The sequence below is a fragment of the Aegilops tauschii genome, chromosome 7 (genome assembly GCF_002575655.3).
Source record: "Aegilops tauschii subsp. strangulata cultivar AL8/78 chromosome 7, Aet v6.0, whole genome shotgun sequence".
Classification (NCBI taxonomy): Eukaryota; Viridiplantae; Streptophyta; class Magnoliopsida; order Poales; family Poaceae; genus Aegilops; species Aegilops tauschii.
In genome coordinates this window covers 598,867,109-598,939,197 of record NC_053041.3, presented here as the reverse complement: position 1 = coordinate 598,939,197, position 72,089 = coordinate 598,867,109, and the positions used below count along the sequence as shown (strand labels likewise).

Genomic DNA, 72,089 nt, shown 5'->3' with positions numbered 1-72,089 from the left:
CTTGGCACGAGGCCACTATTTGAGGATAAACCTACAAGCAAAGTTCAGATTGTTTGTGCTGCCTCTTATGTACTCGAAAGTTTACTCGTACAAGAACTAATTTTAGGAAGAAGTACCTCCGATTGAACACCATTTACCAGTCTGTACCCTAGGTAATTAAAGTTCGTCCATGGATCATATTGGCTATGATCTCAATCATTTGGATGCATAAACATACTGAACATGTGTATATCTGAATCTTTTTGTGAATTATGTATGAATATTGTCGTGTGATCTATCAATCATTTGGATGCATAGATATGCTGAGCTTGTGTATATATGAATCTTTTGAGTTGTTGATAGTGAATGTTGGCTATGAATATGAACGTGTCCTGTGAACCCGAGTTTGATATGAATGTTTACCTTTTCTGTTGCATTTGTGTGTGAACTTGTTAGTATGCCTACTGTGGGGTATAAAACGCAGGTCTCTTATAAAAGTAATGTTGTGTCCAATTTATGTTTTCCCTTCTAACCACATTATATATATTTATATTATTACTATTATCGTATATATTATAGAGACTTATATATACATTATAAAAACATCCCACGTGTTATTAACTTATAAAAGTAAATGTTTAACGGAAGTTGGCAAGGAAAATCCTGGTTGTTTTTGACTCATAGGCAAGGAAAATCCTGGTGATTGCGTACAAAAGCTTGCGAAGATTTTAAGGACCAATTTAATAATAACGCGCTCATTTTTATTTTGAGCAATAACTCGCTAATTTCTTAATTATATATATATATAATGTGCCTCTCCGGTTTATTCTTTGATATTAATTGCTCCTTCTAACATAACATTATATATATATAACGAGCCCACCTAATACGTGTATTTCAAGGAAGTGCAAATGGGCTGGGTTTTCTTAGAAAATATAAATGGGCCTGATTGACGCGAAATTATTTGTTCACCCAGCCCAGCAAATGGACTGTACATTCTAGAAAACATGGGTTAAATATATGCCACATTTTTGCAGGCTGACATGTGGGCCAATAGGTCGAAGCCTACGCACGGCGTTGTCAACTTGGTCAACAAATGATTGTGTCATCCACAACCATTGGATCTATATCCAACGGCCGACATGCACCTTCAATCCCTCGTCTTCTTCCTCCAGCGTCGCCGGGACCGCCTGGTCCGGCCTCCGGCGGCTAGCGGCTCTGCTTAGCACGCATCGCTACGAAGCGCTACCCCACCGCCGGCCAGGCTATCCCTCCACCCCTCGACACCTCCTGTTATTCTCCACAGACTACAGCCCCACGCCGCAACAGAACCAGTTATAACCCTTCTCCTCCTCTCAATCTGCGACTCCACTGCCGCGTTTTCCCATCTCCGAGTCGTTCCCGTCCGGGGCCTCGCCGTCGTCCACCGCCTCGCTGCGTTCGGTGCGGCGTGGTCAACAAACGAGAGTCATCGAAAGAGGACTGTACGTGGAGAGCCTGACGGCTAGGACCCACGAGGTCCATGGTCGCACGCAAGGAAAGTTCCTCCTTATTAAGCTGAAAAAAATGTTTCCTCCACCTGACTGCTCGGACCCACCGGCTGTATCTTCGCACGGAAGGAAGTGCCTCCTTGTTTTGCGAAAAAATTATTCATCCCATTGACAGCTGGGACCCATCAGATTTGGTGACTGACTTGTGGGCCTACTAAGCGGACGTGCGCGCACGGCTTTGTCAACTTAATCAACAGATGATTCTAGCAGCTGGACCGTTGGATGTTAATCCAACAGCCGTGCTCCTTCTTCAACCTCTGTTCTTGCTCCTGTCTCCCGTGGGCGGCACCGCGGCTGTGCTGCCGCGCACCCGAACCAGTGAAGTTTCCAACTCCTCTCCATCTGTGACTCCACCGCCTCGTCTTCCCCATCTCCGGGTCGTTCCAGTCTGGGTGCGCTCGGCACGGTGTGGTCAACGTGGTCAACAACCGAGAGTCATCGGAAGATGACTGTACGTGAGAGGCTGACAGTGGGGACGCACCACGCCCATGGACGCATGCATGCAACGGAACGCGGCGAGGTCAACGTGGTCAAGGAACGACTTCCATCGGAAGTATACTGTACGTGGAGAGTCTCAGTTGGGTCCATGGCCGCAGCAAGTAAGTGCCTCCTTATTACGCGGGAAATAATGATTCCTCCAACTGACCGCAGGGACCCACTAGACGGGCCACCGTATTTTGCGAAAAAAACGTTTGCCCCCTGGCTGCTGGGACCCACATGACGGGCCACGGTATTTCGCGAAAAAAACGTTCCCCCACCCGCTGTCAGCTCGGACCCACCGGAAGTGCCTCCTTATTACGCACAAAAAAATGAATACTCCCCCGGCTAGCTGGGACCCACCTTGGTGGGAGGCTGACTTGTGGGCCTACTAAGTTGACGGGGACGAAGGGCTTTGTCAACTTAGGCAATATGAACGATTCTAGCTCCAGTGACCGTACGATGCCCATCCAACGGCCGTAGTGCTTCTTCAACCTCTGGTCTTCTTGCTCCAGCCGCCCAAAGCAGCGCCGGTCGTGCCGCATGCTCCTGCCTCCCGTGGCCGGCTGTGCTACCGCGGAGGCCTCACCGCCCCCTACTATTCCCACCGCTGGTCAGGCCCTGCGGCGACGGCAGCCTCACACCGCAGCTGAACCAGTGAACCCTCGTACTCCTCTCCGCGCGGGCTTCCACTGCCGCGTCTTCCTCGGCTCCGCGTCGTCCCCTTCCTAGGCCTCGCCGTCGTCCACTGCCGTGGTGCTCTCCGGGCGGCGTGGTCAACGTGGTCAAGGAACGACTTCCATCGGAAGAGTACTGTACGTGGAGAGGCTGACAGCTGGGTCCACGGCCACAGCCCAGTTTTTTTTTGATTTGCCAAGTAAGTCGCTTTGTCAGGCCTGTTGGGCTGCAAATCTTTCAAGACAAGGAGAGCTTTCATTCGGCTGGCCGAGAAAATGGCCCATCAGTAATGAGAAATGGGCTGTACATTTTTAAAACACATCAAACCGGCAATTAGTTTCAAATATCTTTTTTTTCATTTCGAGATTTTAAATTACATAAATTTTTATGCGTGGAGAATTTGTTGGATGTTATATTGATATACATTTATTTTTAAAATCAGTTTGAATGTGAGTCGAAATTTCGGGATTAAAAACAGTTCGGACCGCACTGAAATATGCAAAATTTCGTATAATTTTTTAACCGTGGCCACAATATGGGCTGTAATGCTAGCAAAAAGAATATGGGCTCCAAAAAAACCTTAATAATTAGCAAATGGGCTGTAAATTATTAGAAATAATGGCAGATGGGTTGTATGCTGTTTTCCACAGATTTGAGGCTTTCCTAGAAAAAAGGTTGACGCACAAGCAGTGACTGTTGGATGGCCATCCAACGGCCGTCGTGCTTCTTCAATCTCTGCCCTTCCTGCTCCAGCCGCTCAAACAAGCGCCGGCGGGACTGCCTGCTCCCTCCTCCCCGCGGCCGGCTCTGTTGCCGCGCAGGCCTCACCGCCCCACCGTACTCCCATCGCTGGCCTAGCCATCCCTCTACTCGCCCACACCTGCTGTTATTCTCCGGCGATGGCAGACGAACCAGTAAACCCTCGTACAGTCGTACTCCCCTCCGCGTGAGAAACAACTGCCGAGTCTTCCCTGCCTCCGTGTCGTTCCCTTCCTAGGCCTCGCCGTCGTCCACCGCCCTGGTGCTCTCGGCGCGGCCTGGTCAACGTGGTCAATGACCGACATGCATCTGAAGTGGACTGTACGTGGAGAGGCCGACAGCTGGGTCCACGGCCGCACGCAAGGTAATGCCTCCTTATTACGCGCAAAATAATGATTCCTCCACCTGACATCAGGGACCCACCGAAACGGCCTCTGTATTTCGCGAAAAAAACGTTACTGCCGCTGACAGCTCGGACCCACCAGCTATATCTTCGCACGCAAAAAAGTGTCTCCTTATTACGCACAAAAAATGAATACTCCCCTGCTAGCTGGGACCCACCATGGCGGGAGGCTGACTTGTGGGCCTACTAAGTTGACTGGGACGGGGGCCTTTGTCAACTTTAGTCAATATGAACGATTCTAGCTCCAGTGACCATACGATATCCATCCAACGGCCGTAGTGCTTCTTCAACCTCTGGTCTTCTTGCTCCAGCCGCCCAAAGCAGCGCCGGTCGTGCCGCATGCTCCTGCCTCCCGTGGCCGGCTGTGCTGCCGCGGAGGCCTCACCGCCCCCTACTATTCCCATTGCTGGCCAGGCCCTGTGGCGACGGCAGCCTCACACCGTAGCCGAACCAGTGAACCCTCGTACTCCTCTCCGCGCGGGCTTCCACTGCCGCGTCTTCCCCGGCTCCGCATCGTCCCCTTCCTAGGCCTCGCCGTCGTCCACCGTCGTTGTGCTCTCCGCGCGGCGTGGTCAACGTGGTCAAGGAACGACTTCCATCGGAAGAGTACTGTACGTGGAGAGGCTGACAACTGGGTCAACGGCCACAACCCAGTTTTTTTGTGATTTGCTAAGTAAGTCGCTTTGCCAGGCCTGTTGGGCTGCAAATCTTTCAAGACGAGGAGAGCTTTCATTCGGCTGGCCGAGAAAATGGCCCATCAGTAATGAGAAATGGGCTGTACATTTTTAAAACACATCAAACCGGCAATTAGTTTCAAATATCTTTTTTTTTCATTTCGAGATTTTAAATTACATTAATTTTTATGCATGGAGAATTTGTTGGATTTTATATTGATATACATTTATTTTTAAAATCAGTTTGAATGTGAGTCGAAATTTCGGGATTAAAAACAGTCCGGACCGCATCGAAATATGCAAAATTTCGTATAATTTTTTAACCGTGGCCACAATATGGGTTGTAATGCTAACAAAAAGAATATGAGCTCCAAAAGAAACATTAATAATTAGCAAATGGGCTGTAAATTATTAGAAATAATGGCGATGGGTTGTATGCTGTTTTCCATAGATTTGAGGCTTTTCTAAAAAAAGGTTGACGCACAAGTAGTGATTGTTGGATGGCCATCCAACTGCCGTCGTGCTTCTTCAATCTCTCCTCTTCCTGCTCCAGCCGCTCAAACAAGCGCCGGCGGGACTGCCTGCTCCCTCCTCCCCGCGGCCGGCTCTGTTGCCGCGCAGGCCTCACCGCCCCACCGTACTCCCATCGCTGGCCTAGCCATCCCTCTACCCACCCACACCTGCTGTTATTCTCCGGCGACGGAAGACGAACCAGTAAACCCTCATACAGTCGTACTCCCCTCCGCATGGGAAACAACTGCCGAGTCTTTCCTGCCTCCGTGTCGTTCCCTTCCTAGGCCTCGCCGTCGTCCACCGCCCTGGTGCTCTCGGCGCGGCCTGGTCAACATGGTCAACGACCGACATGCATCTGAAGTGGACTGTACGTGGAGAGGCCGACAGCTGGGTCCACGGCCGCATGCAAGGAAATGCCTCCTTTTTACGCGCAAAATAATGATTCCTCCACCTGACATCAGGGACCCACCGAAAGGGCCTCTGTATTTCGCGAAAAAAACGTTACCGTCGCTGACAGCTCGGACCCACCAGCTATATCTTCTCACGCAAGAAAGTGCCTCCTTATTACGCACAAAAAAATGAATACTCCCCCTGCTAGCTGGGACCCACCATGGTGGGAGGCTGACTTGTGGGCCTACTAAGTTGACTGGGACGGGGGCCTTTGTCAACTTTAGTCAATATGAACGATTCTAGCTCCAGTGACCGTACGATGTCCATCCAACGGCCGTAGTGCTTCTTCAACCTCTGGTCTTCTTGCTCCAGCCGCCCAAAGCAGCGCCGGTCGTGTCGCATGCTCCTGCCTCCTGTGGCCGGCTGTGCTGCCGTGGAGGCCTCACCGCCCCCTACTATTCCCACCGCCGGCCAGGCCCTGCGGCGACGGCAGCCTCACACCGCAGCCGAACCAGTGAACCCTCGTACTCCTCTCCGCGCGGGCTTCCACTGTCGCGTCTTCCCCGGCTCCCCGTCGTCCCCTTCCTAGGCCTCGCCGTCGTCCACCGCCCTGGTGATCTCGGCGCGGCGTGGTCAACGTGGTCAAGGAACGACTTCCATCGGATGTGGACTGTACGTGGAGAGGCTGACAACTGGGTCCACGGCCGCAGCAAGGAAGTGCCTCCTTATTACGCGGAAAATAATGATTCCTCCACCTGACAGCTGGGACCCACCGGAAGGGCCACTGTATTTCGTGAAAAAAAACGTTTCCCCTGACTGCTGGGACCCACCAGCTACATCTTCGCACGCAAGGAAGTGCGTCCGGGCAAAAAAAACGATTCGCCCCCCTGACTGCTGGGACCCACCATCTTCACAGGCAAGGAAGTGCCTGATAGTCGGGACCCACCTGGTCGAAGCGTACGTAGCATTGTCATTCTGGTCGCGAACGTGTACGTACATACTGGTCGATGTAGAGGCGCGCACGTGTCGTAGTAGAGGCGCGCACGTAGCATGTACACGTACGTACAGCGGCCAGTGTGCAAGAAAGAAAATACGGCCACGTACGTACATACGGGCAGGGTCTCGAACGCCTACTCGCGCATACGTACGGCCAGGGCTCGTGTACATGGATGGGTCGGAACGGAGAAATAGCATCGTCGTCGTGTTCATGGGGAGCCAACCGGCTGGGTCGGAACGAAATGCGTCATCGTGTTCATCGGGAGGGCTTGGACGGAACAACCGATGGAAATGAGGCTTGGCGTACCGCAGAACGGAGGAAACGGCCTTGTGTTCGACCGGCCACGTTTGAAACGGGATCCTGTTCATCGGGAGGGGTCTGGCGTACCGCAAAACGGAGGAAACGGACCTCCTACGGTCGAAACGGGGGTCCTGTTGATCGGGAGGGGTGTGGCGTACCGCAAAACGGAGGAAACGGACTTGTGTTGGAGCGCTACGGTCGAAACGGGGGTCCTGTTCATCGGGAGGGGTGTGGCGTACCGCAAAACGGGACTCCATGGGACACTGTTCATCTCCACCGTCGACCCCCTCCCGCCTCCACGGGCTACTGTTCATCCACCGTCGACCTCCTCCAGCCTCCACCTGCGACTGTTCATCCACGGGCTCCTGTTCATCCAGCCTCCACCACGCGCTACTCCACCGGCTACTGTTCAACCAGCCCTCTCCACGGGCTCCTGTTCAACCACCCCTCCACGGGCTACTGTTCATCCAGCCCTCCACCGTCTACTGTTCATTCTGCCCTTCACGGGGTGGTCCTGTTCATCCAGCCCCAACCGGCTCGATCGATCGGGGTCATGTTCATCCAGAGGCAACACCACGGGGTCCTGTTCATCCACCCTCACCGGGAACTGTTCATCCAAACCCCCCTAGCAACGCTCACTGTTCATCCAGAGGCAGCATCGCTCGGCTTCAGTTAGCAGCAGTAGCGAAGGAATCGCTCGATCGGGTTCAGTTAACAGCCATCGATCGATCGCTCGGGTTCAGTAACGCGTAGCCTGCAGTGCAATCACTCGGGTTCAGTTAGAGCCCAACGCCTCGCTCAGGTTCAGTTAGAGCCAACGCCTCGCACACACGCGCGTACGTGTACGAGAGAAACGCGCATCGCTCGGCCCCCGACCTCCCACCGTAACCGGGAACTCCCTAAAATTTTCCTCGCCCTCGCTTTTACCACGGTTTTTTCCGTCATGGACGGCCCAAAGAATGTCATGCAGCTGCGTCTCCGGCCCGCCCAGGACGAAAAGCCCATTTTCTGTCATGATTTTTTGTCATAGAAGTAGGAGCCCACCACATCTATGATGATACCGGATTTTGTCACAATTATCATCATAGAAGTGTCATATGTATGACAGAAAAAAAATTCGTTCGGCCCAAAATGTCACGGATGTGTCTTTTTTTTGTAGTGTAGATCACGTGAATATCCCATTGTCACCACAGATAAGCACATGCAAGACATACATCAAGTGTTCTCAAATCCTTAAAGAGTCAATCCGATAAGATAACTTCAAAGGGAAAACTCAATCCATTACAAGAGATAGAGGGGGAGAAACATCATAAGATCCAACTATAGTAGCAAAGCTCGCGGTACATCAAGATCGTGCCAAATCAAGAACACGAGAGAGAGAGATCAAACACATAGCTACTGGTACATACCCTCAGCCCCGAGGGTGAACTACTCCCTCATCGTCATGGAGAGCGCCGAGATGATGAAGATGGCCACCGGTGATGGGTCCCCCCTCCGGCAGGGTGCCGGAACAGGGCCCCGGTTGGTTTTTGGTGGCTACAGAGGCTTGCGGCGGCGGGACTCCCAATCTAGGTTATTTTCTGGAGGTTTCTGTATTTATAGGAATTTTTGGCGTAGGTCTCACGTCAGGGGGGTCTCCGAGTCATCCACGAGATAGGGGGGCGCGCCCCCCACCCTCGTGGACGGCCCGGGACTCTTCTGGCCCAACTCTTTTACTCCGGGGGCTTCTTTTGGTCCATAAAAAACATCAAAAATTGGCACGTCAATTGGACTCCGTTTGGTATTCCTTTTCTGTAAAACTCAAAAACAAGGAAAAAACAGAAACTGGCACTGCGCTCTAGGTTAATAGGTTTGTCCCAAAAATCATATAAAATAGCAATGCATATAAAACATCCTAGATGGATAATATAATCGCATGGAACAATAAAAAATTATAGATACGTTGGAGACGTATCACCTACTGATCTCCGCTTCCCAAGCTGACGAAGGGAACCACTTACTGGTGGTCTTGCTGGCCTTCTTCTTCTTCGGCAGCTCCCCAGTGGAGCATCCCCTCTTCCACTTCCGCTCGATGTCCTGGGCTGCTTGGACAGAGCTCTTCCCGCGGCCTCGGGACGTGCTGGCCTTCGACCGCATCATCTTCTTGGGCTTAGGGAGGAGTCTCGCAGCGCAAAGATCACATACATAGCAATGATGAGGGTGGAGATCGAAAAGCTCGACGGAGTCACGAGAAAGAAGATGATGATGATGATGATGAAGAACAATAAGAAGAAAGAAAGAACGAGGGATTTACCCCCCTCATTTCCCCCTTTTTATGATTAACATGGTAAGCGCCGAATAATCGGTCTTAATGGTGCGATACGCATCCCACTACTCCTGCAGTTGACATTTCTCGACACGTGGGCCGTGGAACTCCAGGCGCCCACATCATGGCGGAGGAACGCCAATGGTTCATTGACCTGATTGACAAGACTGAACGAGGTAGAGACGGACTCTTTGGTCTACGTAAGAGCGGAGCTCCAATTCCCTATGGGCTCTTTCCGGAAGTGTTGTCCGCAGCACGGGCACAACACAAAGCCTTTGCTATAGGCCCTCCACCACAGGATTCCTGAAGCAGCGAGCTCCCCGAGGGACATCTTTTGAGGACCAAGCACTATGGAGACAAGAGCCCTCCGAAGATCTCAACACACCAATTTCCGCGCCCTCCGACGTGCTCGGAGGCTACTAACGGTGCAAGACACCGGGGTGGCTCATCAGCAAGGAGCCCCGCAGTAGGCATGCTGATAGGCCCATAAGGCCCACCTTATGACCATCAATGGGAGGGAGCCCTAAGGAATTGATAGACGTCTTTGGATCATCCTGGTTCCCAAGATGATCACGGCGGCGACCTAGATCGCATTTCTCTTTATAAAACCCTAGCCCCCATCGTGTACATAAGGGGGGCTAGGGGGCTCTCATTCCCATCTACTTCCTGGTAGACCAACCCTAGCTAGACTCATACATCCCTCTTTAATCCCTCGTTTGAGGTATACCCATATCAATAACAAACAAAAGCAGGACGTAGGGTATTACTCCAGCATGGACGCCCGAACCTAGATAAAATCCTTGTGCGGCCTCTGATCTGTGACTTCCAACTACGCTAGTTACCCTACCGAGGGATCTGACGGTTTTTTCATACCATCAGTGGTGGCTGATGGGTTCGGTTAGCGTCCACACATGCAAAATCATGGGCAAGAAATGAATAGAGCAAACATTGGACTAGAGTAATTTGCAATTCAAATACAGACACGACTTTGGACCTCCATGATAGAGTGTTTACAAGGAGCATACCTCATCGAACTACAGGGGAGACGAAACTTGAGAAGTTTTTTTAGGTGAAAATTGTATTACTCAAGTGGTAGCAAAGCTACTATGTGAAGTACAAATATCAATAACCTCTAACAAGCCAGAGTTCAACCAGACGGCAGTTCGTCCTTCACTTCTAGCATGCTTAGCTAAAAAAATCACTAGCATTGTTTTGAGTACGATTAATATGTGTGACACAGAGTCTTCCTAAGACTCCTCAAATGCTTGATCTCCCGTACCAAAGAGGCAAAAATTTATATATCTGTTGCTTCATCATTTATCAGGTTGACAACTACTAAGGAGTCCATCTCCACAAGAATGGGAAGCTCCGTTCGTTGGATAGCAATTGATAGCCCTTCCATGCAAGCACTAAGCTCCGACTCCAAAGCATTTCTGCATGAGAAGAGTTCCCTGCATGACGAGAACATAATGTTTGCCTAATTATCATGGAGTATCATGCCTGCCCCTAATCGACCATCTGCAGCCCATGACCCGTCAGTATTCAATTTAGTACATTCCACTGGTGGCAAAACCCAAGGAATTCTTGGGGCAGGGGCCACAGTCGTACATGTGGTGCCAATGTTTTCATAGGATATAACTTGCTTCCCTTTCCTGTGGTCAGAATCTGAATTCTAGAGCATGAAGAGTGGCTCTAAGTAGCTTGACAAGTATCCCTTGGACACCTCCATGGGCGGCAGAATCTTTCCATGTGTAACTTCATTCCGATTGTGCCAAATCCGCCATATTGTCATCAATAGCATACGTATGTCAATCTCAGGTGGAGGGTATAGGGTTTGAAGAAGCCATTCAGTACATGAGTTTTGAACCTCTGATAATTTTGGCAGTTGCCGTATCGATGTCATACTATTCCAGAATTGTACTGCTATGGGACATCAACAGAGAGCATAGAATGTATCTTCTACTTCTTGTCCACATACTGGGCAAGTTCCTGATATCTCAAGGCCTCTTTTGTGCTTATTTTTTCACGTCTGCGGTGAATTCACTGTTGTGCGCCAAGCAAAGTTTTTAATAGTCGGGGGGACACGGCTTTTCCAAATAATCTGCCAGCATGTTCGGCGACCATCAAGCGCAGTGCTTGAGGATTCTGCAGTCAGTCGACATGATTCGTCAAACTCCAAATCGTAACGCGACTTAACGGAGAAGACACCACTTTTTGCAGGGCCCCAAGCAAGCACATCATCACCGGTTCTCTGAAAATCGAGATGTTGTTGTTACCGGTAATATGATCAACAGTGTAATTCAAGTTCATTGACAGACATTGACAAACTTGCGATGCCGAGACAAGAATTTAAGAATTGAGGTGAATTTTAGAAGAGTGAAGTGCATCCTAGGTCACCGAACTATGTAAGAGGTGTCACGTAATTTCTCGGACTATGAAAATCGTCATCCAGATCTTTTCAAGTGCAATATGTGTGTCATTCAGATGCTCAAACTATTTTAGAGGTGTCACGTAGGACCTCAAGCTATTTCCGATGTGTCACGTATGTACTCACATTTTTCACTTCGAAGGACCTTTGAGGACCTGGATATCACTTTTTGTAGTTTGAGGACCTAGGTGACACCTCTGAAATAGTTCGAGGCCCCCTGATGCCCTTCACTCATTTTAGAAATATGAGTGCTTGGCTACCACAACAATTGAAATCATGGATTCAAAACCCAATTTCAGTGAGTTAGAATATGGCCAAACCAATTATTTACCATCAGCGATGAATCAAATGGAATTCATGGGTCCCGCACACGTATGGACCCTTCATGCACGTGTGGGCTCGTGAAATGCACTTTTTTTTTGCTCATCTATGTATCAAGTCATCTCCAATTTGTTCACATAATCCCGTGAAAATGAGCAAGGCTGAAATTTTAAATACTGAAGTTTTACAAATGATATATGTACATGTGAGACTCACTTGCATGAACTGATCTGACAAATAAGCTCAAAGTTGCTCCTCAGCATGTGGATAACGCCCATAAAATTTTGAATGGCTTTGTAAATTTTATAGTGTGAACTCAAGATTGAACTTTACTGGAAGTTATACGTAAGTCTAAACGAAGCATGCTAGTACGGCTCGGCTTGTGATGACAAAGTAGCATCTGCGTACATAGCCAATGTTGGTCAACTTCCAGTTGGGCATCAGCAAAAAAATTCGTGTGTGAGCATGCGTGTCAGATTATAAACGGCAAAACTTTATAGAGTGAACAAATTCCATTTCTGCAAGCTGAGGGTAACAGGGATAGCTACGTTTTTTTGGTAGAACATGGCACGTTGATTTAAGCTCTAGACGTGTCACAGATGGGCACGTCTAGAATTCGACTAAACGATTGAGTCCTAATAAACTCAAATCACATCAAAACATGATTTTTCGAATTTCAACTAAACAAGTCCCGTCGTTTCCATGGTTATGCTCTTTTATTTACGTGCATGGTTATGCTCTTTAACCGCGGGCCACATGTCAGTGTCTATTTGATATTACTATATGACGAGTGTTAATGGGATGAGAAATTTGTACGTACTTTCTCATGAGAAAATTTGTGTGCGTGCTGCATTTTCTTTCTTTCTTGTAGCAGTAAAAATATTGTGTACGTGCCTGCTGCCTCCGCCGCGCGTTCGAGGGGCGTCTCGGTGGTTCCCCTCCCTGGCCGGGAACCAGATCGTCTGACGTAGGTAGAAGTACTGCAGAGGGACGTCGATCCTTTCCTACCGTCCCTTGCACATCCTACGGTGGCCGGTGGAACTGACCAAGACAGCGCTCGACGTTCAAAGTCCTTGCAGCCCACGAGCGAAATCACACCATGAACAGCCCATTCACCTCAGGAAAAAGAAATAGCGTAGATACTGCCGCTGCCAACACGTAGACTAGAGAACTTACGTAGATACTGCTGTTGCTAAAAAAAACATAGAACTGCTCTGTGATGCTCGATTGAGCACGATATACTGTGTTGAGTAAATAGGCAATTTTTTGACTAATTTAATCCATTGATAAATCACTAGCATCGTATTGACATAATTAACGACATACTGACTCTGATCTAGATAAGCACATACTACACAAACAGTAGACACATCTACATATAATGCTAGCACTGCTAATGCGAAAATAAACATGACTTAGGCTAGGCAGAAGCCGCGGCGGCGGTGGCGGCAGCGGCGTCCTCGGCGGCCTTCTTGTCGGCCTCGAGTTTCTCAGCAGCGAGATGGTCAGTGTCGGACTGAGACATGGTGATGATGAAGATGATGCGGACGTAGAGGAAGCACCGCGGAGACGGCCGCGCGCCGCCACCGCCGACCGATGGGAGCTCGGCAAGATTGAGGAGGAATGTTCGCTTGGCGAATGACGGTAGGGCCAAGGCGCCATGCAACGCTCCGCACGGTGCAGGAGGAAGCGGAGCGGCTGCTCCACGAGCGCCAGGCAGCGGTCGGGCAAGGCTGTCGTGGTCCCGCGTCCTTCTACCGCTAGAAGGACGACGATGACGGCGCGGACAAGGATGGCGATGTGGCCGGCCAGGGTGGCCACGCATGCGTGGTCGTCGTCTGCTGTAAATTAGCATCCTAGAACTTATTTTTAAAGTTTATAGAAATATCGTCCATCTTAATTAAAATATGTTAGAGGAATATCGAGCAGATCATTGATGCTCTGAGCATGTAAATGAGAGGAATTTGTGAGCCTATCATTCATGTTGTAAATAGATAATATCACCAGCATGACATTCGAAGCTATTGACGAGGAAGGCCGCAAGAGAGAGCCAGAATATTTGCACGTGCGCACAAGATCAAAGAGCAGATTTTCTTTTTTGAGAAACATATCAAAGAGCAGATATCACGCCGTTTCTGTGTCGTCAATCCCTTTTTCCTGTTCTTGCGCCGTTTTCTTCCCTCTCTCGTGTGTTGGATTGGGCTAGATCATGCTTTGGGCCGACGGTTGCGCTGTGTTCGCTCGGTTCCACGGGCCACCGTCGGATGCGTATGGGACGGTAGCAAATGATCTACGTCCCTTGTCTCAAAAAAAAAAAGATCTACGTCCCTCTGCGGTACTTTGTTTCTACGTCAGACAATCTGGTTCCCCTGGCCGACGAGGGGCTGCCATGTGCCATGCCCGGTAGCGGGCTCCGCTGCTCCCACATGGCGCACCCAGGTGCTCCCGGCAGCGGTAACGTAGCTCCGCCGCATTTCCTGGTGCGTACGTGCATCCGCCATGACCCACAAGATACAACCAGGAAGAAAGCTGTTGGAAGCAAGCCCCTCCGAGGAGAGGTTCCGGAAGGTTCCGTCCGTCCAGAAGAACCTTGAAAACTAAAGCGATGCACGGAGGCCACACATCTACCACCTGCACGTACGTCCGGAGCTGGAGAAGCTTCATTTCTTTTCCTAGTGGATGGAGAAGGAGCATCGATTCTGGTGGTCTCCGAGTCGTCACGGCGCCGCTGCGGTCCACAGGATATGCTGCCCGGTGCGCCGATCGATTGATTCATGGCGTGGAGGCGTGGACGTTTTCGATCGACAGGACGGGCGGTTCCAGAGGCATGCCGCGCCGCGCCTTGCGCAGTGGTGACTGGCGTCAAGAGCGTGAGACGGCATGCACTACGATCAGAGCGCACTTCTACCGACTCGTTCACTCGAAAGAGCGAGCCGAAGCCACAAAAAATAAATTAACGAAAGATAAAAGAGCTACAAAGGCGATTTTTCTGTGGAGAATTCAACCTACGTTCGAGTTTCCGACCCCAGCGAATGCATCCAAGCAAAGCTTCCTTTCTTCCCGGACGACGACCGGGACCGACCCAGCTCGATCGGATAGCGACTGGCGGGCCGGCGTGGGCGCCGGGCACGTAGTACTAGTACGTGCTTCGAGGGGGCGAGGTTACATGGCCACGAATGACTACGCTTCCATCGCCGCTCACGGTCCCCTCTCAACAATAGCCTCACAAGCGAAATCCTAGAATTTAAATTTGCCGTCAATGTTTTAAGCAACGAGCTCCTTTCAGCCAACTTCTTATGGCGAGAGGATCAAAGTGGATACGGAGTGATATGTATAAGTATGTGAGATCCACTTAAACGAATTGACAACCGGTGAGCTCAAAGTTGCTCCTCAACACGTGGGCGACACCCGTAATTTTCAAATAATATTATGATTTTGTTTGTAGTGCGAACTCGAGGTTAAAAATTTAAATACAGTCTCTGATCCATATTACTTGTCGCTCAAATGGATGTATCTAGACGTATCTCAATGCTAGATAGTAGATACATCCATTTGAACGCCAAACAATATGGATCGGAGTGAGTACCAAGTGTTACAGAAAGTCTACACGGAACATACATTGCACAGTTCGGTTTGCCAATAAAGTAGCTTCTTCGTGCATGGACAATCAGTTGATTCTGAACAAATTTTATGTGTGAACACAAGGTTCAAATTCTAAACAGTGAAATTTTATGGGGCGATTAACTTCCAATTTCGGGCGACATCCAAACATAAATGCTGGAACTGGGACCATTTGGAACTTAATTCAGATTATTATATTAGAATGATGGCATGATTTCCGTTCCTTGAGGTAAAACAATTGTTCTAGCAAACCCATTTTTTAAATGAAAATTCAGGTACGCCCCCCCCCCCCCCCCCCCCCCCCCCCCCTCCCCCAACCCTCCGACATTTCAAAAAGAAATGATTAAGGGCTCTTTGATTCAAAGGAATTTCATATAACTTTTTGGCGTTAGAACCTTTGGGATGTTTCCTGCATTGGACTTTTGATCCACTGATTGAATCCTATAGAATTTTTTCTTAAGAAATCATGTATACGACATTTCATAGTAAATCTAGCATCAAGTCCAACCTCCTTCTGCAATTCTTTTGTTATTTATGTGGCATCAAACACTCAATGATAAATTTATAGGATTCAAGTAGGCATGTCATTCTGATATGTTATCTCTATTCCTATGTTGTGAGAATCATGTGAATCATGAGGGCCTCAACTTACAGAATCAAATCCAATTCAATTATTTGAAGGCAAGCGAGGTGTAAGATGCATTTTCCGTACTCGATCTCATATACATCTCCTAATAGAGGGAACGTGGAAACTCAATCCCAGCCCATCGTTTTCACGTTTGTGTGTTTTCCATGATTTTTTATTTATTAAAGGAGCTATTTAGTATTACCTCTGTAACTAAATATAAGACGGTTTTGCACTTTACTTAGTTGGTAGTAACTATATATCAGTGCATATTGCTTGCAGACATATTTAGTTACGGAGTATTGCAGGAGCATGCCTGGCTGTCTCCACCATATATTCGTTAGCAACCTGGATCGATCAAAAGGGCTGCCATGCCACATGTCGATGGTGTAGAGAGGATATTTAGTGCAACTCATTGTATTCCATGGAGTAGGTTACATTATATACACAGGATGTCTTGCGTGACAAGGTAACTAATCCTACCATATCTCTAGGAGTTAGCTATACAAGGCTAGAGAAGATAAGACTAGAAATACAAGAGATGTCACGTTCAACACCCCCCGCAGTCGAAGCGTCGGCGTCGGCGATGCAAAGACTGGAACGAAACTCCTGGAATGCAGCGGTTGGAAGCCCCTTGGTCATAATGTCGGCAAACTGCTGGGTGGTCGGTACATGAAGAACACGAAGCTGACCCAACTGTACCTTCTCGCGGACGAAGTGAACATCAAGTTCAGTATGCTTAGTGCGCTTGTGCTGCACTGGGTTGGCCGCGAGATAGGTGGCCGAAACATTATCACAGTAAACCACCGTGGCTTTCGGGATGGAAACCCGAAGTTCGCCAAGTAACTGACGGAGCCAACATGTCTCGGCAACAACATTGGCGACGGCACGGTACTCGGCCTCGGCACTCGAGGGGGAGACGGTGGGCTGCCGCTTGGAGGACCAAGAAATGAGAGAGTCACCGAAGAAGACACAATATCCTGATGTGGACCGTCGAGTGTCAGGACAGCCAGCCCAATCCGCATCAGTGTAAGCGAGCAGCTCGGTGGAGGTAGAGGCACGAAGACGAAGTCCGAAGGTCGGTGTGCCACGAATATACCGAAGAATGCGCTTGACCAAGGACCAGTGAACATCACGGGGCGAGTGCATATGCAAGCAAACTTGCTGGACTGCAAACTGAATGTCTGGTCTAGTGAGCGTGAGATACTGAAGAGCACCAACAATACTGCGGTAGAGAGCGGCATCGGTAGCAGGTTGCCCAGCAGTGGCAGAAAGCTTCGGCTTGGCCTCAGCAGGTGTGGCAGCAGGTTTGCAGTCGGTCATACCAGCACGATCCAGGAGATCAAGAACATACTGTCCTTGATGGAGAAAAAATCCGGAGGCATCACGTCGCACATTAATGCCGAGGAAGAAGTGCAATGCGCCCAATTCCTTCAGCCGAAACTCAGAACCAAGACGACCGATGATGTCGCGAAGTATGTCCGCGCGAGAGGCGGTGATGACAATATCGTCCACATACAAGAGAAGCATGGCGACATGATCAGCTCGATGAAGCACAAATAGCGACGTGTCCGAGGTGGTGCTGCGAAACCCAAGAGCAGTGAGGAATGCTGCAATGCGGTGATACCAAGCACGAGGCACCTGCTTCAAACCATAGAGAGACCGTGAGAGCAAGCAGACATCATCAGGCCGAGTGGGATCAACAAAACCAGTAGGCTGCTTACATAGAACACGCTCCTGGAGATGACCATAAAGAAAAGCGTTGTTGATGTCGAGCTGATGAACAGGCCAATGACGAGATGCAGCGAGCTGAAGGACAACACGAATCGTGGCGGGTTTCACAACCGGAGAAAAGGTCTCCGAGAAATCAACGCCGGCACGTTGTGCGAAGCCACGAACAACCCAACTGGCCTTGTACCTGTCCAAAGAGCCATCGGGAAGGAACTTATGCCGAAATACCCACTTGCCAGTAATGATGTTAGCTCCAGGGGGACGGGGAACCAGCGTCCAAGTCCGGTTGGCGACGAGGGCATCATACTCAGAGCGCATGGCGGCAAGCCAATGCGGATCACTCAACGCAGAACGCACCGAGCGCGGTACGGGTGAGACGACCGTGACGCTGAGGTTATGATAGCGAGGGTTCGGTTGCCGGATCCCGTCCTTGGCACGTGTCACCATAGAATGATGAGGCGGCGGAGGCGGTGGCCGAGCCCGCCGTCGAGGAGGAGCCACAGCCTCGGGAGAAGGCGGGGCGACGGTGACAGCCGGTGACGAGGCGGCAGGCAAAGCCGGAGACGGGACCGCCGATGAGGACGGCGTGACCGCAGCCGAGACGGCGGGTGACGAGGGCGACGAGGCCGCAGGTGGCGACGACAAAACCGCGGGCAAGGCCGCGGGTGGCAGCACCAGCGATGGCGACGGGGCCACGGACGAAGCCGCGGGTGGCCGTACCAGCAGCGGCGATGGAGCCGCGGACGAGGCCGCGGGTGGCCGCGATGGCGACGGCGACAGGGCCGCGGCTGACCGCGATGGCGACGGCGACAGGGCCGCAGGTGGAGCCGCGGGTGGCGGGGAGGCCGCGACGTGCATGGGCGACGCCGACCGAGGCAAGGTCGACTCCTCCTGAGCCGGCGAGCGAGGCCCCGCCGAGAGGCCTAATGGGCCCGCCAAAGAAGAGGGCGGGCGTGGCGAAGGAAGCGCAAGGGCTCTCCGAGACCGTCGAGTGGGAGCGTCCGAGGTCGGAGCTGCTGTCGATGAAACCTGCTCAAAGGGAAAAACAGCTTCATCAAAGTAAACGTGCCGTGAGACGAACACTCGACGAGAGATCGGGTCGAAGTAGCGAAAGCCTTTGGTGTTGGGTTGATAGCCAAGAAAGACACAAGCGAGAGAGCGTGGTGCGAGCTTGTGGGGCGCGGTAGCGGTCATATTGGGATAACACAAGCAACCAAAGACGTGGAGATCATCATAGGATGGAGGAGACCCAAACAGAAGATGGTGAGGGGTATAGTTCCAGCGTGGTTTACAAGGCCGGAGGTTGAGAAGGAGAGTGGCGGTGGCGAGTGCATCGGGCCAAAAGCGAGGTGGCATGTGTGCATGAAATAGCAAAGCGCGGACACTCTCATTGAGGGTGCGGAGAACACGTTCGGCACGGCCGTTTTGTTGGGATGTGTATGGACAAGTTAAGCGAAATATGGTGCCATGAGTGGATAGGAGATGGCGAATGGTGAGGTTATCAAATTCTTTTCCGTTATCGGTTTGTAGATGAGCAATGGTGCGATGAAAATGGGTGTTGACATAGGCATAAAATGAGTGGAGGGTGGAGGCGACATCGGATTTGCGGCGTAACGGAAAAGTCCAAGTGAAGTGTGAAAAATCATCTAAAATCACAAGGTAATATGATAAACCCGAATTGCTAGGCACTGGGGATGTCCAAACATCACAATGAATAATATCAAAGGGAAAAGTAGCAATTGATGAAGATGAAGAAAACGGTAGACGAACGTGTTTTCCTATGCGGCAAGCATGACAAGTATGAGCCACTGATTTATTACATGAAAAGGGAAAAGTGCTCAAAATTTTATGAAGAGCGTCGGCGCCGGGATGACTGAGACGAGCGTGCCAAAGCGAGACGTCGGCATGGAGAGCAACCGGGCCACTGCGTGTAGAAGCACTGCATGGGTAGAGATCATCGGGAGAGTCACATCGGTGCAGAACCCTCCGGGAGCGAGCATCCTTAACAGAAAAACCAAGAGCGTTGAACTCAACAGTGACAGGATTTTCACGAGTAAGAGTACGAACAGAACAAAGATTTTTAATTAAGGATGGTGAAACGAGCACATTATTGAGAGTTAAAGAAGAAGAGGGTAAGGGAAGGGAGGATGAACCATGATGGGTGATGGGAAGAGAGCTGCCATCACCAACCATGATGCGGGAGGAGAAGGGATAGGGAGCGGCACGAGATGAGATACCGGGGTTGGAGGCCATGTGAGCAGCGGCGCCGGTGTCCATGTACCAATCGCCGCCTCCGTTGTAGGCGCTCGGCGAGGGGGTAGCATGAAGGGCGGAGAGAAGCGCCGGGTCGTAGACCGGAAGGGCGCCACCATATGCACCATAGCCCGGCGCACCGCCGTACGCCGAGGGACCACCACAGGCCGACGGACCACCGTTGGCCGCGGCGGTGCCATACGCGGCAGGGACCGGTGCGGTCAGCAGCGCCTGAGGGGTGCTCGGCAGTGGCCCGAGAATGCCCGGAGCTGGTGGGGGGGGGGACGGGCATGGAGTAGGCGTGCACTACTCCCGTCCATGGGTTATACCCCGAGAGCCAAGGCGGGAGAGGTGCAGCCGCCGCGGACGCAGGGGGGCGCGGCGTCGTCTTGGAGTTGCGGCCCCGGCCCCCGCGACCCTTATGCTTGCGGCCGCCGGAGGGCGCAGGCGCGGGTGGCGGGGCAGGAGCGGGAGCGCGCGGCCCCGGCTGGGTTGGGGAAGAGCCGTGGCCGGCGGCAAGGCCGATGTGGAGAGCGGCGTGGGTCGCCTGCCGAGCGGTGTGACGGAGACGCTTTTCCTCCATGCGAAGATATGTGACCGCCTTCGCGTACGTCGGCGTGATGAGGGAGAGGTTGGCGGCGGACTGGTCAAGGTCGGGGTGGAGGCCGCGGAGGAGGTTGGTGAGGAGGACCGAGTCATCGATGGTCATGCCGACGTCGCGTAGCTCATCGGCGAGAACCTTCAGCCGCGTGCAGTACTCGTCGATCGAAAGATCGGTTTGCTGCATAGTGAAGAACTCCCCTTGAAGAAAGACGCGGCGCTGCAGTTGATTGTCGAGGAAGAGATCACACAGGCGCGTCCACATAGCATATGCAGACGGATCACGGGCGTTCACCATGTTGAAGAGGCTGCCGGAGATGGTGAGGAAGAGCCACTTGACGATGCAGGAGTCCACAGCGAGCCACTCGTCGTCGTCCTTCATGTCGCGGATGTCAACGCTCCCGTCAACATGCTCGATGAGACGGTAAGAGCGGAACAGCAGCGCGAAGTACGTGCGCCATGCGTTGTAGGACGGCGAGTCGAGGTCGAGGATGACAGGTACGTGGTCCTTGATGTGAATCTCGTTGAGGCGATCGGAGGTGAACATGGCACCGGAAAAGGAACCGACGTCGGATGCGTCAGCCTTGGCCATGGAGACGGCGTGTGGTTAGGGTTTTGGGTGGTGGTGAGAGGAGGAGGGAGAAGGCGGCGGCGACTACAGAGGGAAGAGGGTAGCGGCGGCGGCCCTGAGGGTTTCAGGAGAGAGGTGGTGAGTGCAGGGGGAAGAAGAGAAGCGGCGGCGGCGGCTACGGGAGATGTGGCGGCGGCGGCGGCTTGGGGTGTGGGAAGGAGGAGGCGGCGGCGGTGGCTACGGGGGGAGTAGCGACGGCGGCGGCGGCGGCGGTAGGGTTTAGGAGTTGGCGCGGCGGCGACTAGGGGTAGGCGCGGCGGCTTAGGGGTGCGGAAGCGACAGAAGATCGTGGTAAAACTGATACCATGTAGAGAGGATATTTGGTGCAACTCATTGTATTCCATGGAGTAGGTTACATTATATACACAGGATGTCTTGCGTGACAAGGTAACTAATCCTACCATATCTTTAGGAGTTAGCTATACAAGGCTAGAGAAGATAAGACTAGAAATACAAGATATGTCACGTTCAACAGAAGGCCTAAGAGCATTTACGGCCGGACATTGCAAATCCGGCGCCTCAAACGCCCGCGGATGCGCCCGGACGCGTCCGCGGGCACTGACCCCGGCGCGTCCGCGGGCACTGACCGAGCACCCCTTAAATGTTGCGCCGCACATTCACATACCGCGTCGATTCTTAAATCCATGCAATTCATGCACGTCCATCATACGGTACAAACTGTCCGAATGCCAAAGTTTGAAACAAAGCAAAGCAAATCATAGTTCAACAAACCGGACATGCCAAAATGAAATCAACGTCCGAGCATGACGGATGGCCTCGGACCACTGGCTCGGCGCCTGCTCCGAGCGGAATGCCTCCTGCTCCAGGCGAAATACGGCCTGCTCCGCCTCCATCCGGGCTGCCTGCTCTGCCTACATCCGAGCCGCAGCTGCCCTTGCCTCCTCGTACTTCCTACGGTCCTTGATCTCCATCTTCTTGTCCGCAAGCCACTTCTTCGAATGCTCACCCTAAAGGGTCTCGTTCGCCAGCATGATCCTCGCATCTTCCACGTCCCGTGCGAGTTGCAACCTCTCCTTCTCAAGCTCTATGTCGCCAAATGTCTTGGTCTTCTCAAGCTCCCATTTGATCGCCCCTTGTTGCTTCTCCAACTCGATCTTCCCCCTCTCAATTTTGAGCTTCTTCTCCGTCCTCTTCCGGTCCCACTCCATCCTTTCCTTTTGCGCATCCAACATGAGCTTGTACCTCTCTTCCTTCTTGCTCTCGCTCACCGAAAAAATGCTCGTCCATGTTGACGACATTTTGGTAGCCGTGGCATCACGGGCGGCACATGCCTTCTCCCACTTGTTTTCCATGACTTGGCGGTTGTCCTTTGACACGGTGGCTTTTCCATTCTCCACGACAACGTCGTCCTCTTCATCGTCCAACCCAATTGATTGGTTGGAGCTTGAGCCATCATTCCTCTTCTTGCCGGACTTGAGGTCGGCCACAACTTGGTTCCACTTCGGCTTGCCATTCAATATGACCCAACAATGGCTAAAAGCAAATGGATTTTTCTCCAACTCGTGATACATAGTGGCCGCCACCGCCGTCTAGCAAACAATATATGTATGAGCATGAGAATGCAAACACAAGAAGCAAACGGATGACAAGATGAGGCAATCGAGCTTACGTGATTTGCGACTCCCATCCCACTTTGAGGGCGTTTGGTCACTTGTGAGTAGTAGCCAACGTACTTGTTCACTTCCCCTTGAATGATCCCCCAATGATTTTGGAGAGATGCCACATTGCGAATGGTCACAATAGGATGCGGCTCCACATACTCCTTTTGTTCGTGATACGCCTTCCAAATCTTCGTCCAATAGGTGTTCCCCTTTTGCTCGGTGCCGCATATTGGATCCATCGTTGTGGCCAACCAAGCTTTGACCAACAAGATGTCCTCAAATGTTGAGAATGCCGTGTTGGGGAACATTGCATGGAAAACAAAATATTTCTACGCACACGCAAGATCTATCCATGGAGATGCATATCTACGAGAGGGAGAGAGCATCTTCATACCCTTGAAGATCGCTAAGCGGAAGCGTTTATCAACGTGGTTGATGTAATCGTACACCTTCACGATCTGTCCCGATCAAGTACCGAACGTACGGCGCCTCCGCGTTCAACACATGTTCAGCTCGATGACGTCCTCGCCTTCTTGATCCAGCAAGAGGGGGGAAGTGGTAGATGAGTTCCAGCAGCACGACGGCGTGGTGACGGTGGTGGTGAAGAACAATCTCCGCAGGGCTTCGCCAAGCACAACGAAAACTATGATGGAGGATAAACTAGAGGGGCGGGGTTGCCGGCACACGGCTTGGTGTATCTTGATGTGTTCCGGGTGCTAGCCCTGCCCCTCTATTTATATGTTGAGCGCTGGAGTCGTAACTTGGAGAGGAGGCCTCTCCAAAGTCGGTTTAGCACGCAAAGAAGAGTCCTTCTCGGACTTCCAGGGCCAAACACCACGGTTCCCGGCGTTTACGTAAACGCCAGGGACTTCGGCGTCTGGCCCAGGGGGTAGACGCCAGGAACCTTGGCGTCTAGCCCCTGCCCTCCGAAAAACCCCTTTGTGTACTGTCTTAAGGTCTCATGGGCCTTACTCCTTGGCCCAATCATATCATCCTATATATCAATCTTTACCTCCGGACCATTCCGGAGCTCCTCGTCATGTCTGTGATCTCATCCGGGACTCCGAAGAACATTCGTTCACCAACATACGTAACTCATATAATACTATATTGTCAACGAACGTTAAGCGTGCGGACCCTACGGGTTCGAGAATGATGTAGACATGACCGAGACGCTTCTCCGGTCAATAGCCAATAGCGGGACCTGGATGCCCATATTGGTTCCTACATATTCTACGAAGATCTTTATCGGTCGAACCTTTATGACTACATACGTAGTTCCTTTTGTCCATCGGTATGTTATTTGCCCGAGATTCGATCGTCGGTATCTCCATACCTAGTTCAATCTCATTCCCGGCAAGTCTCTTTACTAGTTCCGTAATACATCATCCGGTCACTAACTCCTTAGTCACTTTGCTTGCAAGCTTCTGGTGATGTTGTATTACCGAGAGAGCCCAGAGATACCTCTCCGTCATACGGAGTGACAAATCCCAGTCTCGATCCATGCCAACTCAACAGACACATTCAGAGATACCTGTAGAGCACCTTTATGATCACCCAATTACGTTGTGACGTTTGATGGCACACAAGGCATTCCTCCGGAGTCCGGGAGTTGTATGATCTCATGGTCGAAGAAACATGTATTTGACATTAAGAAAGCAGTAGCAATAAACAAGACGATCATATGCTGTGCTAACCATTGGGTCTTGTCCATCACATCATTCTCCTAATGATGTGATCACATTATCAAATAACAACTCATGTCTATGGTCAGGAAACCTTAACCATCTTTTGATCATCGAGCTAGTCTAGCAGAGGCATACTAGGGACTTGGTATTTGCTTATGTATTCACACATGTATTTAAGTTTCCAATAAACACAATTCTAGCATGAATAATAAAACTTCATCATGACTAAGGAAAAATAATAATAGCCACTTTATTATTGCCTCTAGGGCATGTTTTCAACATGCCGGACCTCTTGCCTTCGGCGTCTTGGTCTTCTTCTTCTTGCTCGGATTGGGATTGTTGTCCCAATTCCAAATGCGGTGGTGGCCTCCAATTCATACTCCATTTCGGTCGCTTGTTCTTCATTGTCATTGATCATGTTCGACAAGAACGCCTCCTACATGATTCAAATTTGCAAGCATTCATCATGAGCAAATGAACTAGTGGTCTATGCTAAAATATGATCAGACAAGAGTAAAGAAAATGTACCGACTCTTGTTCGGTCATTTCGTCAAACATGTTGAGGCAGCCCGGGCACTGCCGACGCCCGTGCTCATCCCCGCCCGAATGAGCCGCGGCGAGTCAGACACGTCGACCGCCGGCATCTGGGTGGGCGCAAAGCTCTCCGGAATGGCCAAGCCGGCGCTCGGATCATCCTGTGTCCCAAAGGGGGCGGACAGCGTAATTCGCATAGGCGCTCGGAGGGAAGGGGTGCAGGGATCCGGGCGCGGCGGAGGAGACAGCTGCTCCACCACGTCCGAACCTCCCTGCGTCGTCGCCGCCGCCTCCCTCCCTCGCTGCCGGCTTCGCCGCAACTTGCGGGCGATGTTCTCCGCCTTGCAAGTCGCCGACGACGACGCCACGCCTCCCACAGACGAGGCGGACCGCGTCTCTGTCGCGGCGGCGGTGTGGGTCGGGCTGGACGACATCTCCGGCGGTGGATCGGGACCGCAGGTGAGGATTGGGAGCAAGGATGGAGGGCTGGAGGCCAGCGAGGGTCCGGGCACGGGAATGGTTGGAGGGTGGCGGGAGGAGGAGAAAGGGTTTGGTTGATTTGGTGCAATTTGGAGTGGGCTCGGGTTATCGGGCCCGACGTGGCGGGCATGTCCGGGCGCGCCCGGGTGTCCCCATATCTGCCTCATATTTAAGCTGGATATGGGCGGTGCCGGTTAGCCCGGTCGTTTGAAGCCCATTTGAGGCGCCTGTCTAAATCAAAAAATCGTGACCGAGCGTTTGAGACGAGTTTGAGGGGTCCGGTTGTGGATGCTCTACCGTCGGCACCCTCGTGCCCCACAAGATCCAACGAACCCAGAAAACTATTCTAAGCAAAAGTTGGTCGCACGCAGGAGCAGCCCGAGTTTCCGGAAGGTTCCTGCTGGGGGTTTGGTGTCGATCCACCCATACGAATGATCATGCCGTGGACGACCGAGCGGTCGACCCGCAGCGGCAGAGACCACATACACAGATATACTAGTAGTAGTACGTCCGGGGGCAGCTGGAGAACCTTTGCTTTTCCGCCGAACCAGAGGAAGCGACGGGGAATGTTGGCCGCGTGTCGGTTGGCGGGGTGGACGATGAGCATCGCGCGTTCGCGCTCCACGAATTCGATCGCCCCGCCGCTCGTGGCCTCCGTTGCACGTAGTACAACTAGTACGTGATTGATCACCGATCTCCGTTGCGGTCCACATGTTAGACATTTTGGAATGATCGAGAAGGCGTCGATTCCAGGCCGAGGGTGCGGTTTTTGCATCGCGCGAGTGAATGTGGCCAGCAGCAAAAGGATAAAAAAGGATAAAAATCAGCATGGGTTATAATATATGCGTGGCGTGAGACGGCCTGCACCACCAACACAACACATTTTCACCTACCTGGCTAGTACTCCTACTTGCAGGTTGCAACATGCTGTCACCCACCGGAAAGAACGATACGGACAGCGAAGTTTCTGTAAAAAAATTGGAAGGAGCCGAGAATTCAACGCACTAGCACCCCATGGCAGGGCTTCCTTGCTTGTACGACGGGCTAAAGAATCAGCGGCGGCACCGGAGCCCGACAAAGCAAAGCCACGGACGACCGACCGAGCCCCGACAGCGACGGGCGGGCCGGCGTGGGCGCCAGGCGCAAACTAGTCTGGAGTACGTACTTCGAGGGGGACGAGGTTTCGTGGCCACGGATGGCTCTACGCCTCCATCGGCGCATCCCGCCGATGGCGACGCCCCGAGGGCCACCCCTCTCGAACTCGCGGCTCACGTCGGCCCTCGCGGGGCGCCACCCGTCGCGGTCGATCAACCGCAGCCACTTGTGCGGGTCGACGGCGGAGTGCGCCACCACGTGTCGACCGCGCGCCGGGCGACCACATGGCCACCGCTGCCACCGGGCCCGGTGCGAATCGCGGGAGCGGCCGGGACGGCCGCGGTGCCTCCACGTCGCGGCGATCGGGGCGAGGATCGGACGCCGCTCGCGGCTCGCGCCCATGACCACGCAAACTGCACGTGTACGATACGGGGGGACGTGGGGCGCGGAAAAGATCTCACCACCTCCCTCGCCGCTCGGTCGTCCTTAAATACGCGCCCCGGCGAGGAGAAGCACACCACGCTGCCTCGCCGTCGTCCGTCGTCGATCTCGTCTCTCCCGGCTGCAAGTCTAGAAGAGCGCGCGACGCAACCCCACCTCACCCTTACGTGCGAGCGAGCGAGCGAGAGAGAGAGAGCTAGAGAGAGAGAGAGAGAGAGAGAGAGAGCTGGCCCGTGTGCTGAAGTTGGCGGAGATGTGTGGCGCCACGGCGAGGTGCGCGCTGTGCGGCGCGCCGGCGGACGTGCACTGCGCGGCCGACGCGGCGTTCCTCTGCGCGCCCTGCGACGCCAGGGTCCACGGCGCCAACTTCCTCGCCTCGCGCCACCGCCGCACGCGCCTCGCTGCGTCTAAGGAGGACGAGGAGGAGCAGGAGGCCCTGTCCGGGATGACGACGTCGAGCTCCTGCGTGTCCACCGCCGACTCCGCCACGACGACGACTCCGGCGCCAGTGGGGCGGAGGGGGAGGCCGCCGGCGGCTAAGAGACCCCGCGCGCGGGGCGAGGAGGTGCTCGAGGGGTGGGCCAAGAAGATGGGCCTTCCGGCGGGGGTGGCGCGCAGGCGCGCCGCGGCGGCCGCGCGCACGCTCCGGGCCGTGGCCGCGGCGCCGAGGAGGGTGCCGCTGCGCGTCGCCATGGCGGCCGCGCTGTGCCTGGAGGTGATGGCGGCTCACGTGGGCGGCGCCTACGAGGCCGGCGACGCGCTCCGGCGGCTGGAGGCGTGCGCGCACGTGCCGGCCAGGATCCTCGTGGAGGTGGCTTCGTCCATGGGCCGCGCGCGCGCCAGCAGACCGGCCGCCGCCGTGGACGCCGAGGAGGGCTGGGGCGAGTGCCCGTGATCCAACACACGATCTTCTCCAACAACACATGACCCGTGACTCTCATGAGAAGGCGGCTAATTAAGCTTTCTTGTTCGTTAATTTGGTAGTAGTAGTAGTATATTTCTAGAGAGTTGAGTAAAAGTTGATCAAATCTCGTTGTTAGTTAGAAGGATAGTACTAGTAGTACGATGTAATCCAAATGGATGGTGTCAGCCATGGCAGTAAAGTGGATCACATGTTGCTCAGTAGTACCATACTTCTTAGTAGTAATTTAGCTGGACTGGTTAGGCTTTTGAACTAGGTATGGATCACCATGCTGTTTGTCTCTCAACAATATCTCTACTCCTAATGAAGCAGTTGGTAGTCTCCGTTCCGGATTTATTTTCGTCCTCACTCCCACCTATGACTTATCCACCAGAACCGAAAAAACCTCCTCCTGAGGCCCCAACCCGTACCCATCCACGTACCAAAAAAATAGACCTACGAAGGTTAACCAACGAAAAAAGACATACCAAGATTAACCAGCGAAAAAAAACCTAATGGAGGAGTTGGTAGTCCGGTACGGTTTATTTCAACACTTTCCTAATGACAAAAGATCACGGATCTAACTTTCCTAGCTTAGCCAAATCAACGAATCTCTTTCATAAATGCAATTTGCTTTAGGAAACAAATAATAGATTCTTTCCTACCTTAGCCAAATCAACGAATCTCTTCCATTAATGCAATTTGTTTTAGGAAACAAATAATAGATTCTTTCCTACCTTAACCAAATCAGTGAATTTCTCTCATTAATGCAATTTGCTTTAGGAAATAAATAATAGATTTTCAGGAAACAAATAATGGATTTAATACGGTTTATTTTCAACACTTTCCTAATGACAAAAGATCACGGATCTAACTTTCCTATCTTAGCCAAATCAACGAATCTCTTTCATAAATGCAATTTGCTTTAGGAAACAAATGATAGATTCTTTCCTACCTTAGCCAAATCAACGGATCTCTTCCATTAATGCAATTTGCTTTAGGAAACAAATAATAGATTCTTTCCTACCTTAACCAAATCAGTGAATTTCTCTCATTAATGCAATTTGCTTTAGGAAATAAATAATAGATTTTAAGGAAACAAATAATGGATTTAAAGAAATTCATAAGTAAACCATCTCTACTACTTATTAAAGAAGAAAACATGTACATCGCTAAGTGTACCCAGCCTAACGTACACATAACAACATAGCTCAATTATAACCACACGATCAGAATCACTTAATTTAATCTAATCCAGAGCCAAAAACGCGCTTAGCAATTTACCTGGGCGGACGAAAACTCTGCCGTACCAAACGTTCCGCGCGCCCCGCGTCGACCCCGGTACATCGTTTCCTAATCCAAGAAAAGGAAAACACAATCCGATATCGAAAGATCCCTGAATGCGGGTGAGCGACGCGGTCAACACGGGGAGGCGGCGGCATCTCGAGGGAACGGTGATGGCCAAGTTGTGGGCTCCGGCGGGGCTGCTGTGGATCTGGCGGATGGCAGCAGGATCGGGTCGACGACGGATGGCTCCGGCGAGAGTCGGAGGGACGACGGCGGCGGCTGAGCTCCTCCATGGCCTGTTGCGGTTCCAGGGAGAACAGAAGGGAGGGAGGGGAGGAAGGGCACGGCCAGCAAGCTCTCACCTCTCTTACCTCCATGCCGCCGTCGACACGACCCCCGAGCCTAGACCACGACCCATGCGACGGGACCCCGCTGATGCCGGCGGCGGTGCCGGGTTCCATGATCTATTCGACTTCATGTGTCGAATCATCAAGTCCGCACCAGCACTCCGCCGGGCCCCTCAGTGGGATCGGCGTCCGTATCAGCTCCTGCCTCTGCAAGTCAAGGGGTAGGCTGCTCGATCGCATCTCCAAGAGTCCCCCGCCGCCACAACGCCTGCAGTCGCGGACGGCCGTACCTGTCGACGGGAGCGGCTGAGCAGGGGACATCCCGCCGATCCGATGGCGGAAGGGCGAGATAATGGGCAAGTCTACCTCGGGTTGAATCTGGACACCAGCGAGCTCCTTGCAGTAAACCAGGTGCTGGACTTTTGCGTTTTGTTGATCAGGTTTGCACTGTGTGAATCACGCCGGTCCGGCTCTCACCCTTCTCTGACCTCCATGCCGCAGTTGGGCGCTCCTCCGAAACAAGATTATCGCGTCCAGGTATACAGTCCGCCACAAAACTCTCCCGTGCAGTGGGCGTACAGAAGGTACCTTCCTCTCCTGATTTTGTATATGGCAGTATAGTACTATGTGGTTAACTAAAAACGAAGAGTAAGCAAATTAGTTCCTGTCAGAACAACTGTAGCCGGCATCGCCGCCGTCGCTTATGGAGCTCCACACCATTCCCCAATTGTACGAGAGCATGTTCAATCTCCGCCATTCTATACTATGTGCAAATGGTCAACTCTTTTCCAAACAAGAAGATATGAGGATTAGGCATATATGCCCCATAAGGTAGCTATATTCATGTGTTGTAGTGTGGATTATGGTCACGCTCTGTCTTGGACTGCAGATAGCTAGGTTAACAAAAATGGATACTCTGCATATTTTCTGAATTTTTAGTAAGGTCTACATGAATAAGGTTAGCAGTAGTTCTGACTTGGGGCACTGGTTAATTCTTCACATGCAGGAACGTGGAGAGATGGTGGGCTCCAAGCCCATGGTGATTTTATTGTGCTTGCAGCTTGAGATGTACTTGGTCCAAATGAAAATCATCATTTTGAAGGGTTAGTAGATGATGCTCAATGCCATAAACCTGCACCGATCGTCACTCATGTCATCTCATAGAAGTCTATTGAATTTTAATTAACTTTTGCTGTATGCTATCCATGATGTAAGTGGAGATAGGAAGTTCCAAAAAAATCCTGCACAATGGGGATGTGCACCAATGATTTGACAGGATAAGATGTTTGTGAAGTATGAAAAATTATGACCTAAGCAAAACTTTTATTTACATATATTCATACATACTTTGAATTTTAGAAACATGTATTGCACGTATATAGTTAGATCTTAATTTTGTTTATTATTCAAAATGCTTGTACCCACTAGATTTCATTTTTTTTACCTTGAAGGAGTATTATATTACTATTATTTGGAATCCACCTTGATCCTCCACTTCTATTTTTCCTAGGCAACTTCGCATGGAATTAGGATCACTTAATAAGGTTCTGGTTTCTTTTTCAAATTCACTAACTTTATGCATGAACCTATTATAGATTTGTTGGTGTTGATTTGCAGTAAGAGCAAATGTAATATTGTTCTCATCAATTTCTTTCATAGCATGTGTAATGCGTTATAACATCAGTTTCATTGAATTGGACAAGGTGATAAACATGCAACCATTCTTACTCGATGATATGAATACTTCAGTAGCAATGGTGACATTTGTTTGCACATTAGTATTCCATTATGTAGTAAAGGATATGGTCTGGTAGTCATTCTTTATCGTTATAGTTATTGTCAAATGGTGGAATATTGCTGCCTAGCAGCTCTGGTTCATATGTGTGTGAAAAACAATGTAAAATCATTTTTGTTGCTGTAGAATCTCATGAGTCGTATGAAAAAGAAGGCTAGGATATTTATATTTTTTAATTGTTCAGCTGCTTGTGTTACAGATCTGGGCATACCTTTTGTTTGAGATAAATTTGGGCATAAATTGTCACAAATAAATGGGTGGCGTTGGGTCAAGGTTCAGGAACCCAGGGGCATCATGTTTCTTTTGAGCCACATGGGGAGAATTACATCCATGTATTAGAAAAACTAGGTGCCCGCTTAAACAGAAAAAATACAACTCTTGCTGACCGGGAGCTTCATGGTAGTGGCTAGAATTTAATCAGAGATCCATGTACAGGTTGATTGTTATGAAACCATGCGATGGAATCTTGATGTTGACAATGTCCAGAAATCTGATTCGTCAGAGACAAAATCCAACCTTAATTCCCCCATTCAGATCATGAAATATTGGGGTTAACAGTTTGCGATGTAAGATGGGTTGAGATCTGCTATACGTTAACTTTCTTTTGTTCAAATGTTTTCTTTTGTTTTGAAACCTTAATGTTTTCTGTTGTGGGGTGACAATGTCTGGGTTTATGTTAACAAGCAAGAAAAAAGTTACATGCAATGAGTTCCCAATCTTGAAATATTGAAATATTGAAGCATATCTTGGAACGACGGAGTTCCCAATCTTCATGGTAGATGATGGGACACTGGATGCTGAAGTTGCTTATTGTCTCGCGTAGAACAATAGCATGCCCTTATTTTTTGCTATGTTTTGCCTATGTTGATTACGATGGCATTGTTTTGAACATTCTATCTGTGTTGATAAAAAAGGAGATGATTTGGTATGCCCTCCTTGCAGAGGATCGAGCCTGGTCGGTTGGTTCTTGGTTGGGTGTTGTTGAGACGATCCAAGCCACCAGCAATTCGAGCTTGTCTTCATGGTGTGTAATTATATTTAGGTAGACAAAATCCCCTGATGATAGCCCAAAAAGAAGATTCGGCGTGACATGGAGATAAAGTGTTGCGTGCGGCAGGAAAGAGACAAACATATTCAGAAATCCAAACCAACAGGATGACAGTTGCGAGATGGCGATTGGATGGTGCTGACACATCTTGCTAGCGAGGAGGCTGTTTGCCGAAATTGGACTTTGGATTGTTATAAAATTTCAGTTTAGACCAATTCTTGTTAAACATAACATGTTATTGTGACAACTATTATGAAAAAAAATTGATTTAGATAATCAAAATGATGAAGAAATTCCTAAACTTACGTGTGCTGCACGTGCACCCTTTCCAATTTGAAGGGCTGCTTATCCGTTTTAAATCTTGAAGTTTGCACGGTCACTAATATGACCATGCTATTTTAGAGTGATAACCTTCATTTCAGGCAGTAATGAAACTTGAAATGCCAGTTGACTAACAGTAATAAACACCAAGAATACTGGTTGATGTTAATGGGAATTATGATTAGCGATGATTCATTTTATGCTCTGGTGGAACAGGTCAAGCCGGTTTGCGCGGTGAGTATTGTCCGTTATTTATTTTCATACTAACTACATATATTGTTTGTGCAGGATGGATATGAGTTGAGAAAACAGTTTTTATTATACTTGCTAAAACATCGTGGGAATGAAGCTAAAGACAACTTTCCGTATATTGTGAAAGAATTTCTTAAGCGTATAACCTAGATATTAATAATTTTATAATAGATGTTTAGTTGGAACTCCATTAAGTTTGTTACATGGACATGCCGTTAATTTTTCTTTTTGGCAATTTACATTGCAAAAATGTACTTTAATTATTAAATAATTGTGTCTGTGTTATATTGTCCGTACGTGTGAAATTTAACATGCATTATCTTTATATAACTCTTGCAAACTATTTCAAGAGCCCGTGGCAACGCACGGGCATTGTACTAGTGTAGAATGGTTTATGCATGAAACTATTGTCATTTTTTTGCGGGAATATTGTTCGTTCTATTTTGCGAGGATACAAACCATGGTTCGTCATATAGAACAAGTTGCAAACCATTGTGGGAGGCAGGCAGGCAGCATCAATGGGATGTGAAAACTAACTAGATTCTTTTTTTAGAAAAAAAAACAAACATCCACAATACAATATGAAATAGACTATTCATGATGATGCAAATGATTCTGATTTGATATTGCGGATATTAATATCATTCTCTATAATCTTGGTCAAACACAAATAGGATTGATTTTTGAAAAAAATATGCACATCGCATTTGGAACTACGGGAGCAAATTCAATCATGGTGAGTCATGCCGTCATGGTAATCTCGTTTGTCAAATCGACCTTGCAAATTTCATTATTGATATTGTGATTGAGTAATACAAGTATTTCTCCCGCAAAAAAGAGAACCCAGTTATACACGACGGCGGCTTAGGGTGCCTGCATCTTCAAATTGTACATTGTATCTGTCCGAGGACCGACGAACATCAGTATACGGACTTAAATTGTATACCGTATCTGTCCGAGGACTGACGAACATCAGTATACGGACAGTGATATAGGAGCCAGGCGGCTTAGGGTATCTTCATTGGTGACCTTCAAACTATACACCGTATCCGTCCGCGGATCGATGAAGCCTAGTCTATGGGCAGTGATATAGGAGTCAGCCATCCAACCGTGGCCGCATCAATTTAATTTCAAACAACAAATATGACGAATTCCATTAAACTAAATAGAATTCAGCAAAGTTCAGACATACTTTAAATAAAATGGATGATATTTCTTCCATTTAACCAAACGAAGCCTGCATCACTCAAAGTAATTATAGAAAAAGCACAATTCATCCGTAAATAGAATACAAATACCTCTAGTACAATAATAGTTCAAATTCAACGTGATAACTGGGATATTCAAAAAGTTTTTGTTTCGAATTCATCGATTCCAAATTGAACGATAATAGAACTAGAGCCGTCACATGTCGTCCCACACAGGCTGACTTTGACCTTCATCCAACAATGTATGTGCGTGAATGGCCTGCCCTCGGTCCTATCACGACAGAGCGGCATGCTTACAACGTGTAAAGGAACATCGAGTGAATGAATAAATAAACCAACATGTAGAGCAACAAGAAGCAAACCTTACGATCTCCATGGTTGACGTACCCAAGGTCCACATTGTCTCCACTCGTTTAACCGCGCCGCATAACTTTATGACGGAGTTGCAAATGGTGTACCATCAACGCAATATCTACCTCACATTGCGTTTATGGATGATCTACATGTCATAGGACACGGAGTGATTTTGCACATGAAACGAATCATCGCGCACACACTACCAAAAGACCAAGCACCTTAAGTTCCTCCCTACAAATGCCCGCAGATATGGCCAACCACGCATCGCACAACAATCCATCCTCCTTGTCGAGCACCCCACTATCATGCTTACTCTAGAAAACAACAAGAAGTTCATGTTGGGAAACGTTGCTTGGAAAACAAAAAAAATTCTACGCACACCTAATGATCTATCCATGGAGATGCATAGCAACGAGGGGGAGAGTATTTCTACGTACCCTCGTAGACCGTAAGCGGAAGCGTCTGACAACGCGGTTGATGTAGTCGAGCTTCTTCTAGCTCCGACCGATCAAGTACCGAACGTACGACACCTCCAAGTTCTGCACACATTCAGCTCGATATAATACGATATCGTCATCGAACGTTAAGCGTGTGGACCCTACGGGTTCGAGAATTATGTAGACATGACCGAGATACCTCTCCGGTCAATAACCAATAGCGGAACCTGGATGCTCATATTGGTTCCTACATATTCTACGAAGATCTTCATCGGTCGAACCGTTATGACAACATACATTATTCCCTTTGTCCATCGGTATGTAGGAACGCCCGAGATTCGATCGTTAGTATCTTCATACCTAGTTCAATCTCGTTACCGGCAAGTCTCTTTACTCGTTCCGTAATACATCATCGTGTAACTAACTTATTAGTCACTTTCTTTGCAAGGCTTCTTATGATGTGTATTACCGAGAGGGCCCAGATACCTCTCCGATACTCGGAGTGACAAATCCTAATCTCGATCTATGCCAACTCAACAAACACCTTCGGAGATACCTGTAGAGCATCTTTATAATCACTCAGTTACGTTGTGACGTTTGATAGCACACAAGGCATTCCTCCGGTATCCGGGAGTTGCATAATCTCATAGTCGAAGGAATATGTATTTGACATGAAGAAAACAATAGCAATAAAACTAAATGATCAATATGCTAAGCTAATGGATGGGTCTTGTCTATCACATCATTCTCCTAATGGTGTGATCTCATTATGAAATGACAACTCATGTCCATGGTTAGGAAACCTTAACCATCTTTGATCAACGAGCTAGTCAAGTAGAGGCTCACTAGGGACATAGTGTTTGTCTATGTATTCACACATGTATTTAGGTTTCCGATCGATACAATTCTAGCATGAATAATAAACATTTATCATGAATAAGGAAATATAAAATAACAACTTTATTATTGCCTCTAGGCCATATTTCCTTCAGTCTCCCACTTGCACTAGAGTCAATAATCTAGATTACATTGTAATGATTCTAACACCCATGGAGTCTTGGTGCTGATCATGTTTTGCTCGTGGAAGAGGCTTAGTCAACGGGTCTGCTACATTCAGATCCGTATGTATTTTGCAAATCTCTATGTCTCCCTCCTTGACTTGATCACGGATGGAGTTGAAACGTCTCTTGATGTGTTTGGTTCTTTTGTGAAATCTGGATTCCTTCGCTAAGGCAATCGCTCCAGTATTGTCACAAAAGATTTTAATTGGACCCGATGCACTAGGTATTACACCTAGATTGGATATGAACTCCTTCATCCAGACTCCTTCATTTGCTGCTTCCGAAGCAGCTATGTACTCCGCTTCACACGTAGATCCTGCCACGACGCTCTGCTTGGAACTGCACCAACTGACAGCTCCACCATTCAAAATAAATACTTATCCGGTTTGTGACTTAGAGTCATCCGGAACAGTGTCAAAACTAGCATCGACGTAACCATTTATGACGAGCTCTTTGTCACCTCCATAAACGAGAAACATATCATTGGTCCTTTTCAGGTACTTTAGGATGTTCTTGACCGCTGTCCAGTGATCCACTCCTGGATTACTTTGGTATCTCCCTGCCAGACTTATGGCAAGGCACACATCAGGTCTGGTACACAACATAGCATACATGATAGAACCTATGGCTGAGGCATAGGGAATGACTTTCATTTTCTCTCTATCTTCTGAAGTGGTCGGGCATTGAGTCTGACTCAATTTCACACCTTGCAATACATGCAAGAACCCTTTCTTTGACTGATCCATTTTGAACCTTTTCAAAACTTTATCAAGGTATGTGTTTGTGAAAGTCCTATCAAGCATCTTGATCTATCTCTATAGATCTTGATGCCCAAAATATAAGCAGCTTCACCGAGGTCTTCCATTGAAAAACTTTTATTCAAGTATCCTTTTATGCTATCCAGAAATTCTACATCATTTCCAATCAATAATATGTCATCCACATATAATATTAGAAATGCTATAGAGCTCCCACTCACTTTCTTGTAATACAGGCTTATCCGAAAGTCTGTATAAAACCATATGCTTTGATTACCTCATCAAAGCGTATATTCCAACTCCGAAATGCTTGCACCAGTCCATAGATGGATCGCTGGAGCTTGCACACTTTGTTAGCACCTTTAGGATCGACAAAACCTTCTGGTTGCATCATATACAACTATTCTTTAAGAAATCCATTAAGGAATGCAGTTTTGACGTCCATTTGCCAGATTTCATAATCATAAAATGCGGCAATTGCTAACATGATTCGGACGGACTTAAGCATCGCTACGGGTGAAAAGGTCTCATCGTAGTCAACCCCTTGAACTTGTCGAAAACCTTTTGCGACAAGTCGAGCTTTGTAGACAGTAACATTACCATCGGTGTCAGTCCTCTTCTTGAAGATCCATTTATTCTCTATGGCTCGCCGATCATCGGGCAAGTCCACCAAAGTCCACACTTTGTTCTCATACATAGATCCTATCTCAGATTTCATGGCCTCAAGCCATTTATCGTAATCTGGGCTCATCATAGCTTCTTCATAGTTCATAGGTTCGCCATGGTCTAGTAACATGACTTCCAGAATAGGATTACTGTACCACTCTGGTGCGGATCGTGCTCTGGTTGACCTACGAGGCTCAGTAGTAACTTGATCTGAAGTTTCATGATCATCATCATTAGCTTCCTCTCTAGTTGGTGTAGGCATCACGGGAACGTTTTCTCTGATGAGCTACTTTCCAAATTGAGAGAAGGTACAATTACCTCATCAAGTTCTACTTTCCTCCCACGCACTTCTTTCGAGAGAAACTCCTTCATAGGAATGTTCCATTCTTGGCAACAAAGATCTTGCCTTCGGATCTATGGTAGAAGGTGTACCCAATTGTTTCCTTAGGGTATCCTATGAAGACGCACTTCTGTGATTTGGGTTCGAGCTTATCAGGATGAAGCCTTTTGACATAAGTTTCGCAACCCCAAACTTTAAGAAACGACAGCTTAGGTTTCTTGCCAAACCACAGTTCATACGGTGTCATCTCAACGGATTTAGATGGTTCCCTATTTAACGTGAATGCAGCTGTCTCTAATGCATAACCCCAAAACGATAGTGGTAAATTGGTAAGAGACATCATAGATCACACCATATCTAATAAAGTGCGGTTACGACGTTCAGACACACCATTACGCTGTGGTGTTCCAGGTGGCGTGAGTTGTGAAACTATTCCACATTGTTTTAAATGAAGGCCAACTCGTAACTCAAATATTCGCCTCAGCGATCAGATCGTAGAAACTTTATTTTCTTGTTACGATAATTCTTCACTTCACTCTGAAATTCTTTCAACTTTTCAAATGTTTCAGACTTGTGTTTCATTAAGTAGATATACCCATATCTGCTCAAATCAACTGTGAAGGTCAGAAAATAACGATACCCGCCGCGTGCCTCAACACTCATCGGACCGCATACATCAGTGTGTATTATTTCCAATAAGTCATTGGCTTACTCTATTGTTCTGGAGAACGGAGTTTTAGTCATCTTGCCCATGAGGTATGCGAGGGAGTCCTAGACTATGGGGTCCTCGGGTGTCCGGGCTATGCGATATGGGCCGGACTGATGGGCCGTGAAGATACAAGGTAGAAGGCCTTCCCCCGTGTCCGGATGGGACTCTCCTTTGCGTGGATGGCAAGCTTGACGCCCGGATGTTTGGTTTCCTTTGTCTGTAAACCGACTCTGTACAATCCTAGGCCCCTCCGGTGTCTATATAAACCGAGGGTTTAGTCCGTAGAGGCAATCACAATCATACATGCTAGACATCTAGGGTTTAGCCATTACGATCTCGAGGTAGATCAACTCTTGTAACCCCCATACTCATCAAAGTGAATCAAGCATGAAGTAGGGTATTACCTCCATTAAGAGGGCCCGAACCTGGGTAAACAACGTGTCCCCCGTCTCCTGTTACCTTCGATCCTCAGACGCACAGTTTGGGACCCCCTACCCGAGATCGGCTGGTTTTGACACCGACATTGGTGCTTTCATTGAGAGTTCCACTGTGTCGTCGGTAGAAGGATTGATGGCTCGTTTGATCATCAACAACGGTGCTGTTTCCGGGGAGACCTTCCTCCCCGGTCAACTTTTTGTATTTGACGGCTTCGCTTTATGCGCCGATTCAGTTGGTCGCCTTGAGCAGATCGACAGCTACGCCCCCGGTTATCAGATCAGACTTGGGAGCCTGAATTACGTCGCTGATATCCGAGGAGACTTAATCTTCGAAGGGTTCACGGCCTCAACCACTATTCCTCGTCTCCAAGGAGGCAACCCATCGGATCCGTCATCAGACGCTGCTCGAAGGCCAACCACTATCCCTGCGCTGGCCATAGATCCAGAGCAGGTTACCGAACATAGGGGGGCAGAAGAAATTCCCCCCGAGGTGAAAACAGTGAATATGATATACGCTACACATATCACCAAGAGGGAGCACAAGCGTGCGCTAAGGGACGTCTACGCCGTAGAGCTGGTTGCCCCAAAATTCAACCCCTGGTCGGCCTGTCCGATCACCTTTAATCGTAAGGATCACCCGACCAGTATCCATCATGGAGGTTCGGCAGCCTTGGTCCTTGATCCAATCATCGACGCATTCCATCTGACCCGAGTCCTTATGGACGGTGGTAGCATTCTTAACTTGCTTTATCAAGACACGATCCACAAAATGGGTATTGACCCATCAAGAATCAAGCCTACTAATACTACCTTTAAAAGAGTAATACCTGGTGTAGAAGCCCGCTGCATGGGCTCAATAACATTGGAAGTGGTCTTCGGTTCGCCGGACAACTACCGAAGCGAAGACTTGATCTTCAACATCGTCCCCTTCCGCAGTGGTTATCACGCACTGCTCGGACGAACCGCCTTCGCTCGCTTCAACGCGGTCCCGCATTATGCTTACTTAAAGATCAAAATGCCCGGACCCCGCGGCGTCATTACAATTAATGGAAACATGGAGCGCTCCCTCCGTACCGAGGAGCACACCGCGGCCCTCGCGGTCGAGGTACAGAGCGGCGCTATCAAGCCGCACACTTCATCGGCCATCAAGCCACCAGACTATGTTAAACGAGTCCGGCCCACTCTGCACGATGACAACTCGGCGACTCCAGAGCTAGACTAGCAGTTTTTCCTCCGTCGATCGCCACACACATCCGTGGCACTTGTGCCACGTGTGCATAATTACGCACTCAAAATACCTTGGGCAATGACGGAGGCACAATACGGATAGTTCTATAGTACGGTTCGACCCTATGTGACCTAGGCTTTCTTCCTTTGATCCTTTTTTCTTTTTTCCTTTTCAATACCACAGGTGCATTAAAACGTAGCTACTCCACGGTCGTACAAGGACTCTTTCCGAGCCCGGTTTCGTACAGACAACCGTGGGCCATTCCTCTCAAGGAATCTCTCCTTCAAAGGCGAAAGCAACGCAGACGTGCGGCAGGGTGTCCAAAGGATCATCAAGACCACCTTTTCTGTTTAGGACTTGTATACAACTTTCCCTTGTTAACAAATTCTCGGCATGTAAAATTGCCTTGATGCTTATGGCACCCTCTGTAAGAACACGTTTTGACGTATCAATCAGACTATAATGGAAACAATTTTGCCCAACCTTATTTGGTATTGGCTTATTTCCTAATCTGTATTCCCTCTTCACGTCAGATTGGCATATACACTTCGCAATGGCTTACAATGCCAGGGGCTCTATTCGGCCACATATTTTTTCTTTTTTTCCAAAAAAAAGAAGTCCGGACAGTTTTATAGTATACTTCGGTGTCCCGAATATGGCATTATATGCATCGGCTTCGAATCATGTCTTTGGTCAATAGTTGGGTTGCCCGGCTCCTGTGGTTACCACCTTACGTTCCGCTTGTTCAGCTAAGGTAGTAAAGGGAGAACTACTGCGATTGTGTTTCTGGCTCGTCCGGTCAAACACCTCAGTAGAGAAAGCCGAGAACTGACTGTCATGATGTGGCGAGAGTTGGTCAGCTATTCGGCGACTTAATATAAATCTCTTGCGATTTCTTCTGTATTATATGAAGGACTGGCTTCGGTTCAGTCACGCGCCTAAGGCATCCCAGTGCGGACAGCCGCATACGCACCAGGGCCTAGTACTTAGCCCCACCGCCAAACTCCTATGGCTAAGTGAACTGCTAAAGCCGCATCGTCTGATTGCCTGGTTCGCTACGTAGTCACCTCCTTTACGGACCAAGACGTTGGGTCAAGAGTGATTATACGTTATTCCGAACACCCCCGTAGCATCCACGTGGGGGCTGAAGCCGACGACTGGCAAACTTTTAGAATAATAAAATACGGCCGCACAAGAGGTAAGTAGTTTAGATAAAAGCATAAATATATTACAAGGCCTTGGTTCATAATACAACGTCTGGACAGCTCGGATACATTCACTCAAATATGACATCCTTTGAACATTGGCCCTCTATTAATCGGGCGCCCTCCAAGACGTCTTCAAAATACCGCTCTGGCTTGCGGTGGTCCTTGCCTTCGGGTGGGCCCTCTATCGCCACGACGACGGCCTTCATCTTCGCCCAGTGCATCTTGACACGGGCAAAGGCCATCCACGCATCTTCTATGCACGCCGAGCGCTTGACAGAGTCAATGCGGGGCAACGCGTCAGCGAGTCACTTCAGCAGGCCAAAGTAACTGCTAGGAATGGATTCGGCTGGCCAGAGCCGGACTATGACGTACTTCATGGCCAGACCGGACATCCTATGCAGCTCCGCCAGTTGCATCATCTGGTCGTTCAACATCGCTGGACGCTCTGGCGCCAGGTACTGTGACCAGAAGAGCTTCTCCATCGTGTTCCCCTCTTGGGCCCGGAAATACTATGCGGCGTCGATAGCGCTCTTCGAAAGATCCGCAAAGGCATCTGGAGAACTCCATAGTCGAGTAAGCAAGGCATACTTCTGACCGCTAAATTTACTCGTCAAAAGAAAGGGCTTACCAGCCGCTATCTGTCCGGCCTGCTTGATCTCCTCGCGAGCCGCCTGGGACTCGGTCCGCGCCTCCTTGGCCCCCTGGAGAGCCTTGGCGAGATCGGCCGCTTGGGCCTTATTCTTCTCTTCCAAGACCTCGCACTTGTCGGCGACATCCTTGAGCTCTTGCTCCACTTCGGTCACCCGCTCCTCGTACCGGTGGCGGGCAACCTGCTCGGCCTTTGTCGTGGTGGGCGCACGGCAGATGCCAAGGGATGGCTAAAGATAGGAGGAGGCTCGAGGGCACTGGTGGGCTCCAGAGGCGAGGTCGGCATGAGCGAGCGTGGGACGCAAGACATACCCAGGTTCGGGGCTCTCCGGAGAGATAACACCCCTAGTCCTGCCGAGTGTGGTTGATATGCGGCAGTACAGAGTTGCTCCTAGAGCTATATGAAGAAGAAGGAGGGCAGACCAGGGCTTAGGCTGCTCCCTCTCCTCGGGTGTGGGTGTTGCTTGCAGTGGTTCTCTCTATTGTCTACTTGCTTGCCCGTGTGCATGAGGGCTCCTGGGGGGTTTTATAGACCAACCCCCCAGGGGTACAATGGTAATGTTACAAGGCCGTGGGGCCAGGTTGTCATCGTCCGGGAAGCCGGTGCTGGGACCCGCCGGGTGTCAGGGCTCGCCGGGTTCTCCGGGCGCGGGCCTCACGTACCTAGGGGCACTGTTCGCCGTCTTGTCGATCGTCAGGGAGTGGCCGGGTTGAGTCGGGTACAGTGATGCTCCATCAGGTCGCCGCTTGCTGGCGTCAGCAGTGACGATGGGCGCACTGTTGCCACGCAGGCCCTGGTCAGCGGGTAGGTGGGGCACTGTTGCCACGCTCCGGCTGACCAGAGGCATGGGCGGGGCACTGTTGCCTCGGTCATCAGTGGATGGAGACTCGTCCCATCGTACGGCCTGGATGGGATGGGAGCTGACCCGAGGCCGAGTTGGGGAACACGCCAAAGGGGAGCTGGTTTGTTGGAGAAGTCTTGGTGTGCTAGGTTCGGCTGCCTTGAGGTGGTCGTTGGGGCTGGGTTGAGGAGTTTGGCCGGGTCGAGGGGCTTGGCCGGGTTGAGCGACCCGGCCAAGCACGAGCTGGCTTGAGGGGCGATGCTGGGCCCGTTGTTTTTGAAAAGGATCCGGGTTCCGTTGCCTACCCGGGGTTCATCCCCCCTACAGTACTCCCCGAAGCTGCGAAGGTCCGCCGTCTTCGGATGGGAGGGCCTTCGCAGTTTCCCCCCTTCTGAGGAGGCGCATTTTGTGACCGTCGGGTCCGGAAACACCCACTGTGTGCCGACCGAAAGCCGGATCGCGGCACCCCGGCTGGGGCGGGAAACCAAAGGGTCCATCGAATCTCGAGGCAATCTTTTGGGCTTCGCGCGGGCTCCACGTGGTGCCCGGGAGCCGGAGGGGCCTGACAGGCCACGCGCGTGATGAGACGGGGCGACGCGCTGGGGCCCGCCGCCGCGCACCCTCGACCCACGCGCGCAGATTTATTGCGGCATCCGCAAGTCGGTTGCCCTTCTCCGGGCAGTTATTGTGCGCGTACGTGCGCAGTTATTGCGGGGAAGTGGGACGGGCGAGCGCAAAGGATCCCACTTCCCCACGTTCGAACTGTGGTTTATAAATTGGGGGAGGGGAGCGGCGGAAACCATTCTCGCTCGCACTCCCCTGCCTCTTCATCCTCCTTCTGCTTGTTGCGACCGCCGCGTGCTGCGACGCCCACCGCTTCGAGCAGAGCTTCATCGCCGTTCTTCTTCCTTCCTTTTCTTCGTCTTCGTCGATGGCGCTGCCGTCGGGCTCATGGATGGGCTCGACCGTCACCATGGACGACATCACCTACCTCCGCACCACCAAGCGCTTGCCGGGGGAGACAGGGGTTGCCGTGCGCTTGCCACAGGGCGAGTGGGAGACGCGGCCCGAGGGTACGAAGCGCGTGGTTTTTTACCCGCACTTCAAGCGCGGGTTCGGCCTTCCCGCGAGCACCTTCTTCCTCGACTTCCTGGAGTTCTTCGGGCTCTAGCCCCATCATCTTGGCGCCGGCGCCATCGTGCAGCTTTCGGTCTTTGTCTCCCTCTGTGAGGGGTACTTGGGGGTCGAGCCTTCGATCAATCTCTGGGTGCACTTCTTCTCCTTGAAGCAGCAGGGGCCGAGGGGCGGGGAGATGTCCGACTGCGGGGCCGCCGTCATCACCAAGCGGTCGGGCGCTGACTGCCCCAAGATGCCGCTGGAGGATTCTGCCAAGAAATGGCAGAACTCCTTCTTCTACGTCCGCAATCTCGGCGCGGACCATATCAACTTGCCGCCCTTCGTCAACTCGCCGCCGTGGGGGAAGCAGAACTGGGGTTATTACCCCAAGCACCCGTCGTAGGAGGTCCTCAACCTCTGCCAGCGGGTGTTGGAGATGAAGGCGCAGGAAGGGCTCATCGGCACCGACCTCATCACCGCCTTCATCAGGCGCCGAGTGCTGCCGCTGCATCAGTACAGACACCTCATCGGTCAGATGACCGGTCTTCAGGACCCCGACCGCATGTCGAACTTGCGGCTGGGGGCGGATCAGGTCACCCGCCGGGTCAACGACATCTCCAAGGCCAACCTGCGGAACGACTGGGAGTTCGGGAAACCTCCGTACAGCCAGGCGAACCCGGCACCCGTGGTGAGTCCCTCGTCCCCATACTTTGCTGCCGCCCATCTTCTTGTTCACCCCGACGCGACGCGGGAGGTGCTTCTGAATGCCATCCGGCATCCTTACGACTGGGCGCCGATGCAGGTGGCGCGGGCCGTCTCGGAGGAACCCGCAACCCACGGCGGAGGCGAGGAGGCGGCCACTGATGTCGGCGCGGGGCATCATATGGGTAAGCTTTGTCTTCTGTATTTCTTAAGTTGCTGGGTGTGAGGCGGCGCTGGGGGTGCTGACGCAAGTCGTTTGACGTAGTGGCGCTGGGCGGAGGAGGCGGCGGTGCGGCTGGAGCCGGGTCGTCGCGGGGGCGCCAGCGGTGAGCCGGCCGCACGAGAAGGACAACGTCGCGCCGCGGGCCCGGCCGTGAAGCCCGTGGCGAACCCGGCCGGGGGCGTGAAACCGCCAGCCAAGAGGAGGCGCGGCGCTCCGCAGGAGAGGCCGACGAGGCCCGCCATCCGGTGGTTCCCGGGTAAGTCCCTTTCTTGCTTGTGTCCAAGTGGCCGAGCGGCTCTGCTTGGTTTTCATGTGTTGACTTTGCTTTGAGCTTCAGGTCGCCGATCTCATTAGCGCTGGCGGCGGATGATGCTGCGTCCGTCGAGGGCACCGCGTTCCGGAGGACCCGGACAAGTGCCGGCGACGAGGAGGAGGAGCCGGTGGATCCAGATCTCGGCCTGGACTCGGCCGACACCGAAGGCCTGGCCTGGCGGGACCGGAATCGGGCCGAGGCCGAGTTGGAGGCGGCATCGACCCAGGCCTGGGTTAATGCCGTGGCGACGTGGGCGCGAGCCGGCGAGGAGCCGGCATGGCCGGAGATGCCGGTGGGGACGGTGGTGGCGGCGACGGTCTTCGAGCCGTCGTCGGAGGGGGAGCGCCGCCAAAGAAGCCGTGCGGACGTGATGGACCTCGACCGGGAGGTGGTGGTTGTTGGGGACGACACCCCGCCACGGACCAACGTGGTCGAGCGGGCGGGGACCGATGGAGGCGGCGACGACGCCGTCTTGGAGGGAGCGCCACGGACGGCGCCGGAGGGGGCGCCTCGAGCGTCGACGAGCGAGGCACCGCAGGCTGACTCGGCCGCCGAGCCGGCGATGGTGCAGGAGAGGGCGCCGTACGAGGTGTCGGCGAGAGCGTCGGAGAAGGCGCCGACCGCCGAGGAGGCGGTCAGCGGAGAGCAAGCCCTGGTGCTCAGGCTGGGGGGTCGCCGGGCCACCGGGTCGCAGCCGGCTCGGGGCGTGTCCGGCGAGGTCTACGGGCCCCAGACCCAGGAGGAGGCGGCGATGGCCACCGTGAGTCGGCGCCTGCGAGGACGCACAGACAGGATCCAGGCCTTTGCCCAGGCCGAGCTGGAGCAGACGCGGGAGCTGGAGCGCGCCGTGCACGTAAGTTTTCTCTTGTCTGTTTTTTCTTCTGGTTGCTTCTTCCGTGTGGGAGCGCGCTTGCGCACCCACTGGTTGTAGCCCTCGAGATTCGGGCCAACTGTGTAGCAGTTGGGTCGAATCTTAAACTGCTGCCTTGTGCTGATCGTTGCCGCTTGCAGCAACTGGACTCCTACCGCGTCAGCGTCTTCAACCGGCTCCTGGACAAGCACCGGGAGCTCAAGGAGCAGCTCGCCGCCAAGGAGGAGGAGCTCCGCATTGCGGCAGGTATTCTTCTTTCGCGTGCTCTTTTCTAGTGGGGGCGCGCTAGCGCACCCAATGGGTGTAGCCCCCGAGATTCGGGCCAACTGTGTAGCAGTTGGGTCGAATCTTAAACTGGTACTTTGGTTTTGAATCTCTCTTTGGCAGCCGAGGTGCTGTCTTGGAGAACCCGGCTGATCCAAGCCGGCTTCCATTACGACCGGCTTGTTGCGGATGCGGGCCGGCTTGGGGCCGAGGTGGTGGAGTGCTACCTCTTGAGCATAGCGTTGGTTTTCCCTTAAAGAGGAAAGAGTGATGCAGCAAAGTAGCGTAAGTATTTCCTTCAGTTTTTGAGAACCAAGGTATCAATCCAGTAGGAGGCCACGCTCAAGTCCCTCGTACCTACACAAACAAATAAGAACCTTGCAACCAACGCGATAAAGGGGTTGTCAATCCCTTCACGACCACTTGCAAAAGTGAGATCTGATAGAGATGATAAGATAATATTTTTTGGTATTTTTATGATAAAGACTAAAAGTAAAGAGAGCAAAATAAAGTAGATCAAAAACTTATATGATGGAAAATAGACCCGGGGGCCATAGGTTTCACTAGTGGCTTCTCTCAATATAGCATAAGTATTACAGTGGGTGAACAAATTACTATCGAGCAATTGATAGAATTGAGCATAGTTATGAGAATATCTAGGCATGATCATGTATATAGGCATCACGTCCGCGACAAGTAGACCGACTCCTGCCTGCATCTACTACTATTACTCCACACATCGACCGCTATCCAGCTTGCATCTAGAGTATTAAGTTCATAAGAACGGAGTAACGCTTTAAGCAAAATGACATGATGTAGAGGGATAAACTCAAGCAATATGATATAAACCCGGAAAATACAAAGGAGAACCTGGGTACCAGCGCACCCTATATGCAAAAAAAATTAGTAATTCAAAAAAAGTTCAAAAAATCCCGAAACTTCTTTGGTATCAAACATGATCAAATATTGTAGTCATATAAAAAGATTCGTCAGAGAAAGACTTTTGTTGTATCCTGGGTCGAAGATTCGGCAAAAAACGCTATATACAAGTACTATACACGCTATATTATCATCATAAACTTCTCTTTTTTTCCCTGAAGTCAAAGTGAATCATTTCTTGTCCAAACTTTTTATACGAGCACAATACCTAATCATGTTTGATTCCAAAAAAGATTTATATATTTTTGAACTTTTTTTGAATTACTAAATTTTTTGGCGCATATAGGGTGCGCCAGAACCCGAGAGCACCAAGTTCCCGTCCATATAAACCCCATCTTTTTATCCTCGATGGCAAAAATACAATACGTGTCGTTTCCCTTTCTGTCACTGGGATCGAGCACCGCAAGATTGAACCCAAAGCTAAGCACTTCTCCCATTGCAAGAAAGATCAATCTAGTAGGCCAAACCAAACTAATAATTCGAAGAGACTTGCAAAGATAACCAATCATACATAAAAGAATTCAGAGGAGATTCAAATATTGCTTATAGATAATTTTGATCATAAACCCACAATTCATCGGATCTCGACAAACACACCGCAAAAGAAGATTACATCGAATAGATCTCCAAGAGAATCGATGAGAACTTTGTATTGAGGTCCAAAGAGAGAGAAGAAGCCATCTAGCTAATAACTATGGACCCGAAGGTCTGAGGTAAACTACTCACACATCATCGGAGAGGCTATGGTGTTGATGTAGCAGCCCTCCATGATCAATGCCCCTCCGGCAGAGCGCCGGAAAAGGCCCCAAGATGGGATCTCATGGGTACAGAAGGTTGCGGCAGTGGAAATAGGGTTTTGTGGTGCTCCTGGATGTTTTCGGGGTACGTAGGTATACATAGGAGGAAGAAGTAGGTCGGTGGAGCTACGAGGGGCCCACGAGGGTGGGGGCGCTCCCAGGGGGCAGGCGCGCCTCCCTGCCTCGCGGCCTCCTCGTTGATTTCTTGACGTCCATTCCAAGTCCTCTTGATCACGTTTGTTCTGAAAATCACGTTCCCGAAGGTTTCATTCCGTTTGGACTCCGTTTGATATTCCTTTTTTGCGAAACACTGAAATAGGCAAAAAAACAGCAATCTGGGCTGGGCCTCCGGTTAATAGGTTAGTCCCAAAAATAATATAAAAGTGTATGATAAAGCCCATCAAACATCCAAAACAGATAATATAATAGCATGGAACAATTAAAAATTATAGATACGTTGGAGACGTATCATGGAGGCGAAGGCGGCGGCGATGGGAGCCCGCCAGGCGCTTGATGAAGCCAGCCGGCTGCAGGAGCAGCTGGCGAGCGACAAGAGCCGTCTCGAGGCCAAGGTGGAACGCCTCAAGGCGGAGGCCGCCAAGGTTGTGGAGGCGCAACAGGCCCTTGCCGAGGCCGACCAGCAATGCGGCAAGCTGGCCAACGATAAGGGCCAGCTCCAGGCCGAGGTGGAGCACCTCAAGGGTCTGGTAGCTGCGGCGGAGGAGACCCGTCAGGGGGAAACCCGTCGCCGCGAGGAGGCCGAGAAGACGACCGAGGCCAAGGACACCGAGTTGAAGGCAGCCCTTGCCAAGGTCGCCGACCTGGAGAAGGCGCTGCAGGAGCATGACCACACCATTGCCCGGGAGCGGCGCGGTACGTTGCTCGAAGCGCAGTACCTGGAAGAGTCCTTCTCCAGTAAGTGTCTTTGTTGGGTTCTGCCGGGTTGGGAACCCGGCTTCTTGTCCTTGGTGATTTTTTCTGATTCACTTCGCTTTCTAGTAGGGTCCTTCCCGGAGACGCGCCAGCTGGCGGAGGAAGCCGTCCGCTTTTAGCGCGACCCGCTGGGAGTCGTCGGCTCCGGGACAGACCCGCGGGTAGCTTGGACCTTCGCGGAGATCGTGACCGCCACCGAGGCTCGTCTGTGAGTCTTGAGCGAGCAGATGGGGCGGCTCTCTGAGGCTGGCGCGACAATGACGGCGGCCCTATGGTCGGGCTCCGTTGCGCCAAAAAGCTTCACGCGGCTGGCGCGGTGGTTGGAGGCGGGACCGGATCGGCTCCACGACTGGCGCGTTTCTGCCGCTCGTGCTGGTGCTGAGATGGCGCTCCGGTTTGCAATGTCTTGGCATCCGGACCTGTTGCTGGATGCGTTGATGGGCCAGCGAGCCGGCTCGGAGAGCCAGCTGCAGGCGGAGGCCGGACGGATCGCTGCTCGGGCCAGTTACATCGCCGGGTTCGCCTTCCTTGACGAGTTTCGGCCGGAGCGGGTGGAGGATGGTGGAGTCGTGCCTGTCGATGACTACGGCCTGCTTCTGGATGACCCGGAGGGCAGCTCCGAGGAGACGGGTGTCCACCGTGATGCGGGTGTTGAGGAGGACATCGACACTTCGGCGAACCCGGAGGCCACCGAGGGGGAGCCATCTGTCGCGCGACCCGACGCTGGAGATGCCTGAGGCTGCCCTGCTTTGACTTAGTATAATTCTCTGTTAGGTAGCAGGTCCACCCACCCACTAGGGGTGCTTTGGGTGTAATGAATTCTGGCATTGGGCCTATTTAAATTTGAACTTGTGATGTGTAAATTTCGTGAATGTTTGCGCCTTTTTTGTTCATCTTTTGAGCCGTTTTCTTGTGACTTTCCCCTCTCGCCCCCCCTATGTGAGTCTGACGGCCGAGGCTCTAGTCCGTGACAAGGAGTTCGGCCTTTGAGAGGAGCGCGCGGTACTTAGGCCTTCGAAACGTTGAGCGCGAGCAAAACACCCACTGGGCCAGCTGGCGGCGATCCGGCGAAGCTGGTTGGCGAGCAGCCGGTCGTCCGGGTATTAAAAAGTGGCGGGGCCGGGTTGGGTAACCCGGCGGTCCTTGACTTAGTGTTCGTGGCGCGCTGGTGCTTTGACCCGTTGTGCTTGCCAGCTGACAGCCGAAGCCGGTTCTGTGGCCTAGGGCGAAGTGGGGGACCGCGACAACCTTAACGCGTCAGGAAACAGTAAGGCAGGAGGCGGGTGGTGACTAAGCCGGCCAGCCCCCGAGCCCCCGGGTCGAGCGAGTCGAACCGGTGGCCGGGTTGGTAATGCACAAAAGTAGGAGACACGAACAGCTTGGTCGGAACAGGGCAGCCCCCGAGCGTCGTTCGGGGACTTCGTAGTTTCCATATGATTACAAAAGGCAGCGATACATACGTGCACACAACTAACTGTAAAACGGGCGGAGGAGTTCCGCGTTCCATGGCCGGGTTGTTTCTTCGCCGGCGGTGTCTCTCTTGCGCTTGTTTGGCTTGCGGGCGTCGATGAGGTAGTAGGCGTTGCGGTCGCACAAGGCCTTGTTGACGATGAATGGGCCCTCCCATGTGTTGGAAATATGCCCTAGAGGCAATAATAAATTGGTTATTATTATATTTCCTTGTTCATGATAATCGTTTATTATCCATGCTAGAATTGTATTGATAGGAAACTCAGATACATGTGTGGATACATAGACAACACCATGTCCCTAGTAAGCCTCTAGGAGACTAGCTCGTTGATCAATAGATGGTTACGGTTTCCTGACCATGGACATTGGATGTCGTTGATAACGGGATCACATCATTAGGAGAATGATGTGATGGACGAGACCCAATCCTAAGCCTAGCACAAGATCGTGTAGTTCGTTTGCTCAGAGCTTTTCTAATGTCAAGTATCATTTCCTTAGACCATGAGATTGTGCAACTCCCGGATACCGTAGGAATGCTTTGGGTGTACCAAACGTAACAACGTAACTGGGTGGCTATAAAGGTACACTACAGGTATCTCCGAAAGTGTCTGTTGGGTTGGCACGAATCGAGACTGGGATTTGTCACTCCGTGTAAACGGAGAGGTATCTCTGGGCCCACTCGGTAGGACATCATCATAATGTGCACAATGTGACCAAGGAGTTGATCACGGGATGATGTGAGTTACGGAACGAGTAAAGAGACTTGCCGGTAACGAGATTGAACAAGGTATCGGGATACCGACGATCGAATCTCGGGCAAGTAACATACCGATAGACAAAGGGAATTGCATACGGGATTGATTGAATCCCCGACATCGTGGTTCATCCGATGAGATCATCGTGGAACATGTGGGAGCCAACATGGGTATCCAGATCCCGCTGTTGGTTATTGACCGGAGAACGTCTCGGTCATGTCTGCATGGTTCCCGAACCCATAGGGTCTACACACTTAAGGTTCGATGACGCTAGGCTTATAGGGAAAGTATATACGTGGTTACCGAATGTTGTTCGGAGTCCCGGATGAGATCCCGGACGTCACGAGGAGTTCCGGAATGGTCCGGAGGTAAAGATTTATATATGGGAAGTCCTGTTTTGGTCATCGGAAAAGTTTCGGGTGATATCGGTAATGTACCGGGACCACCGGGAGGGTCCCGGGGGTCCACCAAGTGGGGCCACCAGCCTCAGAAGGCTGCGTGGGCCAAGTGTGGGAGGGGACCAGCCCCAGGTGGGCTGGTGCGCCCCCCCCACCAAGGCCCAAGCGCATGGGAGAGTGGGAGGGGGCAAACCCTAGGTCCAGATGGGCCTTGAGGCCCACCCTAATGGCGCCCCCCGTCTCCTCCCCTTGGCCGCCCCCCTTGGATGGGATCTAGGGCTGGCCGCCTCCTCTTGGGGTGGGAACCCTAGAGGGGGGCGCAGCCCCCTCCCCCCCTATATATAGTTGAGGTTTGGGCTGCCCAAGACACATGAGAACGTCTCTCTTTCGGCGCAGCCATACCCCTCTCCCTCCTCCTCCTCTCCCGCGGTGCTTGGCGAAGCCCTGCGGGATTGCCACGCTCCTCCATCACCACCATGCCGTCGTGCTGCTGCTGGATGGAGTCTTCCCCAATCTCTCCCTCTCTCCTTGCTGGATCAAGGCGTGGGAGACGTCACCGGGCTGCACGTGTGTTGAACGCGGAGGCACCGTTCTTCGGTGCTTAGATCGGAATCAACCGCGATCTGAATCGCTACGAGTCCGACTCCTTCATCCGCGTTCTTGCAACGCTTCCGCATCGCGATCTACGATGGTATGTAGATGCACTCCCCTTCCCCTCGTTGCTAGATTACTCCATAGATTGATCTTGGTGATGCGTAGAAAATTTTGAATTTCTGCTACGTTCCCCAACAGTGGCATCATGAGCTAGGTCTATGCATAGTTTCTATGCACGAGTAGAACACAAAGTAGTTGTGGGCGTCGATGTTGTCAATTCTTATTGCCGCTACTAGTCTTATCTTGTTTCGGCGGCATTGTGGGATGAAGCGGCCCGGACCGACCTTACACGTACGCTTACGTGAGATAGGTTCCACCGACTGACATGCACTAGTTGCATAAGGTGGCTAGCGGGTGTCTGTCTCTCCCACTTTAGTCGGAACGGATTCGATGAAAAGGGTCCTTATGAAGGGTAAATAGAAATTGGCATATCACGTTGTGGTTTTACGTAGGTAAGAAACGTTCTTGCTAGAAACCTATACATGCCACGTAAAAACTTGCAACAACAATTAGAGGACGTCTAACTTGTTTTTGCAGCATGTGCTATGTGATGTGATATGGCCAGAAGATATGATGAATGATATATGTGATGTATGAGATTGATCATATTCTTGTAATAGGGATCACGACTTGCATGTCGATGAGTATGACAACCGGCAGGAGCCATAGGAGTTGTCTTTATTTTTTGTATGACCTGCGTGTCATTGAATAACGCCATGTAAATTACTTTATTTTATGTCTAAGCACGTTAGCCATAGAAGTAGAAGTAATCGTTGGCGTGACAACTTCATAAAGACACAATGATGGAGATCATGATGATGGAGATCATGGTGTCATGCCGGTGACGAAGATGATCATGGTGCCCCGAAGATGGAGATCAAAGGAGCAAGATGATATTGGCCATATCATGTCACTATTTGATTGCATGTGATGTTTATCATGTTATGCATCTTATTTGCTTAGAACGACGGTAGTAAGTAAGATGATCCCTCACTAAAATTTCAAGAGACGTGTTCCCCCTAACTGTGCACTGTTGCGAAGGCTCGTTGTTTCGAAGCACCACGTGATGATCGGGTGTGATAGATTCTAACGTTCGAATACAACGGGTGTTGACGAGCCTAGCATGTACAGACATGGCCTCGGAACACATGCGAAACACTTAGGTTGACTTGACGAGCCTAGCATGTACAGACATGGCCTCGGAACACAAGAGATCGAAAGGTCGAACATGAGTCATATAGTAGATGCGATCAACATGGAGATGTTCACCGATGATGACTAGTCCGTCTCACGTGATGATCGGACACGGCCTAGTTTGACTCGGATCATGTATCAGTTAGATGACTAGAGGGATGTCTATCTGAGTGGGAGTTCATTAATCAGATGAACTTAATTATCATGAACATAGTCAAAAGATCTTTGCAAATTATGTCATACGCTTTAGTTCTACTGTTTAAGATACGTTCCTAGAGAAAATCTAGTTGAAAGTTGGTAGTAGCAATTATGCGGACTGGGTCCGTAAACTAAGGATTGTCCTCATTGCTGCACAGAAGGCTTATGTCCTTAATGCACCGCTCGGTGTGCTGAACCTCAGCGTCGTCTGTAGATGTTGCGAAACATCTGACATACACGTTTTGATGACTACGTGATAGTTCAGTGCGTAATGCTAACGGTTTAGAATTGTGGCACCAAAGACGGTTTTTGAAACGTCGCAGAACATATGAGATGTTCCGAAGACTGAAATTGGGATTTCGGACTAGTGCCCACGTCAAGAGGTATGAGACCTCTGACAAGTTTCTTAAGCCTGCAAACTAAGGGAGAAAAGCTCAATCGTTGAGCATGTGCTCAGATTGTCTGAGTACCACAATCGCTTGAATCGAGTGGGAGTTAATCTCCCAAATGAGATGGTGATGGTTCTCCATAGTCACTGCCACCAAGCTAGTAGAGCTTCGTGATGAACTATAACATATCAGGGATAGTTATGATGATCCTTGAGCTATTCGCGATGTTTGACACCGCGAAAGTAGAAATCAAGAAGGAGCATCAATTGTTGATGGTTAGTAAAACCACTAGTTTCTAGAAGGGCAAGGGCAAAAGGGATACCTCATGAAACAGCAAATCGTTTGCTGCTCTAGTGAAGAATCCCAAGGTTGAACCCAAACCCGAGACTAAGTGCTTCTGTAATGAGGGGAACGGTCACTGAAGCAGTACTACCCTAGATACTTGGTAGATGAGAAGGCAGGCAAGGTCGACAGAAGTATATTGGATATACGTTATATGAATGTGTACTTTACTAGTACTCCTAGCAGCACCAGGGTATTAGATACCGGTTTGGTTGCTAAGTGTTAGTAACTCGAAATAAAAGCTGCGGAATAAATGGAGACTAGCTAAAGGTGAGATGACGATATGTGTTGGAAGTGTTTCCAAGGTTGATGTGATCAAGCATCGCATGCTCCCTCTACCATCGAGATTTGGTGTTTGCGTTGAGCATGATTGGATTATGTTTATCGCAATACGGTTATTCATCTAAGGAGAATAATGGTTACTCTGTTTATTTGAATAATACTTCAATGGTCTTGCACCTAAAATGAATCTCGATCGTAGTGATACACATGTTCGTGCCAAAAGATATAAGATAGTAATGATAGTACCACACACTTGTGGCACTGCCACTTGAGTCATATTGGTATAGAACACATGAAGAAGCTCCATGTAGATGGATCTTTGGACTCACTCGTTTTTGAAAAGAATGAGACATGCGAACCATGTCTATTGGTATATATGCATGAAGAAACTCCATGCAGATGGATCGTTTGGACTCACTTGATTTTGAATCACTTGAGACATGCAAATCATACCACATGGGCAAGATGACTGAAAGGCCTCGTTTTCAGTAAGATGGAACAAGAGAGCAACTTGTTGGAAGTGATACATTTTGATGTATGCAATCCAATGAGTGCTGAGGCATGCAGTGGATATCGTTATGTTCTTACTTCACAGATGATTTGAGTAGATGCTGAGTGTATTTACTTGATGAAGCACAAGTCTGAATTATTGAAAGGTTCAAGTAATTTCAGAGTGAAGTTGAAGATCGTCGTGACAAGAGGATAAATGTCTGTGATATGATCATAGAGATGAGTATCTGAGTTACGAGTTTGGCACACAATTAAGACATTGTGGAAAGTGTTTCACAATTAATACCGCCTGGAACACCATAGTGTGATGGTGTGTCCGAACATCATAAATGCACCCTATTGGATATGGTGCATACCATGATGTCTCTTATCGAATTACCACTATCGTTTATGGGTTAGGCATTAGAGACAACCGCATTCACTTTAAAAGGGGGCACCACGCATTTCCGTTGAGACGACACCGTTTAGAGAAACCTAAGTTGTCGTTTCTTAAAAGTTTGGGGCTGCGATGCTTATGTGAAAAAGTTTCAGGCTGATAAGCTCGAACCCAAAGCGGATAAATGCATCTTCATAGAATACCCAAAACAGTTGGGTAGACCTCCTATTTCAGATCTGGAAGCAAAAGTAATTGCTTCTAGAAACAGGTCCTTTCTCGAGGAAGAGTTTCTCTCGAAAGAATTGAGTGGGAGGATGGTGGAGACTTGATAAGGTTATTGAACCGTCACTTCAACTAGTGTGTAGCAGGGCACAAGAAGTTGTTCCTGTGGCACCTACACCAATTGAAGTGGAAGCTTATGATAGTGATCATGAAACTTCGGATCAAGTCACCACCAAACCTCGTAGGACGACGAGGATGCGTGCTACTTCAGAGTGGTACGTGATCCTGTCTGAGATATCATGTTGTTGGACAATACTGAACCTACGAGCTATGGAGAAGCGATGGTGGGCCCATATTCCGACAAATGGTTAGAAGCCATGAAATCCGAGATAAATGGATCTTTGATGGACGTGGACGGTAATGTTACCGTCTATGAAGCTCGACTTGTGGCAAAGAGTATTTCCACAAGTTCAAGGAGTTGACTACGATGAGATTCTCTCATCCGTAGCGATGCTTAAGTCCGTCGGAATCATGTTAGCATTAGCTGCATTTATGAAATCTGGCAGATGGATGCCAAAACAAGTTTCCTTACCAGTTTTCGTAAGGAAAGGTTGTATGTGATACAATCAGAAAGGTTTTGTCGATCCTAAGGATGCTAAAAGGTATGCTAGCTCCAGCGATCCTTCCATGGACTAGAGCAAGCATCTCGGAGTCAGAATATACACTTTGATGGAGTGATCAAAGTTTTTGGGTTTATACAAAGTTTGTTAGAAACTTGTATTTACAATAAAGTGAGTGGGAGCGCTACAACATTTCTGATAAGTATATGTGAATGACATATTGTTGATCCGAAATGATGTAAAATTTCTGGAAAGCATAAAGGGTTGTTTGAAAGGAGTTTTTCAAAGGAAGACCTGTATAAAAGCTGCTTACATATTGGGCATCAAGATCTATAGAGATAGATCAAGACGCCCGATGATACTTTCAAAGAACGCACACCTTGACATGATTTTGAAAGAGTTCAAAATAGATCAGCAAAGAAGGAGTTCTTGGCTGTGTTACAAGGTGTGAGTATTGAGTAAGACTCAAGACCTGACCACAGCAGAAGAGAGAGAAAGGACGAAGGTCGTCCCCTATGCTTTAGACGTAGGCTCTACAGTATGCTATGCTGTGTACCGCACATGAAGTGTGCCTTGCCATGAGTTGGTCAAGGGGTACAATAGTGATCCGGGAATGGATCACATGACAGCGGTCGAACTTATCCTTAGTATCTAGTGGACTAAGGATTTTCTCGATTATGGAGGTGAAAAGGAGTTCGTCGTAAAGGGTTACGTCGATGCGAACTTTGACACTAATCCAGATGACTCTGAGTAGTAAACCGGATTCGTATAGTAGAGCAGTTATTTGAAATGGCTCCAAATAGCGCGTGGTAGCATCCACAAGATGACATAAATATTCGTAAAGCACGCACGGATCTGAAAGGTTCAGACCCGTTGACTAATAACCTCTCTCACTAGCATAACATGATCAAACCAGAACTCATTGAGTGTTAATCACATAGAGATGTGAACTAGATTGTTGACTCTAGTAAACTCTTGGGTGTTGGTCGCATGGTGATGTGACCTGTGAGTGTTAATCACATGGTGATGTGAACTAGATTATTGACTCTAGTGCAAGTGGGAGACTGTTGGAAATATGCCCTAGAGGCAATGATAAATTGGTTATTATTATATTTCCTTTTTCATGATAATCGTTTATTATCCATGCTAGAATTGTATTGATAGGAAACTCAGATACATGTGTGGATACATAGACAACACCATGTCTCTAGTAAGCCTCTAGGAGACTAGCTCGTTGATCAATAGATGGTTACGGTTTCCTGACCATGGACATTGGATGTCGTTGATAACGGGATCACATCATTAGGAGAATGATGTGATGGACGAGACCCAATCCTAAGCCTAGCACAAGATCGTGTAGTTCGTTTGCTCAGAGCTTTTCTAATGTCAAGTATCATTTCCTTAGACCATGAGATTGTGCAACTCCCGGATACCGTAGGAATGCTTTGGGTGTACCAAACGTCACAACGTAACTGGGTGGCTATAAAGGTACACTACAGGTATCTCCGAAAGTGTCTGTTGGGTTGGCACGAATCGAGACTGGGATTTGTCACTCCGTGTAAACGGAGAGGTATCTCTGGGCCCACTCAGTAGGACATCATCATAATGTGCACAATGTGACCAAGGAGTTGATCATGGGATGATGTGAGTTACGGAACGAGTAAAGAGACTTGCCGGTAACGAGATTGAACAAGGTATCGGGATACCGACGATCGAATCTCGGGCAAGTAACATACCGATAGACAAAGGGAATTGCATACGGGATTGATTGAATCCCTGACATCGTGGTTCATCCGATGAGATCATCGTGGAACATGTGGGAGCCAACATGGGTATCCAGATCCCGCTGTTGGTTATTGACCGGAGAACGTCTCGGTCATGTCTGCATGGTTCTCGAACCCGTAGGGTCTACACACTTAAGGTTCGATGACGCTAGGGTTATAGGGAAAGTATGTACGTGGTTACCGAATGTTGTTCGGAGTCCCGGATGAGATCCCGGACGTCACGAGGAGTTCCGGAATGGTCCGGAGGTAAAGATTTATATATGGGAAGTCCTGTTTTGGTCACCGGAAAAGTTTCGGGTGATATCGGTAATGTACCGGGACCACCGGGAGGGTCCCGGGGGTCCACCAAGTGGGGCCACCAGCCTCAGAAGGCTGCGTGGGCCAAGTGTAGGAGGGGACCAGCCCCAGGTGGGCTGGTGCGCCCCCCCACCAAGGCCCAAGCGCATGGGAGAGTGGGAGGGGGCAAACCCTAGGTCCAGATGGGCCTTGAGGCCCACCCTAGTGGCGCCCCCCCTCTCCTCCCCTTGGCCGCCCCCCTTGGATGGGATCTGGGGCTGGCCGCCTCCTCTTGGGGTGGGAACCCTAGAGGGGGGCGCAGCCCCCTCCCCCCTATATATAGTTGAGGTTTGGGCTGCCCAAGACACATGAGAACGTCTCTCTTTCGGCGCAGCCATACCCCTCTCCCTCCTCCTCCTCTCCCGCGGTGCTTGGCGAAGCCCTGCGGGATTGCCACGCTCCTCCATCACCACCACGCCGTCGTGCTGCTGCTGGATGGAGTCTTCCCCAACCTCTCCCTCTCTCCTTGCTGGATCCAGGCGTGGGAGACGTCACCGGGCTGCACGTGTGTTGAACGCGGAGGCACCGTTCTTCGGTGCTTAGATCGGAATCAACCGCGATCTGAATCGCTACGAGTCCGACTCCTTCATCCGCGTTCTTGCAACGCTTCCGCATCGCGATCTACGATGGTATGTAGATGCACTCCCCTTCCCCTCGTTGCTAGATTACTCCATAGATTGATCTTGGTGATGCGTAGAAAATTTTGAATTTCTGCTACGTTCCCCAACACCATGGAGGGGTCAGCTTGTGCTGACCGGCTTGCTCTTGGACGAGTCGGAGGACGAGGTTTCCCTCGCGAAAAAGCGAGGGGCTTGATCTTCTTGCTATGGTAGTGCCTCAGGCCTTGCTGGTAGATGGCTGAGCGCCAGGAGATGTGCTTCTTCGAGCAGGTCGATGCCGTCTTCACGGGCTTCTTTGGCTTCGGCTTCAGTGTACATCGTGACGGGCGACGAGTCGAACTCGATGTCGGTTGGGATGACGGCTTTGGCTCCGCAGACAAGGAAGAATGGGGTGAACCCGGTCGACCGGTTTGGCGTGGTGCGGAGGCTCCAGAGGACGGCCGGCAACTCGTCGAGCCAGCTGTCGGGTGAGCGGATGAGCGGCTCGACGAGCCACGGCTTGATGCCGGATAGGATGAGGCCGTTGGCCCACTCGACCTGGCCGTTGGACTGCGGGTGTGCAACGGACGCCAGGTCGAGCGCGCCCTTGGCGAAGTTGGTGTCGTTGTCCGTGATGATGTTGTTTGGCATGCCATAACGTACCGTGATGTGTTTGATGAACCGGACGGCCGTCGGCCTGTCTAGCTTCTTGATTGGCTTTGCTTCGATCTATTTGGTGAACTTGTCCACCGCCACCAGCAAATGTGTCATGCCACCTCGAGCGGTCTTGAACGGCCCCACCATGTCGAGTCCCCAGACCGCGAAGGGCCAGGCGATCGGGATGGTTCGGAGTGCTGAGGCCGGCTGGTGGTTGCGCTTGCTGAAGCGCTGGCATCCCTCGCACTTGAGGACGAGTAACTCGGTGTCTAGGAGGGCCATGGGCCAGTAGAAACCAAGGCGGAAAGCTTTGGCCACCAGGGACGGCGAGGCGGCGTGGTGGCCGCATTCGCCCTGGTGTATGTCGAGGAGGATCTCAACGCCCTGGTCCTGTTCGACACAGCGCTGGAACACGCCGGTGGAGCCGCGCCTGACGAGCTTGTTGTTGATGATGCTGTAGGCAGACGCCCGGCGTTGCACCTCTCGGGCCTCGGTCTCGTCCATGGGGAGTACCCCGTTCTCCAGAAACTCCGAGATGGGCAGGGCCCAAGATGCGGCCGTTACCACAGCGAAGACGGCCACCAAGGCGGGTTCCGGAGCGGCAGCCCCCGGGTTGGGGATGGCGGCGGCCGGGTCGAGGATGACGGCGGCCGGGTCGACAGCTTCAGTCCCCGGGCTGGGTTCGGCAGTCCCTTGGTCGGGCTCGGCAGTCCCCGGGCCGGGTTTGGTAGTCCCCGGGCCGGGTTGAGATGCGGCCAGTGAAGGAAATATGCCCTAGAGGCAATAATAAAGTTATTATTTATTTCCTTATATCATGATAAATGTTTATTATTCATGCTAGAATTGTATTAACCGGAAACATGGTACATGTGTGAATACATAGACAAACAGAGTGTCACTAGTATGCCTCTACTTGACTAGCTCGTTGATCAAAGATGGTTATGTTTCCTAGCCATTGACATGAGTTGTCATTTGATTAATGGGATCACATCATTAGGAGAATGATGTGATTGACTTGACCCATTCCGTTAGCTTAGCACACGATCGTCTAGTATGTTGCTAATGCTTTCTTCATGACTTATACATGTTCCTATGACTATGAGATTATGCAACTCCCGTTTACCGGAGGAACACTTTGTGTGCTACCAAACGTCACAACGTAACTGGGTGATTATAAAGGTGCTCTACAGGTGTCTCCGAAGGTACTTGTTGGGTTGGCGTATTTCGAGATTAGGATTTGTCACTCCGATTGTCGGAGAGGTATCTCTGGGCCCACTTGGTAATGCACATCACTTAAAGCCTTGCAAGCATAGCAACTAATGAGTTAGTTGTGGGATGATGTATTACGGACCGAGTAAAGAGACTTGCCGGTAACGAGATTGAACTAGGTATTGAGATACCGACGATCGAATCTCGGGAAAGTAACATACCGATGACAAAGGGAACAACGTATGTTGTTATGCGGTTTGACCGATAAAGATCTTTGTAGAATATGTGGGAGCCAATATGAGCATCCAGGTTCCGCTATTGGTTATTGACCGGAGACGTGTCTCGGTCATGTCTACATAGTTCTCGAACCCGTAGGGTCCGCACGCTTAATGTTAGATGACGGTTATATTATGAGTTTATGTGTTTTGATGTACCGAAGGAGTTCGGAGTCCCGGATGAGATCAGGTACATGAGGAGGAGTCTCGAAATGGTCGAGACGTAAAGATCGATATATTGGACGACTATATTCGGACATCAGAATGGTTCCGAGTGATTCGGGTATTTTTCGGAGTACCCGAGAGTTACGGGAATTCGTATTGGGCCTTAATGGGCCATACGGGAAAGGAGAGAAAGGCCCCAAAGGGTGGCCGCACCCCTCCCCATGGACTAGTCCGAATTGGACTAGGGAGGGGGGGCGCCCCCTTCCTTCCTTCTCCTTCTCCCTTCCCTTCTCCTACTCCAACAAGGAAAGGAGGAGTCCTACTCCCGGTGGGAGTAGGACTCCCCCCTTGGCGCGCCCTCCTCCTAGGCCGGCCGCCTCCCCCCTTGCTCCTTTATATACGGGGGCAGGGGGCACCCCAAAGACATAACAATTGATCTCTTGATCTCTTAGCCATGTGCGGTGCCCCCCTCCACCATAGTCCACCTCGATAATATCGTAGCGGTGCTTAGGCGAAGCCCTGCGTCGGTAGAACATCATCATCGTCACCACGCCGTCGTGCTGACGGAACTCTCCCTCAAAGCTTGGCTGGATCGGAGTTCGAGGGACGTCATCGAGCTGAACGTGTGCTGAACTCGGAGGTGCCGTACGTTTGGTACTTGGATCGGTCGGATCGTGAAGACATACGACTACATCAACCGCGTTGTGCTAACGCTTCCGCTTTCGGTCTACGAGGGTACGTGGACAACACTCTCCCCTCTCGTTGCTATGCATCACCATGATCTTGCGTGTGCATAGAATTTTTTTGAAATTACTACGTTCCCCAACAGCCGGGTTGTCCGGGATGTAGATGGACTCGGAGTTCGGAGACGGCTTGACGGACGGCTTGTGTAGGTGCTCGAGGGAGACGCCGGGTGGGATGGACTGCCGGGACGAGGCGATCTTGGCGAGCGTGTCGGCCGCCTCATTTTCTGCGCACGAGACATGGAGGAACTCGCGGCCCACGAAGAATTCGCATAGCTTCTGGACGAGGAAGCGATAGCTTGCCATGTTGGGGTCACGGGCGTCCCACTCGTCGGAGCACTACTGCACCACCAGATCCGAGTCGCCGTAGCATAGGATGCGCCGGATGCCGAGTTCCTTGGCAAGCCGGAGGCCATGCACAAGGGCTTCGTACTCGGCGACGTTGTTGGAGCGCGTATCGGAGCCGGTCGCCCTTCGGGGAGGACAGCACAATGCCGGCCCCCAGGCCAAGTTGCATCTTCGAGCCGTCGAAGTGCATGCGCCAGTGCGTCGAGTCCGGCGGTGGCGGTAGGTACTGGGTCTTGGTCCAGTCGACGAGGAAGTCGGCCAGATCTTGAGACTTGATCGTAGTGCGAGGCTCGTAGAGGATGGTGTGGCCGGCTAGCTCGAGCGCCCACTTGGCGACCCGACCAGAAGTGTCCCGGCACCCAATGATCTCGCCGAGGGGGGCCGTGCTGACCACGGTAACAACATGCTCTTGGAAGTACTTCTTCAATTTCTTGGCGGTGAAGTACACGCCGTAACACATCTTCTGGTAGTGTGGGTAGTTCTGCTTGGAGGCGGAGAGCACCTCGCTCAGGTAGTAGACTGGGCGCTGGACGGCTTGGATCTTGCCCTTCTCTGGTCGCTCGACCACCATGACCATGCTGACCGACCGCAAGGTGGCGGCAATGTAGAGCAACAGCAGCTCCTTCACGGCTGTTGCGGCCAGGACAGGTGCGGTGGAGAGCATTCGCTTGAGGTCCCTAAAAGTTTCGTCCGCCTGGTCATTCCATTCGAACGGCGTCGTCTTCTTCATCAGCTGATACAGGGGCAAGGCCCTCTCGCCCAGCCGGCTGAGAAACCGGCTGACCGAGGCCAAGCAGCCGGTGAACTTCTGGACATCGCGCAGCCGAGCCGGCTTGCACATGCGCTCAATGGCCTTGATCTTCTCCGGGTTTGCCTCAATGTCGCGCTCCGAGACGAGGAAGCCAAGTCGGCCGGGACGCCGAAAACGCACTTCTCCAGGTTGAGCTTGACTTTGTATTCGCGCAGGTTGGCGAATGTTTCCGTCAGGTCGTCGAGGAGCGTGAGGTGCTGCCTGGTCCTCACCACGATGTCGTCCACGTAAACGTGGATGTTGCGGCCGAGTTGTGGCAGCAAGCATTTCTGCATGCAGCGCTGGAAGGTGGCGCCGGCGTTCTTCAGGCCAAACGACATGGTGATGTAGCAATACGCCCCAAAGGGTGTGATGAAGGACGTCTTCAGGGCGTCGGCCGGGTCCAGCTTTATCTGATGATAGCCGGAGTAAGCATCCAGAAAGGACAGGAGCTCACACCTGGCAGTAGAGTCAATGACTTGGTCGATCCGCGGGAGGGCGAACAGATCCTTGGGACAGGCCTTGTTCAGGCTGGTGTAGTCGATACACATGTGCCAGGTCTTGTTCTTCTTTAGGACGAGGACTGGGTTGGCCAGCCACTCGGGGTGAAACACTTCCATGATGAAGCCGGCCGCCAAAGGCTTGGCGACCTCTTCACCAATGGTTCTTCTATTCTCTTCGGAGAAACGTCGCAGGGGTTGACGGACAGGCTTGGCGTCCTTGCGGACGTGGAGTTTGTGCTCGGCGTACTTCCTCGGGATACCTGGCATGTCTTTTCGGTTCCATGCAAAAATATCCCGATTCTCACGGAAGAAGTCGACGAGCTCGCCTTCCTATTTGCTGTCGTGGCGGGTGCATACGAGAACGTACTTGCTGCAGCTAGGGTCTTTCGGGTTCAGCTTCACATTCTTGGTCTCCTTGGAGGGCTTGAAAGAGGCCTCGTCAGCCGGCTAGGGCGACGATCCGGTCGAGCTGGCGCCGCTCCTCGGCTATGACCAGCGACTCGGCCAGCTTGGCGCCGTCTCGGGCGCACTCCAAGGACATGCGGTAGTCGCCGGCGACGGTGATGAGGCCCTTCGGACCCGGCAGTTTCATCTTCAGGTAAGCATAGTGGGGGACCGCCATGAACTTGGCGAGCGCGGGCCGGCCCAGCAGCGCATGATACGCGCTGGACAGGTCCACCACCTCGAACCAGATCGGCTCGCGTCGGAAGTGGTTGTTGTCGCCAAACAGGACGTCGAGCCGGATCTGGCCGATTGGGGAGCAGGAAAGGCCGGAAACGATGCCGAAGATCGTCCAGGTCGGTTCCAGGTCATTGGCCTCGAGGCCGAGCTTGGTCATGGTGTCGCGGTAGAGGATGTTGATGCTGTTGCCGCCGTCGATGAGGACTTGGGAAAACTTGCATGTGCGCCGAGGTGCGACGATGGTGGGGTTGAGGACGAGGGAGTAGCCACCCGGGTTCGGCATAATGGCCGGGTGGTCTTCCCGGGTCCATGTGACCGGGCGTTCCGACCACTTCATGTACTCTGGCTTGGCCGGGATGACGGTGTTCACCTCTTGCTGAAGGAGGCGCTCGCTGCGCTTGTCGTCGCCGAGGCTGGTGAAGACAACGTAGGTCGCATTCTGGGCCGGGTAGGCGTCGTCGCGCATCGCGCCGCCAACCGGAGGCGGCGGAGGGGGTGGAGGCGGCTGCCCCGCTCCCGGAACCGGTGCCGGAGGAGGCGGGATGTCGCCCCTCATGATGCGCTTGGTGATGGCGCATTGCCGAAGCGTATGCGTGGATGGCCTCGTGCCACTGTGATGCTTGCAGGGAGCGTCGAGCATGTCCTCGAAACTCATGGCGGGTTGCCACGTCGTCTTGCCGGTCTACCGGCGCTTGGCGGCCGGGTCGGTCGCGGGCGCCTGCTCGGTGGCCGCGACGAGCCGGTTGTCGTAGCGCTGGGCCGGCTGGTCGGCCTTGTGCTTGTTGTTCTGCTGGTTGTGCTGCTGCCGGCTGCCTTCGTCGGCCGGCTTCGGAGGGGGAACCGGCTTTGCTTTGCCGGCTTCATCCAGTGCCACCTGGATCTTCATGGCGGAGTTCGCGTTGGCGTACTTGTCCGTCGTCACCATGAGCGGGGCCATGGTGGCCGGCTCGAAGCGCAAGACCTTGTGCTTGAGGAGGGTGCCATCTCGGCACCCGTTGACGAAGTACTGGATTGATTGGACTTCGTGGACGCCGTCGCAGCTGTTCCGGAGCTCGGTCCAGCGTGCGAGATACTCGCGGCCGGTTTCTGCCGGTCCCTGCACGCACATGGCGAGCTGGCTGGGACGGCCGGGTCGCCGGTAGGTCCCGGTGAAGTTGCGGACGAAAGCTTGCTCGAAGTCGACCCACGTGTTGATGCTGCCCACTGGCAGGCTGTTCACCAGGTGCGGGCCGACCCTTGGAGCGTGAGCGGTGCGTAACATACGGCGAGACGGTGGTTGCCGCCGGCGATGCCGATGGCGGTGGTGTAGTCGGTGAGCCAGTCCTTCGGCTTGACGGTGCCGTTGTACTTGGGGGTGTCGCAGGGGAGCGTGAACCCTTTGGTAAAGGGCTCGTCCCGGATGCGTGGTCCAAAACAAGCCGGCCCGACGGGGCCGCTCTCCTCCAGCTCCTGGGAGAGGACGATTCAGTCGAGGCCGTGGCGGGCGTCGGTGTTGTCGATGGCACGCGCGCCCAGCCGGGTGGCGACCGCGCCACGCGGGGCCGGGTCGACAGAAGCCGGACATCGGCCGGGTTGGTCGGGTCTGCGCCGGTCTTCCAGGGCCGGCTCGTCGGCTAAGCCACCAGCGGTCGTCGGCGCGGGGTTGCGCCGGGTCCGGGTGCGGCCGGAGTGCGCCTCGCTGGGTGGCGAAGATGCCGTGTGCTGATGATCGCCGAGTCCATCGGCGCGGGCGGAGCCGGATCCCGCCGGCTTGGCGAGTTGGTTGAGGCGGTACTGTTGCGCGTTTGCCGCGTCGAGGAGGTCGTTCACCCGCTTGAGGCGGTCCTTCAGCTCATCGCCCATGAGCTGATCCAGGCCGACTGCGGTCGCCTGGGCAGCGCGCATGTTCTTCACGGGTGTCTCGTAGACGGGCGGGATGGCGCCGAAGGCGCGGCCGATCGCGCCGCCCCGGGCATGCACATCGGCGACCCAACTTGGCTCGGCCGTGGTAGGCGTGAAGCCGTAGGCAGCATTGCGCTCCAGCTGAGCGGAGTCCAGGCGACGCTGCATGGCGGCGAGCGTCTCGGTCAGGTCCAGCAGGCGCTGGCGGTCCTCCTCGAGCCGAGTCCGGGCCTCGGCGATGTTGGAGGCGTCGATGTCGGTGCCGATGGGGACGCGAAGACTCTGCATCGTGGCGCGCAACGTGTTGGGCAAGCCGGCCTAATCCGCTGCGGTCTTGGCTTCGACGGCCTTCCTCGCTGCGCTCGATGAGGAAGAGGCGCCGGTGTCGGTGACGAAGACCTCCACGTAGAGGTCCATTGCCCCAGCGGGAGTGCTGCCGCCGAGGTAGAGAGGGGAGTCGGAAAAGTCAAGTACCTCGCTGGGGTACTCGTCGGCCGCGGGTGCATCGGAGATGCGTAGCGCAGCGAAGGAGGCGGCGAGCGCGTCAATGATGTCGTCCGCCAGCATGACGGGCTCGTCGGAGTCGGAGGGGAGCCCCGTCTGGAGCATGCTCCCGGCCAGGACCTCGAGCTGCCCCACGGTGGGCGCCAACTATCGTGGTGGGCGCACGGCAGATGCCAAGGGATGGCTAAAGATAGGAGGAGGCTCGAGGGCACTGGTGGGCTCCAGAGGCGAGGTCGGCATGAGCGAGCGTGGGACGCAAGACATACCCAGGTTCGGGGCTCTCCGGAGAGATAACACCCCTAGTCCTGCCGAGTGTGGTTGATATGCGACAGTACAGAGTTGCTCCTAGAGATGTATGAAGAAGAAGGAGGGCAGACCAGGGCTTAGGCTGCTCCCTCTCCTCGGGTGTGGGTGTTGCTTGCAGTGGTTCTCTCTATTGTCTACTTGCTTGCCCGTGTGCATGAGGGCTCCTGGGGGGTTTTATAGACCAACCCCCCAGGGGTACAATGGTAATGTTACAAGGCCGTGGGGCCGGGTTGTCATCGTCCGGGAAGCCGGTGCTGGGACCCGCCGGATGTCAGGGCTCGCCGGGTTATCCGGGCACGGGCTCCGCGTGCCTAGGGGCACTGTTTGCTGTCTTGTCGATCGTCAGGGAGTGGCCGGGTTGAGTCGGGTACAGTGACGCTTCGTCAAGTCGCCGCTTGCTGGCGTCAGCAGTGACTTGTTGCCACGCAGGCCCTGGTCAGCGGGTAGTTGGGGCACTGTTACCACGCTCCGGCTGACCAAAGGCATGGGCGGGGCACTGTTGCCTCGGTCATCGGTGGATGGAGACTCATCCCGTCGTACGGCCTGGATGGGACGGGAGCTGACCAAAGGCCGGGTTGGGGAATACGCCAAAGGGGAGCTGGCTTGTTGGAGAAGTCTTGGTGTGCCGGGTTCGCTGATAACCCACAAGTATAAGGGATCAATTGTAGCCTCTTTCGATAAGTAAGAGTGTCGAACCCAACGAGGAGCTAAAGGTAGAACAAATATTCCCTCAAGTTCTATCGACCACCGATACAACTCTACGCACACTTAACGTTCGCTTTACCTAAAACAAGTATGAAACTAGAAGTACTGTGTAGGTGTTGTTGGATAGGTTTGCAAGAATATAAAGAGCATGTAAATAAAAGCTAGGGGTTGTTTAGGTAAAGAAGCAATAAAGTTAGTATAGCAAGTGTGGAAAAGTGGTGGTAGGAGTTGTGAAATTGTCCCTAAGCAATTGACTACTTTACTAGACTGATAGCAAGTTTTATGTGGGAGAGGCCACTGCTAGCATGTCATCCCTGACTTGGAATTCTATGCACTTATGATTGGAACTATTAGCAAGCATCCACAACTACTAACGTTCATTAAGGTAAAACCCAACCATAGCATTAAGATATATTGGCCCCCCTTCAATCACGTATGCATCAATTTCTATGCTAGGTTGAAGCTTATGTCACTCTTGCCCTCCAATACATAGTCCTATCAACATACAACTAACCCTATGGTGTGATCCACGCGCGCGCTCATATGATGGGCACCAAAGGGCAGCAACATAACCACAAGCAAATTAAACCAATCATAGCAATTCACCAATTACCGATAGGACAACGAAAATCTACTCAGACATCATAGGATGGCAACACATCATTGGATAATAATATGAAGCATAAAGCACCATGTTCAAGTAGAGGGTACAGCAGGTTGCGGGAGAGTGGACCGCTATAGATAGATGGGGGAAGGTGATGAAGATGTTGGTGAAGATGACGGAGGTGTTGGTGTAGATTGCGGTGATGATGATGGCCCCAGCGGCGTTTCGGCGCCACCGGAAGCGAGGGGGAGAGACCCCCTCCTTCTTCTTCTTCCTTGACCTTCTCCCTAGATGGGAGAAGGGTTTCCCCTCTGGTCCTTGGCTTCCATGGCATGGGAGGGGCGAGAGCCCCTCCGAGATTGGATCTGTCTCTCTGTCTCTCTCTGTTTCTGCGTTCCAGATTCTGGCCTTTCACCGTTTCTTATATTCCCGGAGATCCGTAACTCCGATTGGGTTGAAATTTGGACACAATCTCTATCCGGATATTAGCTTTCTTGTGGCGAAAGAAGGGCACCAACCGCCTTACGGGGTGGCCATGAGGGCCCAGGGCGCGCCCCCTGCCTCGTGGCTCCCTCGGGCATCGTCTCGCGTTGATTCTTCTTCCCAAAAATCATAAATATTCCAAAAAAATCTCCGTCAGTTTTTATCCCGTTTGGACTCCGTTTGATATGGGTTTTCTGCGAAACAAAAAACATGCAACAAACAAGAACTGGCACTGGGCACTGGATCAATATGTTAGTCCCAAAAATAGTATAAAAAGTTGCCAAAAGTATGTAAAAGTTGTAGAATATTGGCATGGAATAATCAAAAATTATAGATACGACGGAGACGTATCATTCGCCCGCCTTGAGCTGGTCGTTGGGGCCGGGTTGAGGAGTACGGCCGGGTTGAGGAGTTTGGTCGGTCGATGGGCTTGGCCGGGTTGAGCGACCCGGCCAAGCACAAGCCGGCTTGAGGGGCGATGCTGGCCCCATTGTTTTTGAAAAGGATTCGGGTTTCGTTGCCTGCCCGGGGTTCATCCCCCCGACAACCTTCAAATCTGCGGCCGCCTTGTCAGCGGCTGCTTGGCTCACCCGTGCCTGCTCCTTGGCTCGGGAGAGGTCGCCCCTCAGGGTCTCGACCTCGGCCGCACTACCTGCAAGAGCTTAGACTCCGCATGGGTATATTACTTCAGGTGTGTAAAAACTTTCTCAAAAACATACCTTGCACCTCATCGAACCGCTTGTTGATGCGGACGAGATCCTCATCGGCCAGCTCCAGTTTCCACTTGAGTTCGGATACTTCGGCGGCTTTGGCGGTTGCCGCTAACAGCGAAGCCTGTTTTATCATAATAGACAAGTATGTTATCTCCTGCGAATATCACTTGATCCTCTATTCGGCCTTTCAAGCCGAATAGAGTCTCAGGGGCTACTATCTATACACAGGCATGTTTTCCATATGAAAAGCAACTAAAAATATTACATCTCATACCTCGAAGCTGTTGGGGAATGTAGTTTTCAAAAAAAAAATCCTACGATCATGCAAGATCTATCTAGGAGAAGCATAGCAATGAGCGGGGAGAGTGTGTCCATGTACCCTCGTAGACCGAAAGCGGAAGCGTTTTATCAACGCGGTTGATGTAGTCGTACGTCTTCACGATCCGACCGATCTCAGCACCGAACGTACGGCACCTCCGTGTTCAGCACATGTTCAGCTCGATGACGTCCCTCGTACTCTTGATCCAGTTGAGGCCGAGGGAGAGGTTCGTCAGCACGATGGCGTGGCGACGGTGACGATGAAGTTACCGGCACAGGGCTTCGCCTAAGCATTATGATGATATGACCGAGGTGTGTAACCGTGGAGGGGGGCACCGCACACGGCTAAGAGAAACTTTGATGTGCCTTTGGGGTGCCCCCCTCCCACGTATATAAAGGGGGGAGGGAGGAGGAGGCCAGCCAAGGTGTGGCGCACCCAAGGGGGGAGTCCTACTCCAAGTAGAATTCGCCCCCCCCCCTTTCCTATTCCTACAAGGAGAAGGGGGGAAGAGGAGGAGGAGAGAAAGGAAAGGTGGGCCGCCCCCCAACCCTAGTCCAATTCGGTTTGGGCTTGGGCGGCGTGCGCCTCCACCTGGCTGCTGCCTCCTCTCTTCCACTAGGGCCCATGAAGGCCCATTAACCCCCCGGGGGGTTCCGGTAACCTCCCGGTACTCCGAAAAATACCCGATACACTTCGGAACCATTCCGGTGTTCGAATATAACCTTCCAATATATCAATCTTTATGTATCGACCATTAGAGACTCCTCGTCACGTCCGTGATATCATCCGGGACTCCGAACAACCCTCGGTCATCAAATCACATAAACTCATAATACAAATCGTCATCGAACGTTAAGCGTGCGGACCCTACGGGTTCGAGAACTATGTAGACATGACTGAGACATATCTCCGGTCAATAAACAATAGCGGAACCTGGATGCTCATATTTTGTCCTACATATTGTATGAAGATCTTTATCGGTCAAACCTCATAACAACATACGTTGTTCCCTTTGTCATCGGTATGTTACTTGCCCGAGATTCGATCGTCGGTATCATCATACCTAGTTCAATCTCGTTACCGGAAGTCTCTTTACTCGTTCCATAATGCATCATCCCGCAACTAACTCATTAGTCACATTGCTTGCAAGGCTTATAGTGTTGTGCATTACCGAGAGGGCCCAGAGATACCTCTCCGAAACACGGAGTGACAAATCCTAATCTCGATCTATGCCAACCCAATAAACACCATCGGAGACAATTGTAGAGCATCTTTATAATCACCCGGTTACGTTGTGACGTTTGATAGCACACTAAGTGTTCCTCCGGTATTCGGGAGTTGCATAATCTCATAGTTAGAGGAACATGTATAAGTCATGAAGAAAGCAGTAGCAATAAAACTGAATGATCAATATGCTAAGCTAATGGATGGGTCTTGTCCATCACATCATTCTCTAATGATGTGATCCCATTAATCAAATGACAACTCATGTCTATGGCTAGGAAACTTAACGATCTTTGATTAACAAGCTAGTCAAGTAGAGGCACACTAGGGACACTCTGTTTTGTCTATGTATTCACACATACTAAGTTTCCGGTTAATACAATTCTAGCATGAATAATAAACATTTATCATGATATAAGGAAATATAAATAACAACTTTATCATTTCCTCTACGGCATATTTCCTTCAGTCTCCCACTTGCACTAGAGTCAATAATCTAGTTCACATCGCCATGTGATTTAACACCAATAGTTCACATCTTTATGTGATTAATACCCATAGCTCACATCGCCATGTGACCAACACTCAAAGGGTTTACTAGAGTCAATAATCTATTTCACATCGCTATGTGATTAACACCCAAGAGTAATAAGGTGTGATCATGTTTTGTTTGTGAGAATCGTATGTATTTAGTCAACGGGTCTGCCACATTCAGAGCCGTATGTATTTTGCAAATTTTCTATGTCT

The 72,089-nt window shown here is 51.3% G+C and overlaps 2 protein-coding genes across 2 annotated transcripts; one reads left to right on the top strand and one right to left on the bottom strand.

Annotated features, from left to right (window-relative positions):
- The first annotated feature begins 27,076 nt into the window (after nt 1-27,076).
- On the top strand, nt 27,077-28,220 carry LOC109781749 (uncharacterized). Its single transcript, XM_045231883.1, has one exon. The coding sequence runs from the start codon at nt 27,349-27,351 to the stop codon at nt 27,988-27,990; it is 642 nt and encodes a 213-aa protein (XP_045087818.1). The 5' UTR covers nt 27,077-27,348; the 3' UTR covers nt 27,991-28,220.
- A 31,741-nt stretch (nt 28,221-59,961) lies between these two features.
- LOC109781769 (uncharacterized) lies at nt 59,962-62,587 on the bottom strand. Its single transcript, XM_020340378.1, has 3 exons — nt 62,366-62,587; nt 60,243-60,663; nt 59,962-60,158 (listed from the first exon to the last, which is right to left on the bottom strand). The coding sequence occupies exons 1-3, from the start codon at nt 62,585-62,587 to the stop codon at nt 59,962-59,964; spliced, it is 840 nt and encodes a 279-aa protein (XP_020195967.1).
- Between the last annotated feature and the right edge of the window lie 9,502 nt (nt 62,588-72,089).

Bases quoted from the DNA above. Each gene is read 5' to 3' on its own strand.
- LOC109781749 (XM_045231883.1), top strand. From the start codon at position 27,349: ATGTGTGGCGCCACGGCGAGGTGCGCGCTGTGCGGCGCGCCGGCGGAC.
- LOC109781769 (XM_020340378.1), bottom strand. From the start codon at position 62,587: ATGGCAAGCTATCGCTTCCTCGTCCAGAAGCTATGCGAATTCTTCGTG. The intron at 60,664-62,365 runs GTTGGGGAACGT...TATTGCCTCTAG, and splicing joins ACATCCCGGACAACCCGGCT to GGCATATTTCCTTCACTGGC. The intron at 60,159-60,242 runs GCGAATGCGGCC...TGGCCCTCCTAG, and splicing joins CCTCCTCGACATACACCAGG to ACACCGAGTTACTCGTCCTC.